This window comes from Salvia splendens, chromosome 12 (assembly GCF_004379255.2).
Source record: "Salvia splendens isolate huo1 chromosome 12, SspV2, whole genome shotgun sequence".
NCBI lineage: Eukaryota > Viridiplantae > Streptophyta > Magnoliopsida > Lamiales > Lamiaceae > Salvia > Salvia splendens.
In genome coordinates this window covers 1941430-2013116 of record NC_056043.1, presented here as the reverse complement: position 1 = coordinate 2013116, position 71687 = coordinate 1941430, and the positions used below count along the sequence as shown (strand labels likewise).

Genomic DNA, 71687 nt, shown 5'->3' with positions numbered 1-71687 from the left:
GCAAGTTAGCAATTTAAGAAAAGTTAGCAACGGATCACACCCCATATACATTATTTTTTATTTACTTGAATCTTATTTAAATTTTGAATGGATGGTTGTTTGGGTTGGGGAGTGCAAACATTATTCAATGTGTAGTTTAAACGGAACAATTGTTTTGCAGGTAACATTATTCATTTTCTCCTTTGTAGTCTTCTCATCACAATGATAACCGTTAGCTATTGAATAATATTGCACATTAAGTAGGATTTTGGATCTTTTATAGTTTATGTGTATTAGCATACTTTATTCTTATCCAACATTTTGAATAAAGGATACTGAGGTTGTATAATAGACACTTTAAATTAATAGTCTTTCCTAACTCTATTCAGTGTATTTTTTTTATCATATATTCCCTCGTTCTTATCATATATTCCCTCGTTCCACTGTAATTGAGTTACTTTTTTTTTGCACTCATTTTTGTCCTTTTAGGAAAAATAATATTTTCTCCGTCCCACTATAAGTGAGTAGTTTTTTTTGGGCACATGATTTAAGAAAGTGATATTTATAGTATAATTTATTGAGTTAACTGAAGAAAATAAAGTATGGGAAAGGAAAAAGTAAGAAAGATAAAGAGAGAAAAAAATAAGAAAAAGAGAATAGAGTAAGAGAGAATAGATAGAGTGGAGAGATAAAGGTGATGCTTTTGCCAAAGAAAGAAATCAATCACTTATGTTGGGACAACCCAAAATGGAAAGTTGATCACTTATAATGATATGGAGAGTAATAAATAATTAAAGTAGTCACTGAGTAAAGTAAGAGATAGAATAATGCAGTGAAATATTTATTATTTTTCATACTTGAAACAGTTCCAAGTTTCTAATAATTAAAATATTCTCTTCTTTCAGATTTAATTCTTTCCCTTGAACTTACCTATTTATGGTCAATAATCTTTATAATCAACTTTATAAATTGCATCAGTCTCTCTGTGCCTTTTGTTATGGGTGAGCAAAAAAACCGGAAACCGAATATCCGAACCGAACCAAACTAAAATTTTGAAATTCGGTTCGGTTATTTCGGTTTTTCGGTTCGATTCGGTTTTGAAAATACAAAAATTTCGGTTTTTCGGTTTCTGTTCGGTTCGGTTCGGGCGAAGAAAAAACCGAATAACTGAATTATATATATATATATATATATTCTATTAATTTAATATATTATATTATATATAATATATAGTATATTCTTTTAATAAATTCTACTATATTATATATATTATATGTATTATTAATTTTATATTATATATAAATATTCTATTAGTATATATAAAACAAAATAAATTACACACACATATATATTAATATTATATTTATTTTTTCGGTTTTTTCGGTTTTGTTCGGATTTTTTGGTTTTTTAAGTTCGGTTTTTCGGTTTTTTGGGTTCGGTTCGGTTTGGATTTTGAACTAAATTCGGTTTTTCGGTTTTGGTTCGGTTTTGACAAAAAACCGAACCGAAACCCGAATGCACACCCCTACCTTTTGTGACGGCAATCAATATACCAGTTATGTGTATTTGCCTGAAATCCTCAGATTGCTCCGGGATTCCTTTAAAGTTAAAGGATGCAGCTTGACATATCTGAGTTGTTTGAAAAATTTGATTGCAACTGTTTCGCGTAAGAGTCCAACGACTATAATGATGTTATATGTGTATAAAAGATTCTTATTTCATATTTATATTCGAGTAATTTTTTTATACTTCATCCGTCCCAAATAAATTGAGTCATTTCCTTTTTGACAAAAAAACAAAACATTCAATCACATGGACGGAGATAGCATAGGCCAAGCCGCCGCTCCGGCGGGGGCTTGGCCGGTGCTGTCCTCCCAAATTTGTTTGTAGCGTTTTTGGGTTTTATTTACATAGACGGATTGAGGAAGAAGATGCAGGAGAGAGAGGGGAGAAGGGAGAGAGGGAATAGAGACTAGGGAACAGAGACTAAGTTTAAATCCCTTTTTCGATTTATGTGATAGGAGTAGTTGATAATTTCAGTTTAGTTTTATAGTTTACTATTTATTCTTCGATAGAACTGCACCAAATTACCCTAACTTTTGCACTTGTTGCACCAGTGATCCCTAACAAAAAAAAAATAGCATCAGAGGGGCCTAACGTTAAATATAATCACGAATCATATTTTTTAGCCACTTTTCGGACGAAAAATGTCCAAATAGCTTGAAGGGCATTTTTGGCAATCCCTAAATTCGCTGACATATGAATTATGTCACATTTCTGTCAGCAGCTTCTTAAGTGATTTCCTAATAAGTTCTGGTACTTCATACGTGATTAAAGTTTTGTCAATATTTGTAAAAAAAATTTCTTATGTCCCTCTATTTCTAGTTAGTGGTAATAATATAGTACTTATATCATGTAGGAAATTCATTGAGAAACAAAAATATGAAAAAATGAAGTTATTTATGCAATAAAATCCGAATCAATAATACACAGAATAAAAAATATTTCACATTTAATTAAATGATACAATAATTATTTTATTGAAAACATTGACATTTAAAATATTATTTCATTATATTTCATCGAACTAATTTGTTACTCTAAGCCTAACTTTAAGACGATTTTTATGATTGATATTTTATTGATATAATTTTAATTTAGCTCAAACTGAAATTTTTAACGTCATATGACCATTCAATCTTTAGATATAAATTTGCATAGTTTCTTGTCATTCATGATAAAATTGAAACGCGAGTAATATTTTGAAAAAATTCAAGCATGTGATATTAGCTATTTAATCCTTCAAGATTTTTAATTAACAATAGTATTTGAAATAAGACAATGTAAATTTATAAATTAATACTGCAAAATTAGGATATTTCCATAATAAATAAAATTGATCCATAAATCAATGTAAATAAAATAAATTACGGGAAATAAAAACACGGAAAAATACCAGAAAATGAGTTTTATAAGGAAGAAATGGTCTCATTTTATTATGTTCATATTAATTAATGCAGATAATGATAAATATGTATATTATAAAATAATTAGAAAGTGTAAATAATGACAAAATTTTAATTACATATGAAGTACAAAAACTTATTAGAAAATTATATAAGAAGTTGCTGACAGAAATGTGGCAGAAATCACATGTCAGCAATATAATAGAGTGACAAAAAGGCCCTTAGGGCCTGAGAGTGTTTTGGTCCGAAAAAACATGATTCGTGATTATATTTAACGTTAGGTCCCTCTGGTGCTATTTTTTTTTGTTAGGGGTACTGGTGCAACAAGTGCAAAAGTTAGGGTCATTTGGTGCAGTTCACTCTTATTCTTCTATCTTAAAAATGTTTTAAGAATTAATTACTACTCGTATTAATCATCTTAGTTTAGTATAATAATATCTCGTATTAATCATCTTATTTATTACTTTTTAATTCAGAATTATCCATCTTATATTTTATGTTTTTTCTATCTGTCAATGTATATTTATTTATCCTTTATTCATTTTGATAAACCTACAATCTACTTATATTTTATTAATATAAAATTAATATATAAAATGATATACTATATTCTACTAACTTTTCTACCAATTTAAATTTATATTATTAATATTTGAAACTGAATCAAAGTACGACAAGTAATCGCGGATGGTTGGAGTACCATAATTATGTCAAATTAATATTTTAACAACTCAATTTGCGAACTCTTAGGATATGCGTATCAAGATATTAGTATACTTGTATGAAGTAATATTTTCTTTGAATTCGCAAATCGAATATCCTAGATACACTATTGCGGACACTGGAGAAGATAAGCCACTACAGGAGATTCTAGGAGCATCGCGCATTCTACCGTATTTGTCATTAAATTTCAGTACCGACTCATTTCATGTTCTGGTTCCGTCGCTGTTCAATCAGTACTCTTACTTTATTCGCTTATATACTTTACTCTCTCTTTATCTTGTCAACTTTATTCATCTCTCTTTTTTTCAACAAAATTTCTTAATCTTTGTGTCCAAAAGTTTTGACTCAACTTAGTTGGAACGGTGGAAGTATTTTGCAATACAATGTGTAGGTACTGTTGGAATTACAATAAATAAACTTGATTTTTGTAGTACAATTATCTAGATATGATACAAACTTGTAGATATTTTATTATAGAATTCTCTAGAATTAAGTAGTAGATTATCTACATATTTTACTATTTTAGTATAATTATCTTGATATAGAATTCCCTAAAATGTAGATATTATTTAGTAAAATATCTAGATTTTTATAGGGAAAAAACTAAATATAAAATACTCTTAACGAGTGGAGTAGATAATTCTAGAATAACCAAGAAATGTCTATAAATAGGAGTGAGTTGGCATCATTTTGTAGAAGTTGGGAAGTTTAAAAATAAAGTGTTTTACAACGGGAGGAACCTGGTTCCTCGGAAATTGGGTTCCGCCGGTATATTTGCTTCCATGGCTAGAATTTTGTGAAGAATTTTCGAAATTCATTGTCTAGAGAGAGGAAAAGAAGTATAGAATGAGAATGAAGGGGTGAATGAAATGTTTGCCCAATAAAGAGACTACTCAACATTTTGGGACAATCCGAAAAAAGAGTATGACTTAACTACTCTGGAATGAAAAAAGTATTTACTAATTTAATAGTATAATAAAATAACAATTCAAAAGCATCAACTATTTTTGAACCATTATACCCTTAAATGTAAAAATACAAAAATTTGAGTGTAGTACTCTTAAATACTTCCTTTATCCATCATTTAAAGAATCATTTTGTCATTCTGGATTGTCCACGATTTAATGAACTATTTACTTTCTTCCAGTTTTGGTAACGGATCTCATATATCACTAACTTTTATACTTACTCTTTAAATGGTTAACGGAGGGATCATTATTATCATTAATATTGAAGTATATCTATTTTTTCCCTTTCTAACTTTATTTTCTCTCTTCTCTCGACTTATAAAACAACATTATAACATTTCATGTTTGAAAACAAATGATTCACATTTTTTTCCTCCGTAATTTTTACACTCTATTTTCCACACATGAAGTTGTAGTCTTGCAATTAGAGTTGTAATATTTATCTTGTTAAACTTGTGTTCCATTTATTCATTGTATTACGTGCTCTAAAATTAAAGCTAAGACAAGTTTTAGACAATCATCCTTAAATAAAGAAAGGCAAGAAGAATGAGATATAATAGATAGACTTAATTAGATATGTTTTCTTACTATCTTAATAATGGATAACACGAGTTTAAATAGAAAATTAAAATAAAACCCTCTGTGGTTCAATTCTCTTGTGACGGGAAAGAACTGACAAAGAAAATCCGGAAAAAAAAATCATAATTAATAGTACATAATCACCGCCCAAGTAATCCCTCAACAGTAGATGCCTCTTGAGGATCCATCAGACTCAGATTGAATAATATTCTCTCATTTTCTAAACATTCGCTGACTTGTTTGAGTTTGTCGATAATTTCTTCAACCGCCTTCTTTACACTTCCCTGAAATTGAATAATTATTAAATAAATTACATAAATCCGCCTACTTAATTTCCAAACATGTATTATTCAAAATTGAAACACACACGTATGATACTACGAGTCTACGATGGTGATGATCGATGGAGTGCAACTTAGTTGGTAGTTAGAGACGGGATGGAAATGAACTATTATTGATCCCCTTTAAGGAAAAATAAAGAAAAAAAATGCAATATACTATATACTACTAGTACTCCCTCCGTACGCCATCAGGAGTCTCATTTCTTAGTGGCACGAGTTTTAAGAAATATTAAGAAAAGTGAGTGGAAAAAAGTTAGTGGAATATGAGTCCATTTGTATATATATTAGTTTTAAATGAAATATGAGTAAAATGAGTTAGTGGAATATGAGACCCTGTTACCATTTATGGTAAAAGTGAACCGGGACTCCTATTCACGGACGGACTAAAATGGAAGAACGGGACTCCTATTCGCGGACGGAGGGAGTATTTACTATCTTTGTCCTTTAAAAACACTCCTAACAACTTTGAAACTACATGAGTTTTAATATACCATTGATAAAGTAGGAGAGAAATAGATGGGAAGTAGTGTTAGTAGATAGTGTGGTCCACATTATTAGTACTCTTTCCGTCCTGTCAAAAGTAGGGTGTTTTTTATCATGTGATTTAAGAAAATGGTATTTAGAAAGAGGATAGTGGGGTCCACAAAGTATAAAATTGTTAATTATATAAGTTGTAAATAAATAATGTCTAGCTAGAGTAATAATATATTGTTCAATTGTTTCTAAACTTAGAATTACATAATTTTAAGAGACAGATTGAAATGAAAATACTATTTTTAAAAGAGAGAGGTGATAGTATAATTTATTAAGTAATAACAACTCATAATAAACTTCGAAAAAAGAAAATATGAGGCATAAAATTGACGTACACGTCTGGAATGGATTATGTAATCAGGCATGTATTGTTTCAGTTTGTCGAAGAGAGCATCGATCATAATACTGCCTAACATCCTTGAACAAAAGAGTATTTGAATATGTAAATAAAGTTGTAGCAAAAGGTGAGGAGGAGTGTATGTATATATAGTGAGTGGTGGAATTGAGATGATAAAAATATGATGAGAGAAATATATCTGTAATATTACTTCTTACAATACTATAATTTGAATTAAATAATAATTTATAAAATTCAATTGTGACTATACTTAAGTGTACAAAATATTATTACTATGATATAAGCTATTTTTTATTCTCAGATTGCAACTATCATTATTTTATGAGCTTAAATTTGAAATATTTAGACATATATATTTATTTAAATATTGATGTGGATGAAATTTATTATTTTACTTTATAAATTTTTGTGATCTTAATAAATGGATGCATGGAGTATTACTTAAATTATATAATATGATTGCTATATAGTGTAAATGCATTAGTGACAAATATGATTGTTATATGGAGCAGGTGATTTTTATATATATGTAATGCAATTATATGGGTGCGTGCTAACTATTTAAGTTGTCAACTTTGCTAACTCATCAACGCAGTATATTAAAAATGTCAACACGATGACATTTAAATGTCAACACATAATATCAACAAAATATATTTAAATGTCAATAAAATTATGTGTTGACATTTTAATGTCATCATGTTGACATTTTTAATACAGTGCGTTGATGAATTAGCAAAGTTAACAACTTAAGAAAGTTTGCAATTGATCACGCCCATGCAATTATATATATCAGCAAATTAAATATATTACTAGAATTTAGTTAGTACTCCCTCCATTGATTGGAAATTTATAAAATAAAAACTACAACACTAGTAAAAAACTCATTCCATCTCCTAAAAGTAGACTAGTTTTATCATTTTGGGGTCGTCCCTTAAATTAGATAAATTCTAAATAAGAGAACATTTTTGTTTGGTCATTTATAACTGTAAATTTATAATTTAGAAGTTCATTTTTACTTGAAAATAACAATGTGAAATATTTTATAATCAAATCAATTTTAATATAAATATTCCAAAATCACTAACTCCATTATTTTATTTATTGTCTATTTTCTATTTAATCATAGTAAATTTTTTAAAAGGTAAGTTGCTGAAAAATCTTATTTTTTGTCAATCACACAATTTTTAAAATTAACTAATTAGTAAGTGGAGTATATCATAACTTTAATAATTTTATCAACGGTCTCATAGATTAAAAATTTCAGAATCTTAGCATGCTCAGATTTTTAGCCATGGCAATTTTAAAAAAATGTCAAAATTCCCATATACTTTGTGATCTAACGATTTGTTAAAACCAAGGAATTGACTTTAAATTAATCGAATTTTGTAATTTTTCCAATAATTTGCCTTTATTTAATTAAATAACACGTGCCACCTTGAAATACTAAAGTGGATATATACATATTAATCACATATTATAGTTAGAAATGTCAATTTAATCCAAAACTTGTGAACTGACCCCGACAACTCAGTAAAGTTACAGGGTTAGGACCGTAAATGGCAACCTGAATCTGAAATCGGGCTTTTTGAGTCAGCTTGTTCGAATTGTTGGGTTACTTGGGCTGGCTCAGTCGGGTTAATTATGGGTTCGTCCTTCAGATTATATATAGTTGAATATATAATCACTTTTTTTTATTTATATCAATTGAAACATATTGAACCTAATGAACAAAACAAATAAAAGCAAATGCACCAATTTCTATTCCGATTAAGAATCAAGGAAAGCGATTAAAAGATGTGTTATGTAGATAACCTAACAACTTGAAATAATATTCGAAAATAATATAAAAATGGTTCTAAAAAACCTAAAAAATGAAAACAATCGCAAGTGTCCGCTTTGTAGCCGCAAAGCGAACACTTGCGATTCCTCTTCAGCCAACGCACGATGCACCCGCCGTGACGCGCATGCTCACACGCCATTCTTAAGCCCACGGCATCACCACAGAACCCGACCCCCTTGTTGCAAACGCAGCACCGGGTCCCGGGCTCAAAGCAAATCTTCATGAGCCCCAAGTCATTATTAATACCTATGATATGCACGTACGATGTTATAAAATCAAGACGTATCAGGAATGAACAAGCCACAATTGCAAGAATGAATGAAGAACTTGATTTGTGATAAGTATGGAGTAACACACGATATTGAGAAAACAATGAAAAACTCTTATTGAATATTGATCTTGATACAATGGATTACTCTCTCTTCAAGTAGAAGTAGAGTATATGTAGCTGAGCTAGACTACTACAAAAAACCGCGCTCAACAGCTCACTAACTACACACTGCAGTTACAAACTAACTCTAACCGAAAATTAACTAATACTTCAACGGCTATGACTGAGCAACGGCTACTTCACAACGGCTACTTCGCCGATCTTGATTAAGCTCGGCTAATCACCGAACTCGATGAAGCTCGGCTAATCACCGAACTCGATTCAGTTCGGCTAACAACCGATATGTAATACCGAACTTGTCATGCAGCGCCGAGCTCGTGGATTCCATCTTCACAATTCTCCACCTGAATCCACAGCTCCTCCACTGCTCAAACTTATAAGATCCTTGCAATACTCAAACTTGTCTTTGCCAAGACATTTTGTTAGCATATCAGCCGGGTTGTCCAAAGTGCTTATCTTCAACACTTTCACTCTTCCTCTCTCAACCTCGTCTCTGATGAAGTGAAGACGAACGTCTATATGTTTGCTACGCTCATGGAAATACTGATGCCGAGCTAAGCAAATTGCAGAACTACTATCACAGAAAATTACCATAGTTCTTTGATTTATCCCAAAATCAGAGATCACACCTTGTATCCAAAAACTCTCTTGCACAGCTGATGTGAGTGCAATGTACTCTGCTTCGGTCGTGGATAAAGCCACAACACTTTGTAAGCCGGACTTCCAACTTATAACAGAACCATACAAAGTAAACAAATATCCAGACTGAGACTTGCGGTTGTCCAGATTAGTCGCATAATCAGAGTCGCAATACCCTTGAACAGCTTCCTCACCCTCCTTATGACTTCCCTTGAACAAGATCCCACAGCTCCTAGAACTCTTCAAGTACCTGAGAGTCCACTTGAGTGCATTCCAGTGCTCCTTTCCCGGATCAGCCATGTATCTACTTGTGACTGAGATGGCATGTGCAAGGTCTGGCCTTGTACAAATCATGGTATACATGACGCTTCCAACAATATTCGAGTAAGGAATTTGCTTCATCTCCAAAACTTCTTGCTCAGTTCTCGGAGACTGCTCCTTTGACAGTTTGAAGCTTTGTGACAGAGGAGTGGAGGCTGCCTTAGTATTTTCCATGTTAAACTTCTTCAAGATCTTCTCAATATACTCTGACTGAGATAGCAACAGTAACTTCTTGCTCCTATCTCTCAAGATATTCATCCCCAAAATCCTTCTAGCTTCACCCAAGTCTTTCATTTCAAAACTTTTCTGTAAATCAGCTTTGATCTTCTGGATTTCAGCCACAGATGGACCAGCTAGTAACATGTCATCTACGTAGAGCAAGAGGTATGCTACAGGAGTATCTCCAGCCTTCTTGATGTATATACAATCATCATACTCAGACCTGAGAAAACCATGAATAACCATCTGCTCATTGAACTTCTTGTTCCACTGCCTTGGGCTTTGTTTCAAGCCATATAAACTCTTCTTCAACAAGCAGACTTTGTTCTCCTCTCCCTTCTTTATAAATCCCTCAGGCTGACTCATGAAGACGGTTTCCTCAAGGTCCCCATTAAGGAATGCAGTCTTGACATCAAGCTGCTGCAATTCCCAGTTTCTGTGGTTCACAACAGCAAGTAAAATCCTTATTGAGGTGTGCTTTACCACTGGAGCAAATACTTCTGTGAAATCAATACCTTCTTCTTGTGTAAAGCCTCTAGCTACCAACCGAGCCTTAAACCTGATCCTACCTTTATCTGTTGTCTCCACCTTTTTCTTGAAGATCCACTTACAACTTATGAGTTTTCTATCCTTAGATTCTTGCTTCAAGCTGCTTTTATCCACAAGAACCCAAGTGTTATTCTTGAGTAAAGAGTTCATCTCCTCATTCATAGCCTCTATCCATCTTTCTCTGTCCTTGCTCACCATTGCTTCTTTGTAAGACTGAGGATCCGCATACTCCAGATTTTCAGCAGCACACAATGCATAGTATACCACATCTGCTTCAGCATACCGAGCTGGCTTCCTTATATTTTCTCTCCTTACTCTGTCTCTAGCAAGTTGGTAATTCCTTAGGTTGCCATCAGCAGACTGCGGATTTACTCCACCTTGATCAGAAATGGAGTCTCCTTGTTGCTCATCACTGAGCTCATCACTCTCTGAATCACTGTCACGCGCAGATGGATTCAGGCTTAGCTTCCCTAGCTCCACCTCAAACATATCATAGGGAATTTGATCTTTCTGTTTTCCCTTGCTCAAGTAAGGCATCTGGTCTTCAATGAAAACCACATCCCTACTCAATACAACCTTCTGATTACCAGGCTCAACACTCCATAGCCTATAACCTTTCACCCCCTTCTGATACCCCAGCATCACACACTTTATTGCCCGAGGCTCAAGCTTACTCTTTCTGTCATGTGCATATGCTGCACATCCGAAAACCCTGAACTTTGAGTAGTCACCATGAGTCCCATACCACCTATAATCTGGTGTATCTGACTTTAGGCTAGAAGAGGGACATTTGTTGATAAGATATGCAGCAGTACAAACTGCTTCTCCCCAGAATTTACTGCTCAGACCAGAAGCGAAAAGGAGACACCGAACTCTTTCCAAGATTGTTCGATTCATTCTTTCAACAACCCCATTTTGTTGGGGATTTGTGGGTACTGTCCTATGACGCTTGATCCCTTTCTCCTTACAAAACTCATCAAAATCTCTAGAAAGAAACTCCATTCCATTGTCTGTTCTAAGACACTTCACCTTGCTGTCTTTCTCAAGCTCTACCTCCAAGCACCAATTCTTGAACTTAGAGAAAGTGTCTGATTTTTCTTTTAGGATATAAACCCATAGCTTCCTTGAATAATCATCTACAATTGCCAGATAGTACTTCCCTCCACCAAGAGTGGTTACTGGAGCTGGCCCCCATAAGTCAGCATGGATATACTCTAAAGGAGATGTAGATAAATGCATACCAGATGGATATGGCTTCTTCTTTGATTTGCTCAAGATGCACTGTTCACAGGAACCAAGGTTGCTTGATGTGTTTCCAGAAATAAGACCTTTCTTGGCTAGTTCTTTGAGGCTTCCTTCAGCTGGATGTCCCATCCGTAGATGCCATAGATTCAAGTTTTCAGCAGCCACAGCATTTGAATCACCAATCACAACCTCTCCAATCAGATAGTACAGGCTGTTTCTCCTTTCTGCAGTCATAACCATCTGATCTCCTTTCTTGATCATCATCTTGCCTTCATGAGATGAGAATGAAAACCCCTTTACTTCCAACAAGCCTAATGATATGAGATTCCTCTTAATCTCAGGAATGTACCTCACATCACTGAGCAATTTCACAGATCCATCCATCATTTTGAATTTTATCTTTCCTATTCCTCTAACATTGCAGACTTGGTTGTTCCCTAAGAGCACCGTTCCAGTAGCAGGACTTAGATCTTGGAACCAATGTTCATGTGGGCACATATGAAAACTACACCCCGAATCCATTATCCAAGATCCGCTAACTCCACCATCCATTACATTCATGATTTCTGGAAGCTCTACTCGCTCAACACAATCCGCATTGTTCAGTTTCTTCCCCTCAGATGCTTGCTTCTTTTTCCAAGCAAAGCAATCGTTCTTGAGGTGTCCTGGTTTCTTACACCAGAAACAGGATCTTGACTCCTTTACTTCAGAGCTTGAAGGCTTAGAACTCTCAAATTTCTTCTTGAATTTTGGCTTCTTGAACTTCTTGATGTGTAGGCTCTCAGCTGCACTCTCTTGAGATCTTGAAGCACCTTTCTGCAATTCCTTTGCTCTCAATGCGGCCTTTACTTCAGATAAGGTGATGGTTTTCTCCCTCCCATACACCATCGCATCTCGAAGATGATCAAAATTCTTTGGCAACGCGTTGAGCAGCAGGATAGCTTGGTCTTCATCTCCTATAGTGACATCTATGTTTTCAAGATCATCAATCATCTTCGAAAACTCCTCCATTTGTTCACAAATGCCTTTATCTTCCTGGAATCTATAGGCGTATAACCTCTGCTTCATGCACAACCTGTTAGCAAGAGAGCGAGTCAAATAAAGACTCTCCAATTTTGCTATCACGCCTGCTGCAGTGGTTTCTTTTGCCACTTCTCGTAGCACCTTATCGCCTAAACAAAGGATCACAACACTGTGAGCCTTAGCTTGAATTTCTGCCAACTTGGCCGCAGCCTTCTCATCCAACTCGGCCTTCCCTTCATCACCTTCCTTTTTCTTTTCAAGGGCAGCAGACAACCCCTGCTGGATCAACATTGCACGAATCTTCATTCGCCAAAGTCCAAAGTCGTTGGAACCGGTGAATTTTTCAGCCTCTAGCCTTGCAGTAGCCATTCTTCAAACGGATGATGTGCAGTAGCAGAAATAACCTCAAAACAGCCAGGAAACAATTTCAATTGCCTAAGCTTTGTTCTTCGTTCCCACAGACGGCGCCACTTGTTATAAAATCAAGACGTATCAGGAATGAACAAGCCACAATTGCAAGAATGAATGAAGAACTTGATTTGTGATAAGTATGGAGTAACACACGATATTGAGAAAACAATGAAAAACTCTTATTGAATATTGATCTTGATACAATGTGTTATGAGGATTGGGGCAAAACTGCACAATCAGTTCAGTTCGGTTACCAATATACTGTTCGGCGATTAGGGACCGATATGCTGTTCAGTGATCTGACGAACTGCAATCATGCTCGGTGATTGGTCGAGTTTGTAGTCGTGCTCAGGGATTAACCGAGCTCAATGTTCGGTGTTGAGCTCGGTGCTCAGTGCTCGGTGTTGGTGCTCGGTGTTGGCCGAACTTAAACGAGTTCGGAGTTAACAGTTGTTATTAACTGATGCACGTCGTCGGATGCGACTAGTTAGTTAGCTTTAAATGAAAGCCGTTAGGTTTGAACTAGTTGTTAGATAAGTGTTAGTTAAATAGAGCCGAGCTGTGGAAAAAGAAAAAGAGATTTTTTCATCCAAGAGTTTTGTAATCTTCCACACAAATAAAACACAAGATTTCCATTGACTCTCCAAGAATTGTTTTTGCTTATTCATTTTCATATCAAGTATTCGTTCTTCTTGTTCCGGAATCGATCTCGTTGTGATAACAAGATTGAGTCGCGTATCTGATAGCATTACAAATTGGCGCCGTCTGTGGGAATCGAAGAAGGACGACGAATTCAACAATGTCTACCGCAAAGTTCGACGTTGAGAAATTCACCGGCGAAAATGATTTCGGCCTGTGGAGATTGAAGATGAGAGCTGTTCTGATGCAGCAAGGCGTCTGGGATTATGTGAAATCCAAGACGGACAAGAAAGAGATTCAAGGGATGGATGCGGCGAAATGTCAAGAACTGGAATACAAGGCGTATAGCTCGATTGTCTTGTGCCTCAGCGATAGAGTCTTGAGGGAGGTTCAGAAAGAGGATGATGCCGCGGGAGTGTGGGAGAAATTGGAGAAAATATATATGGAGAAGTCAATCTCCAATAGGTTGCATCTCAAGCAAAGATTGTTCAATTTTAGATTTTCTGACTCCAAGAATCTGGCGGATCAGCTGGAAGATTTTCGAAAGTATATAGATGATCTTGAGGGTGTGGATGATCCCATGAAAGATGAGGATAAAGCTTTGATGTTATTGAATGCTCTGCCTCAGAGTTTTGAGCAATTCAAAGACTCAATACTTCTTGGAAGGGATTCGAAAGTGACTTTGGAGGAGGTATTTTCTGCATTAAAGCTGAAGGCAATGCAGAAATGTGTCAGCAAGCCAATCGATCAAGCTGCTGAAAGCCTCAATGTGAAGGCAACTTCAAAGAAACAATTCAAATTCAAGAAACCCCCATCTGACAAGTGGAAGCCAAGATCATCTAAGGAAGGAGATCAAAAGGAATCTAGAAGCTGCTTCTGGTGTAAGAAACCAGGACACATCAAGCAAAATTGTTTTGCTTGGAAGAAAAAGCAATCTGAAAATCACAAAGGAGATGGTACAGCAGCTATCACTGAGGAAATTGAAGAGGCAAGAGCTCTCAATGTGGTGGAGGATAGCCCATTATCAAGGCTATGGATCATGGACTCAGGCTGCAGTTTCCATATGTCCTCCAATCTCGACTGGTTCCAAGATTTAAAGGAATCTGAAGGCTCGGTGTTGCTGGGAGATGACCATGTGTGTGATGTAAGGGGTGTTGGGAGCATATGTTTGAGGATGGACAATGGAATTTTCAGAACTCTCACTGATGTGAGATACATCCCATCCATTAAAAGGAATCTTATATCCTTGGGTCTTCTTGAGAAGAATGGCTACGAATTGACTCTCTTTGGTGGAGAGATGCTTGTCAAAAAGGATGGCCAAATGATCATGAAGGCTGTCAGAAACAATGTGCTCTATTATCTGAAAGCTGAGGCAGTTGCTGGAACAGCTAACAACACACAAAAGACCATCAATTGGCATGCTAGGCTGGGCCATGTGGGGGACACTGGGCTGATGCAGCTGGTAAAGCAAGGCATTGTTCAGATGGCTGATTCAGAGATACAAAGAGCCATTGGATCGTGTGAAGAATGCATTCTTGGCAAAAACAAGAAGCTGCCATATGGAGTGGGCAAACATAACTCAACACAACCTCTCCAATATGTTCACAGTGACATATGGGGCCCTGCACCAGTAAATAGCATTGGAGGAGGCAGGTATTTCTTATCATTTGTTGATGATTTTTCAAGAAAGGTTTGGATAATGATCATGAAAGAAAAGTCAGAGACCTTCAAGAAATTTCAGGAGTGGTGTACTGCAGTTGAGCTAGAAAAGGGGAAGCCTTTGAGATGCCTAAGAACTGACAATGGGCTGGAATTTTTGTCCCATGAGTTTGATGAGTTTTGCAAGAGAAAAGGAATTAAAAGGCATAGAACGGTGCCTCACAACCCACAACAAAATGGGGTCGCCGAGAGAATAAATAGAACCATTCTTGAAAGGGTAAGATGCATGTTGATAGCATCTGGAATGTCAAAACCATTTTGGGCAGAAGCAGCCTCCACAGCTGTTGTTTTAATCAACAAATGCCCCTCTGCTGCCATTGAAAATCAGACTCCGGATAGTAGATGGTATGGATCTTATGGAGACTATTCAAAATTAAGACCATTTGGGTGTAGAGCATATGCTCACATCAAACAAGGAAAGCTGGAACCAAGGGCTCTCAGATGTGTGATGATAGGCTATCAGGTTGGAGTTAAAGGTTACAGATTATGGTGCTGTGAGGAAGGGAATAAGAAGGTTGTCATCAGTAGGGATGTTATTTTCAGGGAATCTGAAATGCCTTTCTTCATGAAGCAAGTTCAGACTGTTGAGTTTGAGGTGGAGGGTCAGAGGGAATCCTCATCTGATGCTGTAAGAAGTCCACCAGATACTGTGAGAAATTCACAAGAAACCAGTGTTGGTGGATCCTCTGAACATGAAAGTAACATCAAGACTCCACAGAGACTGGTTGCAAGAGACAGAACCAGAAGAAGGATCAAGCTCCCTTCCAGATTTCAGGATTTTGATATGATGCACTATGCACTGGCCATAGCTGAGGAGATGGACTATCATGAGCCTTCAAATTACAAGGAAGCAATAAGGAGTCCGGAGAAGGATCAGTGGCTATTAGCCATGCAGGAGGAGATTGATAGCTTGTACAAAAATCACACATGGATTTTGGTGTTGAGGCCAACTGATCAGAAAACAGTTGGTTGTAAATGGATTTTTAAGAAGAAAATTGAGGCCTTCAACAACAATCAAATCAGATTTAAAGCCAGGTTGGTGGCCAAAGGCTTTACACAAAAGGAGGGAGTAGATTATAATGAAATATTCTCCCCTGTGGTAAAGCATAGCTCCATCAGGATTCTACTTGCCATTGTTGCTCAGAGAAATTGGGAATTGCAGCAACTCGATGTCAAAACAGCCTTTCTTCATGGAGAGCTCGAAGAGAAAATTTACATGGAGCAGCCTCCTGGTTTTGTCCAACCAGGAAATGAAGGAAAGGTGTGTTTGCTGAAAAGAAGCTTGTATGGTCTAAAACAAAGTTCAAGACAGTGGTATCTCAGGTTCAATGAGTTCATGCATAAGATCGGTTTTGAGAAGTCTTTGTATGATCATTGTGTCTTCATCAAGAGAAGAGGTGGAGTTGCTGTGGCATATCTACTATTGTATGTAGATGATATGCTGATCTCTGCAGAGCATAAGGAAGAGGTGGAGTTAGTGAAAGGTGATCTGAAATCTGAATTTGATATGAAGGATCTTGGAGATGCAAAGAAGATCCTTGGAATGGAGATCATAAGGGATAGAGACAAGAAAAGGATATGGCTAACTCAGAAAGATTACATCAGGAATGTGATCAAGAAATTTCAGATGGATAAAAGCAAACCAGTGAGTGTGCCCCTGAGCCAGCAGTTTAAGCTCAGTGTAAATCAGTGCCCTAAAGATGATAGTCAGAGAAGAGAGATGGATAAAATCCCATATGCAAACATAGTGGGAAGCATCATGTACACCATGGTGTGTACAAGGCCAGACATCAGCCAAGCCATAAGTGTTGTGAGCAGATACATGGCAGATCCAGGTATGGAGCATTGGCATGCTTTAAAATGGATACTAAGGTATCTGAATGGTACTCAGGATTATGGCATACTGTTTGATGGAAGTAAGAATTTTGATGCACAGCCTCTATTGGGATATTGTGATTCTGATTTTGCTACTAACATTGACACAAGGAAGTCCCAATCCGGCTATGTTTTCTGCATGTATGGAGCTGCTGTAAGTTGGAAGTCGAGTTTGCAATCTGTGGTGGCACTTTCAACAACTGAGGCAGAATATATTTCCATGGCTGAGGCCGTAAAGGAGAGCATGTGGCTGAAAGGAATCTGCTCGGATTTTGGAGTTGATCAAGGAGCTGTGACTGTATTATGTGATTCAAATAGTGCCATATGTTTGTCAAAACATCAGACATTCCATGAGAGGAGCAAGCATGTGGATGTTAAGCTTCATTTTGTGAGGGATGAAGTTGAAATGGGCTCAGTGAAGATTGAAAAGGTAGCTACTGAGCACAATGCAGCTGATATGCTAACAAAGGTGTTGCCCGGACTTAAGTTGAAGTATTGCATGGATTTGGTGAATCTGATTCAGCTGGAGTGATTGTGGAAGATGGATGAAATCTATGGATTGTCCAGTTATGTCCCAAGGTGGAGATTTGTTATGAGGATTGGGGCAAAACTGCACAATCAGTTCAGTTCGGTTACCAATATACTGTTCGGCGATTAGGGACCGATATGCTGTTCAGTGATCTGACGAACTGCAATCATGCTCGGTGATTGGTCGAGTTTGTAGTCGTGCTCAGGGATTAACCGAGCTCAATGTTCGGTGTTGAGCTCGGTGCTCAGTGCTCGGTGTTGGTGCTCGGTGTTGGCCGAACTTAAACGAGTTCGGAGTTAACAGTTGTTATTAACTGATGCACGTCGTCGGATGCGACTAGTTAGTTAGCTTTAAATGAAAGCCGTTAGGTTTGAACTAGTTGTTAGATAAGTGTTAGTTAAATAGAGCCGAGCTGTGGAAAAAGAAAAAGAGATTTTTTCATCCAAGAGTTTTGTAATCTTCCACACAAATAAAACACAAGATTTCCATTGACTCTCCAAGAATTGTTTTTGCTTATTCATTTTCATATCAAGTATTCGTTCTTCTTGTTCCGGAATCGATCTCGTTGTGATAACAAGATTGAGTCGCGTATCTGATAGCATTACACAATGGATTACTCTCTCTTCAAGTAGAAGTAGAGTATATGTAGCTGAGCTAGACTACTACAAAAAACCGCGCTCAACAGCTCACTAACTACACACTGCAGTTACAAACTAACTCTAACCGAAAATTAACTAATACTTCAACGGCTATGACTGAGCAACGGCTACTTCACAACGGCTACTTCGCCGATCTTGATTAAGCTCGGCTAATCACCGAACTCGATGAAGCTCGGCTAATCACCGAACTCGATTCAGTTCGGCTAACAACCGATATGTAATACCGAACTTGTCATGCAGCGCCGAGCTCGTGGATTCCATCTTCACATACGAGTACTTCATCTCTATACTCAAATCAACATTTAATTCGACATACTTAGGTACTGTCCCGTTGACTCCAATAGCGTTGACCACATTCTCCCACGCGCGCTTGGTCAAGAGACCGCGCAAGTGCTTGTCCCTTCCTATATGATCCGTGATGGCCTTTTTGACTGCATCGTACGACAAGCGTTCTCGGAAGATGGCGGTGGCCGTGGTGGTGCGTTTTGCGGAAATCGAGGGAAGAAGCCGTGGCTTGGCTCTAGAAGAAGAAGAGTCGATGTTTATGAGATAGTCATAATATTTGGTGTGGAAGGAAAAATTGAATTTGATGCTAAGATGAGGGAAATCAATATGGTGGAGTGGTTGATTTACTACTTTCGTTGAGATTTCAACATCGTTCATCCACATCATTGGAATTCCAATTCCAATTCAATAAATCAATGTCGATTCGAATTTAAATTTGGTTTGTACAAGTTGGTTGTATTTATAAACCTACAAGAAATCGAAATCTTTTTTTTAGGAATACACTTTTTTCCTTCTTTATAGTGGTTCTACCAATTTAAAAAAAGCCTTGCCTATTATATGTCGAATTCTATTTAACATCTTAATTCGCCAAATTTTTTATTTATTTTTAAGATTTCCTTCGTTAGGTGGATTATGATTTTATTTATTTCCATGACGTTTAAATTGATATATTTGAATTATTTGATCATCTTAATTTGCCAATTTTATGTGTACCCTAAACCCTTCGATTCCACACGCTTTCCATGTAAGGATTTCATTATTTCAATAGGTAATTTTTTTTTATTTCAAAATATTATAGTCGGAATGCAAATTCTAAATATTGTGCAAACTCTAAACTATGATCTGGACCGTTAAAAAATGTCAACAGATTACAAAATAACAGCAATAGAAAATATCAACACAGTGTCAACTGTTGACACTGTATTAACATTGTGTTAATATTGTATTAGCATTGTATTGACATCAAAATCTTGATATTTTACACCATGTTGACATTGTATGGATGTTATAATATTGACAATATGTTAAAAAGTTTAGAGTTTGTACAATAAATGAATTTGCATTTTATCACTACCATTACCATATTATAGTCAAGATCAGTTTACTCGTTTGTGATTGTGGCTAAAAAGATCAATTTACTCATATGTTTAGTAAAATAAATTTTGAACATAATTTTATTCGAAAAAAAAATGGTCAAATATTCGAACTATTGTTGTTCTGCCCATTTGTTTGAAGAATATAATTCTCTTCACTGTCTAATTTTTCCAAGAATGAATCAGAACCCACACCACTACTTGCTGTCAAACTATGGCTCTCCCAGAAGTGTTTTCTTATGGCCCGGAACTTCGAATCGCCACTCGACGACCCGACATCCGAGATTGGACCCCGAACAGCACTCCTTCCTTCAAGCATACTCACCACCTCAGACATCGTTGGCCTCAGGCTCGGGGCTGCATTTGTGCACATAAGGGCCACGTTCAGCATCACCGTAGCCTCTTCGGACGAGTAGTCATGCCCCAACTCCGGATCAACGAGCTCCAACACGCTACCTCTCTCGTGCAAAACATTGGCCTGATAAAAGCACGAGGGTGTTAGTCTACACATGTTAAAAGGATAATTGTCAATTAAATCATAACTTTATGTCGACTTTTGGTCAGGACAATAAAGCGACGTTATTCTATTTCGGGTGTTAATTAAAACGACGTCATTTTGTCAGAAACGATGGTTAGCCACACCATATTTGATTTTGCAACGTCAGTTTCGATTTTAACCATCATAGGACAATTGCGAAAAATTGAAAAGTCGAGATTTCATATTCCAATTTCGGAATTGACCAAAAATCCACACAAAGCAAAGAGACAATACCAAGTCAAGAAGATAAACAGAGTCTTCCTTTGGCATGTAGTTTGTGTTGCTTTTGCCGCTGGCTATTTCTAAGGCAACGACGCCAAAGCTGTACACGTCTGCTTTGTTTGTCAGGTGACCGCGCATTGCGTATTCTGGAGCCATATACCCTCTGCATTCCGAATCAGAAACAAGACAACTTACAATCAAAACATAGTCATATAACTGCCTATTATAATATCTTAGTAGATTATAGTTTGACATGCTACATTTAACAGAAATATTCAGAAAGGTAAAATCTTGGAAATTTGAGAAAAATAAGCTTACATAGTTCCAGCAACTCTTGTACTAATATGTGTGTGATCATCCTCATGAAGCTTTGCAAGGCCAAAATCGGATATTTTTGCGTTCAGATCTTTGTCAAGTAGAACGTTGCTAGTCTTGATGTCTCTGTGGACTACTTTCAGCCTCGACTCCTCGTGAAGGTATGCTAATCCCTTAGCTATGCCGAGGCAGATCTTCATTCTCTGAGGCCAGTCTAACTTCAGTTTTTCCGTTGTTTGATTCCCTATAATGGAACAAAATCAGAAGCTGCCAATCGAATGGTTTAGTAGTATCGAACACTGAAATATTGGGCAGTTAGAGTATGATTCTCACCGAAAAGGGCGCGTGAGAGACTATTATTTTCCAGATATTCATACACCAGCATTAACTGATTTCCTTCAACACAACATCCATAGAGCTTTACAAGGTTAGGGTGTTGAAATGCAGTAATCAATCCGATTTCATTGACAAATTCGCGTGTTCCCTGTTTAGACTTAGACGAGAGCTGCTTCACCGCTATAATGGTTCCATCTGATAATAGACCCTGCACAATGGAACGATTGGCGACATGATGACATCTACATTACGAGAGGTTTTCATAGCTATCTGAGGAGAAGTAACGAGAGAAAACAATGCGCACCTTGTAAACAGGACCAAAACCACCCTCGCCAATCTTGTTAGCTGGATCGAGGTCCCCAGTCGCAGCCTTGATCTGTCTTAACGTGAATAGACCTGTTTGTAGATCAATGCCTCTAAGCTCTGATCATGAAAGATACGGTCGTTAGAAAATGAGATAAATCCCTTCATCCTATTTCTGTGCCTTAAGCCTATTGAAATGGGACAGAGAGCAATTGATAAGCGTAGTTTATGAAGTTATTTCTTTGCATAGCCACACGGTCGAAAGCTATTTGGTTTTGATACGTATGAAGCTAATTCCATTCGAAAAATTAACGTGTGCCAGAAGACAGAAGTTGTAATATAAATGAAATATAAGTAAAGAACAATTGGAATTTGAAAGCCTCTTCATTCAAAAACTAAATAGTAGTATATCTAAAGCTATTTTCATCGGATAAATTAGTTCAAGAACCTCCCACGCTATTTTCAGACTGAAAAAACGCATATCTCGATATCGTACTGATAGATATACGTAGCAGTCTAAAACATGCATAATGTGAGAAAATAGTAACTCTAGAGGAGGTACCTTTATAAGTAGAGATTTTTCTTCCAAGGAAGCATTTCTTATGCAAGATCACGACAACGAGAAGTAGAAGGGAAACTGCTACAGCTATCATCCCACCCATCATAACCGAGCTAACTTTCTTGTGGCGAACAGGAGGCCTGAAATCTGCAGAACCAAAATTTCATAAAAACTCAAGCAAGCTAACAAATGCAAAGGCTTCCCTAAAATTTGATAGCTGCTTTCGTTTGTAGTCATGTTTTTATCGTAAATTCATGATTTACTTGCCATGGAGCTATCACTGCCTGTTACGATATGCACTGAACTACAAAGTGACAAGCAGTGACGCAAAAAGCGTGATGATTATTTTTCTTAATAAGAGAGAATACCAGGATCTACTGATATAGCTGATATCAGAGGACCGTAATTTCCTCTGTCTGGGATGCCTTGGGTTCCTTTTCCGGCCCAGTACAGATGGATCTTCAGCGTATTGTTTTTAACTACTGCAGTGAAAGTCTTTATAATGGGTTTTCCAGTCCCACCGGCATCAGCTGCAATGTTGAAATCCTTCAACACCAAGTTTTCCTGCACTCACGATAATGGTTAGCAAATTAAATAATCTTAGGGTGAAACGTTTCAACTGGGACGGGACAGCATTTACCTGCAAATAGACATCAAAGAATCGCCTGCCAAGGCTGGTAAATGTACTGTCGTTTGTGAACACAATTTCAGCAAAGTGAAGTTTCACCGTGTAGTTTCCGTTCATGAGGCAAAGACCGTAGTAGGTGAGAGAGAGAGGAGACACACGAGCTGTGCTATAGAGCTCTGATACAGGGCCGGTTAAATTATGTAGAGCATAACTATTGGTGGCCATAATGTATGTATCGGATTCAAAAGCGTCGTCCATGAAATCCCCTGTGCTGCTAAGAGCCCAATTCTCCCTCGAATAAAACGTTGTTGCACCTCTGGCTTCTAAATCAGCTTCGAATTTTGTCTTATCGTTGGTAGTTGTTTCTTGGCCGCCGCAGTTAATGTGTAGTGAATAGTATTCTGTTGGTAAACAATAGAGAAGATAGTCATGATCTATTCCTCCCAATTTGAATGAATGGTACATGCATCCGATGAAATGGTAAATAAATGAAGTTCACAACTTGATCTTGATGTATCTCTTCTAAGTGAAACAGATAATAGCAATTATAACCCAAACTTAAGATTACAACTTTCAGAGAGAGAAGTGAGTTGATTATTGTCAAAAAGGAAATGTCTCCCTTAGGCTGGGACGGAGGGAGTACAAATTAATTCGAAATAATTCAGAAATTGTAAATTTACTCACGCTGTTGTATTGGATTCTGGCATGGAAAATTTTGCTTCAAGCATGATTGAACTCCACCACTAGACAAAATGGAAAATGGAGATCATGTATGGATATCGATATTTTTAAAGAATGTGACTTCTTTGAATATAGATTCGTCTAACTAAAAAACGTAGCTTGTAATCTTACAACTGAGTAGCTGCTGAGGAGTAGCTCTCGACAAGGTTTCTGAAGCAACACAAGCACGGGAAATATAGGTTGGATCGACTGTGGTTGAAAAAATGACAGGCAGAAGAACGACAGATTATATACTTACACACTCCCTCGTGGGCATTCAGTCGGCGAAGAGTTGTCCAATGTGAAATTGTTAAAAGAAAAGTCTCTGCAATATAATACTAACATAAGTGAAAATTTTCAAGACCTTAACTAGTGCAAATGCATATTATTGTAAATGTCATGAGGAGTTTCACATTTTCAAGAGCGATGTTCGAGTTTAAAAGATGCCATCAAAAGCCATCAATGTCAGATATACTAAAGCACATATGATGATGGAGAAAGATCCTCACACGTCTTTGTTTCGTGATAAAATCCACTTAGGAACTTGTCCGGTAAGTCTATTTCCAGTCAAATACCTATAAGCGCGCAACAATAGTTGTTGATTAAGCAGCAAAACTAAACGAATGTTAGAAAGTGCATTCAAAAACTAAAAAAGAGTACGGACTTACATAAAATCAACTTTTGCAAGATGCTCGAACGACGCTGGAATAACCCCGGTCAAATTATTAAAACTAAGGTCCCTGCAGTTCGAAGTTGAAGAGAGAAAGGTACTTAATAATTCCATTTTGATAAGATATCAGGTCATTCAGGGGAAATTTAGAATGTTGCAACATTATTTTCGATATACCAAAGGAGAAACTCATTCAGCCGATTGAACAGTGAGAATCCAGAAGATAGTAAATAAGGCTTTGGAAATGATGATTGAAAGTCTCAAACACTTACAAAGTCTTCAACGTTGCCATGTTTCCCAGAAACTCAGGGATCTCACCCCGTATTAAGCAGTTTCGCAGTATCCTGTGTATCAGAATCGATTTCAAACGATCCAGACTTGAATCAGTTGCGTAAAATCAAGAGCAATTATTATAAAACTCACAGCACTGTGATGGACTTCATATTTCTTATGAGAGGAAAAGGAGACTGTTCACCTCTCAAATCAGTGATCCTCCTGAAATGTCATAACAGGATAAACGATCGTTCCACAACCCAAAAACAAGAACTGGAAAGCTAATTCCAACTACTTACAAGTCGGTTAAGTTTGTAAGAGTAGAAATAGAAGAAGGGATTGGTCCCTGAAGGGAGCAACCTATCATGAATCTGCAGCAAGCCAAAGATTAACCATGTAATTCCAGAGTGATATGACCAACGATGCCCACTTCAAACAAAAGACAAGACAGCTTACATTTTTTCAATATGCTTCCAGTGACTGATAAAATCTGGTATCTTTCCTGTGAAGTTGTTGTCACTTAGCCACCTACATAATTGAAGAATTTCAACGTAAACCACAAATCCTTGCAAAGAAGAGGAAAAAAAGAAGAAGCTAGATATCTTGCATCCTCATTCCTAAGAGTAGTAGACAACACATGAAAACTACTTATTATTGTAATTCTGTATTTTAAAAAAAAAGATAAATTAACTGGAATTGACAACACCCCTTCGCCTGCGAGCCCCAAAAAGAGGAAGAAAACAAGAAGAAGTTGAATGAATTGTACGAGGTACTTACAAATCAACTAGCTTTGTCATCCTGGCTAATCCGAGGGGTAGGTTTCCTGTAAATGCATTTGATGATAGAGCACTGAAAAGGTTGTATACGCAGTCGAAACAAACCAATTAGGACATTCTTTGCAGAAGAAGGAAGTAAATATTGATTAGAATGTGGTATATTGAAAGAAAATTACAGTCTCTGCACATTGACTAAGCGTCCAATTTCCGAAGGAATGGGCCCATAAAATTGGTTCCCTTCAAGACTCCTGCACATATGTCTCAATCTCAATACATTTACGAGCAGCATAGCAGCAAGTTTTGTACAAAAATCTTGCAGAACTAAAAAAAACATGTTACATTACATCCAAGTTGTGGTTACAAAGAGAAGGACAAAGATAAAAATTTCAAAATATTATCGTACAGGTTTACGAGAGTGGTAATTCTGGTAATGACAACTGGAAATGGACCAGACAATCTGTTGGCCATTAAAAACCTGCATATATTTGGCACAAACCGAGTAATAATTAACAGTCAAGAACATGTGTGGATGAGTTACGCCTGAGGGATACAGGGCTAAAATAAGAGCACAAAGCTTAGATTTACAGTTCAGCCAAGCTCATATTTTCCCACTGAAGAGGTATAGAGCCGCTTAGGCAATTGCGACTAAGATCCCTGCACAACACAATGGAGCAACTTCACTGCTTGAAAAAAATTGAATTTTGTTATTCTTCAAACACTAACAAGTTCAAAAATGGAAGTATAGCTTCGATCTTAGAATAATGACATACAAACTTTTAAGGTAGCGAAGCCTGGTAAATTCCGGTGGAACTACTCCTGTTAGATTCTGTCCATCCAATGACCTGCGGTAATTTAATGTGTAAATGCTTTATGCAAACAGCGACAACTTAGTAGCATGAGTAATCAGCTTTTATATACTGAACACTGGAGTTGGTAATGATGTTAATACAAAACGTAAACATAAAATCCGTCTAGATCCTGAAAGTGGAAGAGGCATACATAAGCAGAAACAGCTTTCCTGAAATGTGTTCTAAACAGTCGACGTTTAAGGGAACAACTAAGTTAAGTAGGAAACATTCTACTAGTACTCTAATTCTCGCATACATCTTAGTAACTGGACAAGAACAAACTATTGAAGTGAAACACAGCTAGATAGATCAGCCAACAACACACTACGCTCTAATCTGTAACCCGAAACATTATCACAGAACATCCCTCGTTCTGAGATACACCCTAGCATCGCCCGGAGCCCAACCCCACTCCCACCCTGCCCGGTGAAAGTGACAGTCAAAAAACCGTTAGACCACACGCTCAGAAACTTAGTAATAACACAAATTCCCAAGTTTCGACAAGCGTTAATGCATAAAATTTTCACATTGCTCAAAGCTCCATATACTAAAAACACATGTAACTAACAAGGGTTTGAATTCATACATTCTAACAACACGGCAAGTAGTATTGTGATCGAAAGAGCAATCGCAAGTGACAAAATTCTCAACGCCTAATCCATCATTGGCAGTCCAATTCCCTTCTCCACCACAGGGATCCTTGCTGAAATCCCAATCTCTCTTCCCCAACTTTCTCCCTATCTCTTCCAGTGCTTCCACTGCCATTCAAGAACATCAAAAATCGAATCTTGAAACAGTTTCAACTTAAAAACGAATTGCAAAACATAAATCTATGATCACCTTCATCTTGGATGAGCTTCTGTCTTGGCAATGCAGCTGCTAAAGCGGGAATTGCAAGGAAAATCAAGCAAAATGAAGACATGAACACTAACCTCAATGTTCTTTCCATTATTAGTGAGCTTGCAGTGGACAGTGGAAATGAGGAACAATATGCCTCTTGGAGCTTTCCTCGAGCCGCTTACGCTCATCCGGTCAAGACAGTGACGTGCGATGGGATTTGAAGATATTTTAACGTAAAAGGAAGTGGATAAAGAGAATTGCTTTGCAGCCAACCAACGCCATACCCCATTGACGAAGACCTCTTCAGTCGCTGGGCCGTGACGACGTCGTTTTTAGACTTCTTTTATTAGCAGTTAATGTCAACCGCCTATTTATTCTCTTCTATGGTTAATGATGTTATTAAAGTGCATCAAATAATTATAAAATTATGTCAATTCATAGTATTACTTATTATGTCAATTCATAGTATTACTTACTCAATCATTTTCATACAATTATTTTTTAAAATTAAATTTTAATATAAGAAATATAAATAGTACTACTATCATCTTCGACATTGATCATGCTACAATTCCGTCTTAGGAGTGAAATTCTAATAATAAATGTTGAACAAATCGTCATAAAAATTGTAAATTTATAAAATTTATAAAATCAAGATAAAAGTGCTACAATTATTATAAATTACAGATAAATTTAATAGACTTCACAGAATTTCGATGAAATTATAATCTATGGGATAGATTCGATGACTCACTTTTGAAAAAATATGCTCCCTATTAGTTGTAATGAAGATATGTATATTCTATCACGAGTATCAATAAGAATTTATTATAAATTTGAAATGTGAAAATTAAGACATAGGAGTGTATTATTATTACTAACTAGTATAACACCCGTGCTATGCACGATCCATTTTATTTTCTTCCAATTATGAAATATTTTGTTTAAATTATAAATAATTGTGAATTTAACTTTATAAATTTTTAAATAAATATGATGAATTACTAATTATAGTTATGTGAATGAAAATTTATTTAATTATTGAGAATCAAGAAGCGGAAAAAATAAAAATGAAACATTCAAACAACATAATTAATCTCATTAATTAATCAATAACGAGAATGTAGAAGATTCAAAATATATTTATGTATGGTGCATATTAAACACTATTTACCATAATTATTTGTGATAATAAACCTGAAATTATATTAAAGTGTGCATATCAATTTTAGAAAGATTATCATTATACTAAAAATAAATAAATTATTAGTATTAAATAACATTCACGCAGACATACAAAAGTGAGTTTATCAATATAATAATTTTTCATTGACAGAAGATAGAAAATATAAATTATAGTTAAATTAATTATATATTTCACTATAATAGTATACTGAGATTATCAAATAGATAATTTTATAGTATTAAAATAAAATCTTTAAAATTAGATTATTGCCACTATAATATTCATTATACTTTTTAACTACCCTCGATCATCTTTCAAAACATTCATTTCATTGCAATATAGTGACCCTATACACTAAAAATTCAAACATTGAAATCTAAATCCTAAACCCTTAACTTTAAAATATACTCATCATGACCAACAAATGAGCCAAATATCAATAAAATTCTTCCTCCGTCCTAGTTCAATTTTACTTTGTTGATCACTTATTCTATTTTGGAGGTTTTAGATCTGTATTCGATATCTTACACTGGGTCAACCTACTTGATAATCCTTACTGATAGTAGAGGGCTATAGTTAATATCGTGATTGAGATCTCTATTAGTGAAAGGGCTTTCTAAATGTCAGGTTTTTTGAAAATTGGAATGAGAACAGTCTCATTTCTTGATTAATGCATTAAGTATGAAACTGCCGATTAAAAATTTAGTGTATGGAAAAAAATTATTTTTTAATCTCATCAAATATATTGTAATGTTACCTGAACTAAATATGTATATGAAAACTGACGGCATTTAAATGTACACATTCATTAATAGATTTAGTTCTAATTAAATTATATTTTTAATCTAAATAACTTTATTGTAAATATCTCCAAAACTCCCTATATATATATATATATATATATATATATATATATAGGGTTTTGATCTATGCAAAACTGAATTTAAATACAGAAACGCAGAACAATATCATAATTAGGGCACTTTTAGGTCATAATTAGGTAATTTGTAGGTCATGCTAACAAAGCATGACCTAAAACGATCTTAGTATGACATTAAATCCAAATATTATAATATGACCTAAAATTGCTTAATTATGACCTTCCGTGTTTTTGGTTAATTATTGACCATTAGATCATCTAATCCTAGGGCTGAGATTTGGTCTGCATTTCTGGATTTAAACACATACTTATTTTGATCATCTCCCTATATATATATATATATATATATATATATATGCATAGATAGCTTAAATTAGACTTAATTTTGACCACTTGATTGTCAAGTCATTCTTTTTTTGACTTTGTGTAATTAGTTAGGCGTTGACAAAAAAATGTAAACACACCATGAATATAATTTAAAACCACCGACACCTAATAAAAAATATTGTATCCTCAGATCTAGTCTATTCCAATCTCTAATATTCAAATATAAATGGTGTATTTTATCATATTATGCCTATTATTTCTTGAAAGGCCTTCATATTTATTTTGTCATACTTATATTTATGCATATTTCTTGAAAGGCCTTTATATTTCTTGTCTTGGAAGAAAGCTTAGCTAGCTTTATTCACAAAAATTATTACTACAAATATGCATTTATATTCACAAAGCCAACTTTCTTCGAGTTGGAAGTATTTCATTTGCATGTGGTCAGCTCAATTTGACATTTTCACATTATTAAAACATAAGTATTTCTTTTTACTGATAAATCGTAGCGTGGTTGGCAGTGCGGAGCCGTGGTGATTTTCAGGTCATGGATTCAAATTCCGTCATCTGTTGAGAGACTTTCGGCCTTAATCTGTAAACCCGTTCAAGTAGGATTAGTCGGATCCGCCAAAGGCGGGTTTGGTACACATGTATCAAACAAAAAAAAACACCCTCTGTCTCAACCTAAGTGAGATACTCTCTCCATCCCCCATTAACTTTCCACTTTCACTTTTACCATAAATGGTAAGTAGGCTCCACATTCCACTAACTTATTACACTCACATTTTATTATAAAGCCAATAAATAAAAGTGGAACTCATATTCCACTAACTTTTTAACCCACTTTTCTGTACATTTTTTAAAACTCGTACCGAAACCAAAGTGGATAATTAATGACGGACGGAGGGAGTATGTTTCCAATCTAAGTGAAACATTTCCTTTGGCAATAATTAACCTCTTCTCTTCATTACTTTAACATCTTATGTCTTATATTCTCTCACATACTTTATTAATTATATTTAAAATCACTAAACATTACTCTCTTTGTCCCTGAAAATTTGTCACTTTTTTTTAATTTATGTATCCTACGAAATTTATCCCATTTTACTTTTTACGTTTTTTATAATGTACCCGACCCCCAGTTCCACTAAATCACTCATATTTGATGGCCCACTAAATTAAACCCACCAATTCTGTGGGCCGAATTACAATTTTATGGCCCAATTACAATTTGTTCATGCAGAGTTGTGCCCTAATTCTTCTCCAATTCTCACATCGCTCATTCTCAAATTCTCGCTCCGCCTGCTCCGCCGCCGGTCTCTCGCTCCGCCACCGCTCCCCCTCCCCCTCGTCGCTTCTCCTCTTATAATCAAGTCAGTCTGCTATCCACGAAAGTTAGCTGATTAAATTTCTTATGCGATTTAGAATATTTGTTGAATAAATATGAATTTATTGCACCAGTCTTCATCATAATCCACTTATTCTGATATCATCGCCTGCAACTTGTTATATCTAATTGAACACACTCACTACTAATCAAGCAAAGTATGAAATAGATGCTAGTTTGATGAATAAGTAAAGTTTGATGCTAGTTAGATGTTATTTGCAGTTAGTAATTGTTGAATTGGGTTGATGAATCAATTACATTTTGTGTTATGTTGCTACATTTGTATCCAAGTTGTAAAATTAGTAAGCATTTACCCAAATAATAGCAACTGAGAAAGGCTTTGTAGTGTAAAGATGAGGATCTGGTATTGAATTCAAATAGAGAAACTACTGGGAGGGGATGATTATAGGCATGATTAGTGCAAGATGTTGAGTATTTTTGAGACTTTGTAGTTTGTAGGTGTATGATCTAACTCTAAGTAGAGATAAAGATTTAGTAGAATTTTAATCAAAATTTAATAGTTTTGTAAATGCTTGATTTTCCCCCTATCACAACATTAGGCTGCAGTGAATGAATTGCGGCAAAGGAAGAAGAAAGATGAGGCAGAACAGAACTGGTGGCAGATGACCAGTGTAAACCTTTCTCAGAGCATAAGGTTTTTTTTTCATTTATATGTTTTTTTTTTCAAGAATTATCAAGTTCTTTCAAAGCAATAGATAAACCTTCATATTTGAATTATTCTTTTATGAAGGATGATCTGCATCTACCGCAAGAAATATGCAAAGATATCCTAAGCAGACTTCCGATCAGAAGTGTTTTGAGGTTTAAATGCGTTTACAAATCATGGCCCAATCTGATAGAAGGGGGTGACTTTGCGATGTTGTATACTCCGAAACCATACCTCGCTTTCAATTATGGTCTGGGGTATGCAGTCTGTGATGAGACCTTCCAGCCACTTCTCCAATTCAACTTCCCTCGATGCGATAAAGGTTCTCGTCGTGCTGTAATTAATTCAGCCAATGGTTTGCTTTTGGTGAGGAATGGATGCGATAATATTCTCTGTACGCAATCCAATGACTCGTGAGTGTATCGAGCTTCCTCCTCTAATGACACTTATGAATAGTGAGTATTATAACGGTAGAGGAGTGGTACTTGGATTTGGAGTGAGCAAATTAAGTGGACAACATAAGATTGTATCGATTAGTGATTATTCTAGGGCATCCAGGTCATCCTACTGCGAGATATACACCCTAGAAAGCGGAGGAGGGTTGTGGAGAAGAATCACAACGCAAACACTAGGTAGCCTTATACCGGGCGTTCATATTGCTGCATTTTTAAATGGAAATCTTCATTGGATGGCATTTGGTTCCAAGGAATCCGGTTATGAGGAATATGGATATGGGGGATATAATTCTGAGGAGAATCTCTTGGTTTGTCGTTGCTTTGATCTTGAAACGGATCTCTTTACTAGTTTTTCTCTTCCTCATGTTGATAATGCCGGGGACAGAGATTTGGCATTTGTAGATCGACAATATCGGCTGTGTGTATTGGAGGACCAGCTATGCTTCTACGGTATTTTGCAGTCTAATCGTGTTGTTATTTGGTGTATGGAAGACTATGGAGACGACAAATCTTGGATAAAGAAATACACCTTCCACCAAACAGCGGATATACTTGGACCTGTTCTCCCGCTCAAAGTTTTGGCAAACGATGATTTGTTGTTCGCAGTGCATTCAAAAAATCAACTATATATCTACTACAAAAATGCTCAAACCGTGACAGGTGGTCTTCTTAAACCATTTTTATGTCGTTCTTCCTATATTGCCATTTATACCCCAAATTTTCTTTCCCTCAAAGCCATGGGCATTCATAATGTTCAAGCATTGAGTTTTGATTAGGCTATAAACATGTCTGTATCAAAGATTCTTGTAATATTATATTTTGTCTATTAGGTCCTTTTATGTTTTTACTTTTATCTCGTTAGATCATTTGATTATATTTATCCCGCTCCATTCCTGCTATAAATTCAACACATTTTGTTGTAATGGGGGAGTGTCCACTAAAGGGATCTTGACCACTAAAGTAGTCTCGAGTATGTCTAATAAAAAATTGAAATTATTAATTTGGTAAAATTATGCAACTGATATAAAATTGTACTCCCTCCGTCGCAAAATGTTGTCCATGTTTGACTCGGCATGAGTTTTAAGAAATGTGAAAAAAGTGAGTGGAATATAGGCTCCAGATTTATATTAGTTTTATAATAGAATGTGAGTGTAATGAGTTAGTAAAAAATAGGGTCCATTTACCAAAAATGAAAAAAAAGCAAAGTGAACAACATTTCACGGACGGACCAAAATGATAAAACTGGACAATATTTTACGGACCTAGGGAGTAATTTAGTTCTAAATTCTTTGTTTGATAAGTAAAAAACTAATTAAAAATTGGCATAACTGTTAAAAATGAATATTTTTTAATTAGTATTATTCATTATGTAACTATATTATTTGTCACATATATAAAGATAATTGTGATTAAAAATACAAAATGTGATCTATTTATAGGAACATACTAGGGGCAAACACTACCCTAGACCCTAGTGTATAAAGAAATCAATGGACTTGATTAGCAATGACGAATATTAATACAGTGTACAAAGAAAAGTAATGTTATTTACGTACAAAATGTTGTGTGGTGGTTTTTATGTATTTCCGATTTTTAGGGCTCGTTTGTTTGCCATGTTAGGCATTGATAAGCCCACTTATCTCCCTTATATCTTCCGTTTGTTTGCCATGTTAGTGAATCTTCCTGATCCGGGAAAATAAAAGCGACCCGGTTCAAATCATGTTAGTTAACTACTCTTCTTTAGATAACTCTAACACAACAAAAGCCAGCGATAGGCATTATCACAATTTTCCCGTTTGGCTTTACCAAGTACTTGTGACCTTATTGCCCCTCCACCTTCTTCTATCTACATCCCTATTCCTCACGCCAAATTCAAATTTTCTCAAAAGGCAGTTACCAGGAGCGGCGAATCATATTTTCAGGTACGACCTTTTTTTTGTTTTGATTAATTGGGCGATAGAGAACGACTAAGACGTCTGCGAGATTCGATGGTTGGGGTTTTATTTGAGTGTATGTCTATGAGATTTCTTCTGTGATCTTTCCAGTAATTGATAGGGTTGTGTGTTTGCAATTGATCGATTTGGAAATTAGATGAGGTTCTAAATTGGTTTTATGTTGTTCCTTTCAATTAATTTCGATGTCATTAGACTTGCTGCATTTGCCGTGACAATTTATTTTTTTTTGTAATTCAGATTTCAAAATCAATCTAGGGAGCCTTGGTTGGATTCATTTATTTCTCAAAAATCTCAAAAATTTGGAGGTTGTGGTGTTTCTTAATGATGAGATATCAATTACACTACGTTCTAAATCAATTTCAGTTGTTGTCCTTTGAAGCAAATTGGATGTGATTAAGATTAAAGTCTTTGGATGGGATAGGGGGCTGCGCTCGAGCTCCGTCTCGCCGCCGCCGCATTTGTCCGATCTCTCGCACACCCTGACACCTTCCAAGGTGGATCAATGCTTCTTTTAACTGCTATACTTCCTCTTGTTTGTTTCATTGTGTGCACACATTGACATATTCTATTTAAATCTTGAATTTCTCTTATTTAAGGAGTCATTTGTTGTGTATTGTTTGACATGATGGAGTTGGTGATTATTGGTTCAAGAAAGATTAGTTGTAGTGTTTGACTGGATGATGTTATTCATTTTGTGATTCGAACTTGTGGATTTGGAAGACTTCAACGAGTAGAAAGAAAAAAAAACCTTGTCATATGCTGAACTTATAAGATTATGAACTAAATTAGTATATGGATTTTGTGGAAGGATGATCGAAGTGGCATAGCTAGTGAGAAGAAGACACCATCGATTTCACGGAGGTAAAAATATGCTCAATTTGATATGGAGGTACTATTCTTTTTTCCCCATCAAATTTGTTGTGCAGAGAGGTGAAATTCAATATTATCCTATACATCAACTGCCTGAGTATGAACATGGCTTGCAGAATTAAGAGTCTGGTCGAGGCCCCGACTTCGAGTGGATCGGTTAGTGGCGGTAGGAGTCGCCTTAGAATGTAAATAACGCTTTGACCATGTCGAAAGAGTAGCTGAAATCATCAGCTGCATTTGGGCTCATCAGGCAGACCAACCTTCTTCACACATGTCGGTGGTGTCAGCGCTGCACGCTGAGCTTGAGAGAGCTCGGACGCAGGTCAATTATCTAATGCAAGAGCAGCGGAATAGAGACGAGGTCCATCATCTCATCAAGTGTTTTGCTGAGGAAAAGATGTCGTGGAAGAGGAGTTCATCATCTCATCAACCTTCTTCACACATGTTAGGGTTAGTGCGAAATTTTTAGTTCAGCCCCAAAAATGGGGGAATGAGGACAATCTGGGAATTATGAAATATTAATGAGGATAAATTCGTGAATTTATGTGTGTATCTACAGTTTGGCTACCTCATACCAAATAGAGTGTTTACAAACGTGAGATACGTGTATGTACAAACAAACAAATGTATGTGATTACTAACTCCAACCCTAAACATGAGATTGGAGTTTACAATATTGTAACATAGGTTAGACCGTCATGGAAAACAAACGAGCCCTTATGGGATTGGTTTCCACCGGTCTCTCTTTCTCTATATATTTAGACACTACTTCTCTCTCTTTTTACGATTCTTCTTCAAAAATATGCAATAATATATTGTGTTGGTAATGCTTGTGTCTGTATTGACGTACTCATGAAATACACAGACCTTGAAAACTTAAAATACATGAAATATAACACTATAAAAATTGTTTTTAAATTAAAATACAATAACAAAAATGCAATAATATGATCTTTGGCCAATAATTCGACAAATATAATTTTATTACTAACATAATTTGAGTAGTAATATGATTTTTAAGGGGACAAGTTTAATATTATTACAAATTCTTTATTTTATTTCAAAATAATATACGTAATTACTTCCAAAATTATAAGAGGATTACTTTAATAGGGGTAGTCAGTTAAATATGATTAGAATTTAGATTTTAGAAGCATAGTTTTTCCAATATTATGGATAATGAAAATATTATAAGTACTATAAATACGATAATATCGATTAGAAATATAGTACTTTACATGATTCACAACATTTCCCGGTTAGAATAGGATTAATAAGAAATAAATAAATTTTAAAAATTGATTTGGTAAAAGTGAAGGAAGATTTTTTAAGAAATTAGTCAAAAATTAATCGAATGCTTCATTAAGGGAAGAATATACACGCATGCATATAATATGATCTTCGGCCAATAATTCAACAAATGAATATTTTACTACTTAGTACATAATTGGAGTAGAAAGATGTTTTTTTGGGTACAAGTTTGGCATCATTGTAAATTATTTATTTAAAAATTTCAAAATAATACACGTAAGAGGATTAATTTAATAGGAGTAATCAGCTCTAAATATAATTAAAAGAATATTTTATCCAATATTAATAAATTATAAAAATATTATAAGAACTCTAAATACGATCATATCAATTAGAAATATACTTAAAATAGGATTAATCGCTTATAGATTGATATAAAAATTGATTTTGGTAAAATGTAGTTTTGTAAATTCTTGATTTTTCCATGTACAAAATTGTGGCGGAAGAAGAAGAAAGATGAGTGTAAATCTGGTCGCGGACGACCAATTGAAACCATTCTCAGAGCCCGAGGTTTTATTTATTTATTTATTTATTTATTTTTATATCATTATTTCAAGAATTATCTTAAGTTATAGTAACACTTAATATTTGAATTATTCTTTTATGAAGGATGATTTGTATGTACCGCAAGAAATATGCAAAGATATCCTAAGCAGACTTCCGATTAGAAGTATCATGAGGTTTAAGTGCGTTTACAAACCATGGCGCGATCTGATAGAAGGGGGTGACTTTGCGACGTCGTATACTCCTAAACCATGCCTGGCTTTCAATTATGGTTTAGGGTATGCAATCTGCGACGAGACCTTTCAGCCACTTGTCCGATTCAACTTTCCTCGTCGCAATAAAGGTTAACGTCGTGGCGTAATTAATTCAGCTAATGGTTTGCTTTTGGTGAGGAATGGATGTGATAATGTTCTCTCGGTATGCAATCCAATGACTCGTGAGTGTATCGAGCTCCCTCCTCTAAAGGAACTAATTTCTCGTCGTTTAGAGAGACTTATGTGTTATAAGCGTTCTAGCCATTGTGGAGTGGTACTTGGATTTGGAGTAAGCAAATTAAGTAGACAATATAAGATTTTATGTGTTAGTGATGACTGTAGGTCATCCTATTGCGACATATACACACTAGAAAGCGGAGAAGGGTTGTGGAGAAGCATCGCAACAGGACCACCAGATAGACATATACCGCGCCTTGAAATTGCTGCATTTTTTAACGGAAATCTTCACTGGTTGGCATCTGTTTACATAAAACCCGTTTTTAGGGGATATGATTCTGAGGAATGGTATTATGGGGAGAATCTCTTGGTTTGTCGTTGCTTTAATCTTGAAACTGAGCGCTTTACTATGATTTCTCTTCCTCATGGTGATTATGTTGGTGAAGAAGATTTGGCATTTTTAGATGGACAATATTGGCTATCTATATTGGAGGACCAGCTATGCTTCTGTGGTATTTTGCAGTTTGATGATTCTGTTGTTATTTGGTGTATGAACGGCTATGGAGATGACAAATCTTGGATAAAAAAATATGCCTTCTACCAACCACTAGATATATATGCACCTATTTTCCCGCTCAAAGTTTTTGCAAACGATGATTTGTTGATTGTAGTACAAAATCATCTATTTATATACTCCAAAAATACTGAAACTGTGACAGCCACAGGTGGTCTTCTTAAACCATTGTTATGTCTTTCTTCCTATATCACTATTTATACCCCAAATTTTATTTCGCTCAAAACAATGGGCTTTCATAATGTTCAAGCATTGACATATGATTAGGCTAAACATTTCTGTACCTTTAATAGATTATTGTAATATTTTTTATCTAATAGATCCTTACATGTTTTTGGCTTTATTTCATTGGAATCTTTATTTATAATATGATTAACGTTTCCTTTATTTAGACATTGGAATCTGGACCACTAAAGTATATATAAATGATATGGAAATTGATTAAATAAAATATGATACTCCCTCTCTCTCAAGGTAGATGTCACACTTTCCTTTTTAGTTTGTCCCACAAAAGACGTCATATTTCTTTTTTTTTGGAAAAAGTTCTCTCTCACATCAATTATAAAATTATATTTTCTCTCACCACTTAACACACAAAATAACATTTCCTAAAATCTCGTGTCATCTCCTAAGTGTGACATCTACCTTGGGACAGAGGGAGTATTATATACTCATTACAAAAAAAGATGTTTTAAGGACATTTTGTTAAGGACATAATTTGTGTTTCTAAATACAACATCTATACTTTAAAAAATGTCTTCTGTTTCGGTGTCCCAATTAAAAATAATGGACACAAGTGAAAGCGATCGAGAAAAACCAAAGATGAAGGTATATAGTGAACAATTGTATTCAACCAAAAAATTTTAATACTTACATAAGTATTAGAGTAGAAAGATGATTTTTGAGAGGAAAAGTTTGGTATCGGAAATTCATGATTTTAAAATGCTATAATACGTAATGAATTCCATAATTATAAAATTATTAATCTAATAGGATTAGTCAGTTTTAAATAGAATTAGAAAATTAGTTTTTTTTCCAATATTAATGGATTATGATTTACAACGTTTTCTCTTTAGGATACGACTGCACAGTTTTAATGGAGCCGCTAATATTCTTTTTGTATGCAATCCAGTCACTCGTGAATATGTTGGTCTTCCTCGTTTGTTTATCTATGCCATAGGTCGATATTTGGATTTGGAGTAAGCTGGGCAGTATAAGATTTTAAATGTTTCCGGGTCATATCATGTATAGACACTAGGGGGAGGAGGGTCGATGGAGAAACATCTCTGATTTTGAGGAGAAATCATGATTTGCTGCTTTGATCTTGATACCGAGTTCTTTACCGGTTTTTCCTACTACTTTGTGTCTATGATAGTGGCACACATTGCTAATATCGACTTTGTATTTTGGAGGGCTGATAATGTTTATAAGATTATTTATGTGATTACATTAATAGTGTTGTTATTTGGTGAGTGAATAATTGCGGAGATGATAATTCTTTGGTAAAAGAATATATCTTCCACCTACTACAAGATATCGATGGGGAAATTTCCCCCCTCAAAGTGTTGGACAATGAATTTGTGATGTCGCCTATTCATCTACTCCAAAGGGACAAAAGATGTCATGTCACTTAGTCATCTTCATCTACGTAACTCCATTTATTTCAATATCTCTACTTAGACCATCCACAATAGGAATAGCCTAGCCACTGCCATATCATCAACACTAAAAATCCAACTGCTACATCATCAAAACAAGCAAATAGCCCAGCAATAGCTCAGCCATAGCTTAGCCACATAATATCCACGGGTACATGTTGTAGTGCCCGGGCATCTGACCCCATCCACTTCCCACGGAGATCGACGAAGTTTGTGACCCGCTACACCCGGAACTAGGCTCGTTGTTGAGATCCATTTCCCCTGTTGATCTTGTACAGAAATTAAGATAGAGAGAGTACTCGTTAAAACAAGTGGTGCGAATGAAAATGACGAGCAAAGCGCGTATATATAGTGTTTCGAAAAAAAAACAAATTAAATTTCGCGCTAGGTGGTGCGCTGGGCGATCCGGGCGCTGCAATAGCGCCGAGGGGACCGCCCAGCGCACCGCCCAGCGCCACGCGACCGCCCAGCGCTGCGCGGTTTCTCTCTCCATTCGCCCGCTGGGCGACTGCAATAGACCGCCCAGCGAACCGCCCAGCGAACCGCTGGGCGGTCGCCCGGGCGGCATTGTGGATGGTCTTACATTCAAAGTTCTTTCGCTAAAATATGTGAACTTATTAACTTTCACATTTTATTATAAAACTAATATATAACTAGTAGGATCTGCGTTACACAAAGTTTTTTTCCCACTTTTTATTACATTTTTAAAAATTCTTTTTGGATCAAATGATGACAAATTTTGGGGAATGGAGTAATATATAATGACTTCCTTTGTTATAATATGATTAATTTAATACTCACTCCGTTTCACAGTAATATAGACATTTCATTTTGCGCACTCATTTTGAAAAAATAATTATAAATATTTAAAGTAGAGAAAAAATAAAGTAAGAGAGAGAATATTGTAGATAAGATTCTTCTCTACATTATTCTCTCTCTTACTTGACTCTCTCCAGTTTAACTATTTAATATCATTTTTTCAAAATGAGTGCAGAAAATGAAATGTCTCTATTAGTGTGGAACATAGGGAGTATGATTGATCAGTTATAAATAGAATTACAAGAATAATTTATTTTCCAAATAAATGGATTGTAAAAATATTTTAAGAACTCCAAAATATGATCATACCGATTAAATTTACTTAACATTATTTACATCGTTTCCCGATTAGAATAGGATTAATCGGTTATTAATAGATTATAAAAAAGCATTTGGTAAAAGTGATGGAATATATATTTAGAAACTAGGCCAAAATAATATACGTAATTACTTCCAAAATTATAAGAGGATTAATTTAATAGGAGTAATCAGTTAAATATGATTAGAAGTATAAGTACCCTAAATACGATCATATCGATTAGAAATATACTTTACATGATTCACAACATTTTCCAGTTAGAATAGGATTAATAATAAATAAATTTAAAAAATTGAGATTTGGTAAAAGTGAAGGAAGATTTTTTAAGAAATTAGTTAAAAATTAATCGAATGTTTCATTAAGGGAAGAATATACACGCATGCATATAATATGATCTTCGGCCAATAATTCAACAAATGAATATTTTACTACTTAGTACATAATTGGAGTAGAAAGATGTTTTTTAGGGTACAAAGTTTGGCATCATTGTAAATTATTTATTTTAAAATTTCAAAATAATACACGTAATTACGTCCATAAGTATAAGAGGATTAATTTAATTTAATAGGAGTATAAGTTATAAATATAATTAAAAGAATATTTTGTCCAATATTAATAAATTGTGAAAATATTATAAGAACTCTAAATACCATCATATCGATTAGATATTTACTGAAAATAGGACAGACTAATTAATCGCTTATAAATTGATATAAAATTGATTTGGTAAAATGTATTTTGTAAATTCTTGATTTTCCCTGTATTACTACTTAATTGCGGCGGAAGAAGAAGAAAGATGAGTGCAAATTTGGTGGCGGACGACCAATTGAAACCTTTCTCCGAGCCCGAGGTTTTTTTATTCATTTATATATTATTTTTTAAGAATTATCTTAAGTTGTTTAAAATAAATAAGCTAAAATATTAGAAATCCCTTATTGCGAAGAATAAGCATGCCTCGATCTCAAATTACGAAAGGTCAGTGAATTGAATCCCTAATTACGAAACGTCAGCGAATTTAAACCCTTATTCCGAAATTTCTCTTTATTTGCCCCATTAGACGTTAAAAGCTTTTGAGAAGCAAATGAAATATTTTATAAAATAAAATTCATTACTAATCTGGACCATATCTTCCATAAACGGCTGTAATTTTGGTGGTTTAATTTTCGCAGTTGCTATTAGAAATTTGGGCTTCCACATGACTAATTTAATGTGTATGGGTATCTTTCGGTTGCTCAATTAAAGTGATCTAATAAAGATTAAATTTTGGACCAAATAGAAAATAAAAGATCTTATATTTTATATAAATATAAGCTAGGGTTATAGAAAGGTATGATATATCTCTCGATATCTATATACTCTCTCTATAGACTATTGTGAAGAACAAAGCAATTCCGCCGTTCAATTCTAGATGGATCAAGGTACGCTGCTCTTTCTTCGTTGTTCTTGGTTAATCATCATAGAGCGCTTCAAGTAATTGTTCATTTAATTATTCCAACGGTTGCTTCTAACATGACAGGAAATAGTGGAACCGAACTTTGGGTTGGAGAGAGCTCAGAGTCTCAAGAAGCTGGTGATAGTGTTCTGCCCCAATTTAGGGTAACAAACAAGGAAGATTTGTTAACAAATCTACCACGAGAGATAACGGATGAGATCTTAAGAAAACTCCCGATTAGAAGCATTATGAGGTGCAAGTGCGTTCAAAAATCATGGCGCGATTTGATAAAGGGGGTTGAGTTCGCAGCGTCATATAATCCGAAACCATGCCTCATTTTCCCCGATAAAGACAGCGCCAGCTACGCGATGTGCGACGAGACTTGGCAGCCGCTTTTCCTGTTCGGCTTGCCTCCTCCTCGCGATCATTATTCACCGGATCCTTTGAAGCGTCTCGTGATTGGGTCAGCTAACGGTTTGCTTTTGATGCGGGATGTATACAGAGTTTATAATCGCGAACTTCTTTTCGTATGCAATCCAATCACCCGTGAATATATCGAGCTTCCTCCTGTGCCTACACGGAGGTTCATATGTGGATTTGGGTGCGTATATGGATTTGGAGTGAGTAAATTAAGTGGACAGTATAAGATTTTATGTTGCGAAGAATCAAGGTCATGTCATGTATATACTCTAAAAGGAGGAAGTGGAGAGGGGTTGTGGAGAAGAATCTCAAAAGCATCACTAGGTACCTCTAGATTAAGGAGTGTAGATTACGCTTCATTTTTTAACGGATATCTTCACTGGTTGGCATATGATTCCGAAGAGAAACCCTTGGTTTGTTGCTTTGATCTTGAAACTGAACTATTTACTAGTTTTTCTCTTCCTCCTGGTGAATATTCGAGACTCAAATTTGACAAATGTCATCTATGTATTTTGGATGGTCGCCTATGTTTACATAATGATGTAGATTATTATCAGGTGGTAATTTGGAGGATGAACAACTATGGAGATGAAAAGTCTTGGATAAAGCAATATAGTTTCCGACTACTAGACGAGAACGGATTTCTTTTCCCCCTCAAAGTTTTGGCAAATGGTGACCTGATGTTCGTATTGAATTATCAGCTATTTATCTTCTTCGAAAACACTAGAGCTACTCTGACATATGATTTTCTTCGAAGAAATAACGATTCCAACATCGTTATTTTTACCCCAAGCTTGATTTCCCTCAAATCCTTGGGGATTGACAATGTTCAATTATATAATCGTGGACGGATGGAGTATTAGGAAAGCTGAAAACCATGGGGATTGTCAATAATTAAATTTGGGGTTTATGTACTCATTCAGATTTCCTTGCAATATATCCTTTTAATATGCCTTATACTTTTTAACTTTGTTGATTTCTATAAATAGAGATGTTTTCTTTACATAATGTCTCTATTATTTATTTATTATTTTAAAATTAAAGATTACGGTAAAATTTCAGATGAAAGATTATACTGAGAAAATTTGAATATTTTTCAACTAAAAAAATCTAATCCATAATTAAGTCAATAAAGTAAAATAAATTCTTGATTTCAAAATTTTTAAAAAAATAGTATTACTTAAATGAATTTCCATAACTGTAGGAGGATTGCTTGATTGAATTATGTAAAAGATTATATTAATGTTTCCGATTTAACATATCATATACTATGAATTTAATTTTATACCAAAAATAAATTAATTCGTAATCAACCGCGTATATATATATATATATAATGCCTACAAATGTTTAGCCACACAAATTTCACTAAAAACAAGCCCATTAATTCATCTTAAGCATCTCTAATTTTCTTCATCCGCAGGTATGGATTTGGCAATAACGAAGAGAGATTTGTTTGCAGATCTACCGGAAGAGCTGACGATAGATATCTTGGGAAGGCTCCCTATTAAAAGCACGTTTGTAAATCATGGCTCGATCTGATAGAAGGGGGCAAGTTTAAGACCTCGTATACTCCGAAGCCATGCCTAGGTTTCTCTTCCGGACACATGTACTCGGTCTACGACGACGAGGCGGGCCGCGAGTCACTTTTCCAAATCTATCTGAATCCTCCACACCTTGTTGATCGTCAAACTAGTGTTCGCTATCGTGTCGTAATTGATTCAGCTGATGGTTTGGTTTTTGTGAGGGATGCGAGCAATACTCCTTTTGTAGTCAATCCAATGAATATGTCAGGCTTCCTCCTCTGCCTATTACTAGGCATCCGCACATATTTGGATTTGGAGTGAGCAAAATAAGTCGCCAGTATAAGATTTTATCTGGCCAGGACAAATCTGGGTCGTGTCATGTATACACTCTAGGAGGAGGAGGGTCATGGAGAAGGGTCCCATCACCATCATTACCACCATCGTCAGCGCCATCACCAAACTTATGCATACGCACTACACACCTTTGTGATGGTGCTGCATTTTTAAACGGAAATCTTCACTGGTTTTGGGTGTTTGAGGGGAAACACCGGCTTTGTTGCTTTGATCTTGAAACTGAGCTCTTAATTGTTTTCTCCCCTCCAACTCCTGACTCTATTGAGTATTGGCCTCACCAATATCGACTATTTACTTTGGAGGGCCGGCTATGTTTTATTGATTGTAATAGTGGTTGCGTAGTTGTTATTTGGCCGATGAACAACTATGGCGATGATAATTCCTAGATAAAAGAACATACCTTTAGCTTACTACCACCTGTAGATCCTAGATTCACTGGACGTGTCTTCCCCATGAAATCGTTGGACAACGGTGATTTGTTGTTCACATTGGATCGTGATCGCTTTTATATCTACTCCAAAAACACTGAAAAATGCCGTGTTATCTAATTTTTTGCAACACGCTAACAATGCTAAGCTCCAAAGGCTTTTGATAGATTTAGGTCAGTTTTTAATTCATAAATGTAATATTTATTTCATATATTCATTTAAATTTTGAAGTTTGTTCAAATAATGAAATTGGATATTCAATCAAAAAGTTTAAATTTTTCTTAGTTGAACCATTGACGGAAAAATTAGGCTATCAACAACGCTGTCAATAAACCGTCCCTTAACTGTCCCTTAAATTACTATTCGCGGGCCCCACTGTACTTTTTTACTTCATGACGGAACCTGCAACCGTCCGTCTCTTAACCGTCTCTTAAATTACTATTCATTCAATTTCATTTTTTATTTTTATTTCCAACCAAATTCAATTAAAAAAACACACTTCATTAAAAATAAAATAAAATTACAACATAAAATAAAAATACAACTTAAAATTCAAAAATATAAAAAAACAAAAAATTAAAATCCTAAAAAAATAAAAATGACATAATTTTTTATGGTAGATTAATTTGTGGGAATGATCTGATATTTATAGAAGTGATTGGAGGGTTAAAAAATTTAAAAATTGCAAAAAATGCCTATAAACAGCTAGTATATTTTTTGGGATTTTTTTTTTAATTTTTGAATTTTTCCTAAATTTTTTTAAAAAAACAAAAAAACAAAAAAAAAACATTTTTCCGGATAAAAACGACGCCCACTCGCGGGCCGGCGAGTGGGCGTCACGGACGAACCGGAGCTCGCCACGTCGCCAACGCGCTTGGCAAGACGTCTCGCGAGCTGTCCCTCCGGGACGGGCGTTTCTCCGTGACGGGATGGAGACGGAAGGCTGCAACGCCGTCCCTTAACCGTTCCGTCACTCCGGGACGAGATAAGTGACGGGTAAGGGACGCGTTGCGGAAGGCATTAATGTCGTTTGGTGATGTTAAAACGACGTTATTTCAATAAAATAAGAGAAATAATAAATATAGAAATATAAACTCTTCATTATTAATAACTGCACTAGTTTCGGATTAAAGAAAAAGGATACTACTATTTATAATTTATTAATCCTGTTCAGAACGGTAAACTTCCTTTTAGTATGTATTATTAACTGGGAGAATTTAATAAATTTTGTTTTTTTTAAATTTGAATAAAAATAAAATTAATCTATTCCATAATTAACTCAACGAAAATAATTTCTTGATTATAAAAATTTGAAATTTTTTAAATAATGTAATACCTAAATGTTCTCGGAGGAGTAGTTGAGTTAATTATGTAATTGATTAGATCTATTTTTTTACATTGTTAATTTATACTCCTTAAATATTCAGTTGATTTCTTCACATAATAAGTCTATTTTTTAACGGGAAACAATAATTCACATTAAGTAAATTATGTAAATCTATATTTCTTTCCTTTTACCAAACAATATATTTATTATTTTAGGTTAAAGATTACAGGCTGGAAGATTGGTACTTACTAACAATAATTCAATATTTGATTTGGAAAAAATATCTATTCCATAATTAAGTCAACTAAGTAATATAAAATCTTGATTTTTTTTAAATAACTGATTTCCATAAATATAGGAGGATTAGTTGAGTTATTTACTAAACAGATTGTATATATGTTCCCAATTCAAAATATCATACCTTAATTTAATTTCATACCAAAAATAAAAAAAAATTATAATTACTGCCTACAAAAGGCTCAGTTTAGCCACACAAATTTATCCAAAAACAGGCACATTAATTCATCTTTTGCAGCTCTAACTACTACTCTATTCATCAAGGTTAGAATACATGAATTGTCACATTATTTGCCTTAATTAATTTCTATAAGTTTCAAATTATTTTCTCTATGCCATAATTTCTACTATGATGTTTGTTTTTCTTCATCCGCAGGTGTGGAATTGGTGATAATGAGGAGAGATTTGTTTACAAATCTGCCGGAAGAGTTGACTATAGATATCTTGGGAAGGCTCCCGAGTGAAAGCATTATAATATGCAAGTGTGTTTGTAATTCATGGCTCGATCTGATAGAAGAGGGCAAGTTTGTGACCTCGTATACTCCGAAGCCATGCCTCGGTTTCTCTTCCGGACACATGTACACGGTCTACGAAGACGATGCCAGCGAGCCACTTTTCCAAATCTCGCTGAATCCTCCACACGTTGATTGTGGATATAATTCACGGTGTCGTGCCCTAATTGATTCAGCTGATGGTTTGCTTTTTGTGAGGGATTCAGACAAAATTCTTTCGTAGTCAATCCAATGACTCGTGACTATGTCCGGCTTCCTCCACCGTCCACTACCTGCCGCCCGTGCATATTTGAGTTTGGAGTGAGCAAAATAAGTCGGCAATATAAGATTTTATGTGGCCTAGAAGACTCTGGGTCGTGTCATGTGTACACTCTAGGAGGTGGTGGCGGGTCGTGGAGAAGCATCTCAGCACCATCATCACTAGCCGGACGTATACGTCCTATAACGCTTTGTGATGTTGCTGCATTTTTTTAACGGAAATCTTCACTGGCTGTTTAAAGAGGAATACTTGATGATATGTTGCTTTGATCTTGAAATAGAGCTCTTTACTGTTTTTTCCCCTCCTCCTCTTGACTCTGGTCTCGAAATGCATCACGAGTATCGGCTATGTACTTTGGAGGGTCAGTTGTGTTTATGTGAATGTAAAGGATGTGGCAATATTGATATTTGGCGAATGAACAACTATGGAGATGATAATTCTTGGGAAAGAGAATATACCTTCAACTTAAAACAACGAATACCACCTATATTTGGTGGACTTATTTTCCCGCTAAAATTGTTGGACAACGGTGATTTGTGGATCGCAGTGGATCGCAGTCTCTTGTATATCTACTCCAAAAACACTGAAAGCGCTGTACTACATAATCCTCCTCCTCAATGCTCTAATTATTCTTATTCTGATATATCACTACTTATACCCCAAGCTTTCTTTCGCTCAAGGCTATGGGGATTCCGAATGTTCAGTCACTACGACTATGATACGAGTAGTCCTTTAGTTTAGGTATATTTTATCTTCCATATCTTTTGTTTAGTTATCTTTTGCTTCATAGTATCTTTTCGTATCTTGTTTTCTTGTTCCCTAAGCTAGTATTCTAGTATTATAAATAGGGCTAGGTTGTTATCATTTTAATAATTCAATCAATTAATGAAATCAGTATTTCGCCCAACTTGGCTTGAGTATCAAGTATAATTTTCGTTCCTTATTTGCTGCTCATCGGAGAACGTCCGAGAACCGGCAAATCGTGAGCCTTCCTTCGAGCTTGTCGAATGATTGATCACCCTATCCGTCCGAGAAGATCGCTAGCCGGTCACGTTACGGAGGACGTCCGTAACAACTGGTGCTTTCATTGAGAGAAAGAAAAACAATCAGCCGCAGCTCCACCCGTAAAAAAAAAGAGAAAGAAAAACAATCAGCCGCAGCTCCACCACCACGGTCACGCCTAATCCTCCACCTTCTTCATCCATAACCCATATTTCACCAGCAAAAAAAAAAAAAAAAAAAAAAAAAAAAAAAACCACCGGACCCTCCACTCCAACTTCATTTTTTCCCTTATTAGTTATGGCTACTTACCACCAATATCAGCCCCCTCCTTCTAGCTCCAGCGGCGACGATCAACCGAGATATCCGCGACGCAATTTCCAGGCGGCCGCCGAGGCGCCGCACGATGTGGCAGGAACAGCCGCGATTTTCTCCACCGGGTTGGAGAAGATCTTGGCGCGATTTGACAGAATGGAACTCAGGCTGGAGAAGTTGGAAGCGCCGCCCGATCCCGAAACTGATCCCCCTTATTTCTCGGACGAACTTGATGACGAGGCGTATCACTCCCCGCTCGACGCTTGGGCGGCAGAGGACGATGTCAACCGGCCTTTCATCCACGGTCGCCGAGATCTTGGTGGGGATATCCGTCGTCAACGTGGAGCTGCCCGCGATATACGCAGCCGAGGGGGCCGTTTTCTGCAGTTCGGCACGGCAGCTGCCCCCTATCGCTCGCGCCAGGACACTCTGCAGTGTTCTAGTTGGGATAGGCAGCCTGATCGGTACACTCAGGAGTTTGATAGGGGCTTTCGGGGGTACCGACAACCTACATCGTGGGACCTCCCCATCAACCGCCCCTCCTGTTGGGATCCTCCCAGTAACCAATCAATGCCGAGCTTCTAGCCCTACGACCCACCACGGTCATGGCAGCCCTCTTGTTGGGAACCACCACCTCACCGTGCATCGCAAGGATACTCGGATTATGATCAGCCATCACCGTGTCTGCCTCGTGGTTGGGATACACCCAGGCGACAAACCGATCACTTCCGGCAGCAGCGCAGCCCACGCACGGGCACACAACCTTGGCACCCTGAAATCATGGGGTTTGAAGAAAAGACCGAGGAATATGATCAAGCATCCGAAAAAAAAGAGGATTTTGAACAAGACTCAAACTTCTCCTCGCCCTTTTACTTCAAATTGTTGAATCCTTATTTCTCTGTTATTCAAGAGAGTTCATCAGAAAAAGAAAAGATTGTTTCTTTGGAAGGTGTTTGTGGCGAATATGAAGAGGAGAATTTTCGAGCAGAAGGGAAGATGGTGGATGAAGAATTTTGCTATGAAATCGAATTGATTCCCGGCAGCCATTCTTCAAGCCTTGATCAAGAATCGGATGCTCATCGGGAAATGGAAAAAAATGATTCCTCGAACTGGATGGGTAGTTTTCTGGATGAGGAGAAGGAATCAAAATCATCTCTATTGGATGATGATAATCATGAAAATAAGACAACTTTCGATGATGAGGAGTTCATAGAGATGGAGCCTCAATCGGTGAAGCTGAGTGATGATTTGGATTTGAATTTGGAGTTGGAGAGACAGAGTGATTCATCTTCATCACCATCATGTGCTGATGCAAATAGTAGTTCACAACAGAAGTGTTGGGATTCAGATCATGAAAATGAAGATGTAGATGATGGAGGAGATGTTTTGTTCCAACTCCAGAATTGGGTGTACCAGATGAAGATGGTACCCAAGAGCTGCAGAATCAGAGGCCTTCCAACGATATCCGAGGACTCGGAAACTCCCGAGATGATTGAAGATTTGAGGCCTCTTGAAATCGATCACAAGATTGGGTTCAAGGAGGTGATTGATGGAATCCAGAGATTCTACAAGAGCTATACAAACGAAATGAGAAAACGGGACATCTTGAACTATCGGGCATCACATGCTGCTATTTGTTTCTTGCAACTGAAGGAAACTAAGCCATTCACAGCAGGGAAAACAAGGGCTGACTTTGGTTTGCCGAGATTCTTGGCTGGGAAAGGGCGTCGAGATTTGGAGGTGGTGTATGTAGTCGCGTTCGATCCAGGAGGGAAAGTCTCAATGCTCTTGTTACCATCAACTTTGTCCGTTGATCTATGGTTCCCACCTTGAGGACAAGGTGGATTTTAACCGAGGGGGAGTTGATACGAGTAGTCCTTTAGTTTAGATATATTTTATCTTCCATATCTTTTGTTTAGTTATCTTTTGCTTCATAGTATCTTTTCGTATCTTGTTTTCTTGTTCCCTAAGCTAGTATTCTAGTATTATAAATAGGGCTAGGTTGTTATCATTTTAATAATTCAATCAATTAATGAAATCAGTATTTCGCCCAACTTGGCTTGAGTATCAAGTATAATTTTCGTTCCTTATTTGCTGCTCATCGGAGAACGTCCGAGAACCGGCAAATCGTGAGCCTTCCTTCGAGCTTGTCGAAGGATTGATCACCCTATCCGTCAGAAGATCGCTAGCCGGTCACGTTACGGAGGACGTCCGTAACAGACTACGACCACGACCACCTTCTTCCAGCAGCCATGTGCCATATCACCGGCGGCCGCGCCACAAGGCTAAGCTCCAAAGGCGTTTGATAGACTAGATTTGATTTAAGACAGTATTTTCTTTCATAATATGTAGTGTAGTTGTAGTAATTTTTTTTTTCATAACAACGATTGTCCAGCTCTAGAAAATTTTACTCGAGAAAAAATTCTCTAGTCTAAGTATACCAAGTTGGTAATATGAGCCAGTGTACATGTTTAATTAATTATTTTTTTACAAATTATGGAAACTTTCCTCTAATAATTTATTTTTTATTTTTTATTCGCCATCAAAAATATTAACAAATAAAATTAATTAATTAATATATACTAATAAAGTTTAAACTATGGCCATACTTTTTATATGAGTAGATTTTTTTCATAAAATCAAAGATAAAGTATCTTTTTAGCATATTAATTGATTGACATAATTTAAATTTCGTAGCATATTAATTAATTAGTATGCATTAAAAAATAAGTTTTCTTCCACTTTTAATACTCCGGTATGTTATATTGAAACTCCCGATGCATATTTTTTTTCATTGCATATAAGATAGGTGATGATTTCAAATTAAGTAAATCTTTACTCCTTTCCTTATACGGTTTTACCAATCCATATCAATTATTTTTTATATTATTTTAGGTTAAAGACTACGCTAGAATTTCAGCCGAAAGATTATACTTAGAAAATTTTATTTGAAAAAAAAATACAAAGAACAAGACGTAGATTTTATCTCTGCTCCTTTCATTTTTACCTATATTTGTTATTTATTTATTAGTATAACTAGGTTAAATATTACGTTAGAATTTCAGCTGAAATATTATATTAAGAAAATTTGAATATTTTATTTGAAAAATATATCTATTCCATAATTAATTCAATTAAGTAGATAAATTCTTGATTTCAAATTTTTAATCTCCATAAATATAGAAGGATATCTTGGGTTAATTACGTAACAGATTATGTTATGTTTCCAATTTAAAATATCATATCTTAGTTTAATTTTATACCAAAAATAGATAAATTCCTAATCGAGAAACGAACTGCGTATACATATAAATTTTCTACTAACACCTAAAAAAGGTTAGGTTTAGCCACACACATTTCACCAAAAACGGGCAAATTAATTCATCCTTTGTAGCTTTAATTATTACTAAGGTCACAATGCACGCACGTATGTATACGAATTGTCATATTATTTGCCTATATTAATTTCAATAAATTTCAAATTATTTTTGCTCTGTACCATAATTTCTAAGTTGAATTTGTTTTTCTTCATCCGCAGCTATGGATTTGGTGGTAACGAAGAGAGATTTGTTTACAAATCTGCCGGAAGAGTTGACGATAGACATCTTGGGAAGGCTCTTGAGTAAAAGCATTATGAGGTGCAAGTCTGTTTGCCAATCATGGTTCGATTTGATAGAGGGGGGCAGGTTTAAGACCTCGTATACTCCGAAGTCACGCCTCAGTTTCACTTCCGGACACATGTACACGGTCTACGATGACGAGGCCAATGAGCCACTTTTCAAAATCTGTCTGAAATTTGGAACTAGTGTTTGCTTTCGTGATGTAATTGATTCAGCGGGTGGTTTGCTTTTTGTGAGGGATTTATGCAATATTCTTTTTGTAACCAATCCAATGACTTGTGAATATGTCCAGCTTCCTCCACCCTCTACTACTAGCCGCCCATGCTTATTTGGATTCGGAGTGAGCAAAATAAGTCACCAGTATAAGATTTTATGTGGCCAAAAAGATTCCGAGTCATGTCATGTATACACTATGGGAGGAGGAGGGTCGTGGGGAAGCATCTCAGCACCATCATCACCACTTATACGGCCTACACCACTTTGTGATAGTGCTGCATTTTTAAACGGAAATCTTCATTGGCTGTTTCAAGGGGAACACTTGATTTGTTGCTTTGATCTTGAAACCGAGCTCTTTACTACTTTTTCCCCTCCTCCTCTTGTCCCTGGTTGCAAAAAATATCATGAATATCGGCTATGTGCTTTGGAGGGTCAACTGTGTTTATGCGACTGCAAAGGTGGCTGTGATGTTATTTGGCAGATGAATAACTACGGTGATGATAATTCCTGGGTACAAGAATACACCTTTCACTTACTACCAAGTATAGCACCTAGATTTGTTGGACTTGTCTTCCCCCTAAAATTGTTAGACAATGGTGATTTGTTGTTCACAGTGGATCGTGATCGCGATCGCTTGTATATCTACTCTAAAAATACTGAAAATGTTGCGGTATCCAATCTTCTTCAACAATTTGAAGGCTCTTATCCCAACATCATTACTTATACTCCAAGTTTTCTTTCGCTCGTGGCTATGGGGATTCAGAATGTTCAATCACTACAACTAAACCCACCTTTCGTGCCATATTACCTCCTCCCGGCAGCGCCGCAAGGTTAAGGTCCAAAGGCGTTTGATAGACTATATTTGATCTAAGACACTAGTATTTTATTTCACAATAATATGTAGTAGTAATTTATATACTAGTATTTCACAACAACTATTGACCTAGAAAATTTTACTTTCTCCATCTTATAATAAGTGCCCCTTTGTCATTCTGGGCGTTTCCACAATAAGAGTCACTTTCACCTTCTACTTATCCCTATTTGATATTTCACTAGCTCATATCACTTTCATTTTATAAAGTCAATTTTGGTCCTAAACATATGACCAAAATACGAATTTGATCCAAAACATTCAATGTTTGGAAAAACACGTCCATAACAAATAAAATCTTTGTCGGAATGGTCCTTTTTCTGACGAAATCATAAAAAACTAACTGTCATGCCACCGTGCAATTAGCGTTGACCGTTAGTTTTTTTACGGAACCATAAAAAATGGACTCCTTCAGAAAGTGAATATTTTAGGGCAAATTCGTATTTTGGTCTTATGTTTAGAACTAAAATTGGCCTTTATTCTAAAGTTTATACATAAAAATGGTATCCATACTTCTTCCCATTGCTTCATCTTTGAAACTATCATTCTAATCCATTTTGGACCATATTTCTTAAAACTCGGTCAAGTCAAACTTGGACAATATTTCATAGATGAACAAAATATCAAAATTGAAGTCCGTGAAATGTTTAGGACAACTTTTCATGGATGGACCAAAATGGTAAAACTGGACAAATATTTCACGGACGGAATCAAGCTATAAAAACTAATAAAAATATCCCATTAAAAAATAAACTATTAAAGAAAGAAGAGAAATTAAGTTGCTTGTCCAACACTAAAATGGAATTCAACACAAGTTAACTACATTGATAATCTAATTAGCTTATGTCACAATTAATCAATTAATGGTGATTCACTAATGACGACTGCGTCTCTGTTCTTCGTCACCAAAGTTGAATTCAACGCATAATAATACTATAAACAATTCAAAAGCAGAGCATCTTTGATTTTTCAACTGCTTTTTCTGTTTAATTAAACAAAAGAAAAATTCCTCCCCACGATTGATATTTCTCAAGTAGCTGTTGAAAGTCAAGTCTGCACTTCTTTTTCCCCCGCATTGATTATGCCCAAATCGTCAAAATTTCAAATTTTTGACCATCGCATCACTCTGTTTTTCCTTTTGTGTTTATCCTTCTCACCTCTCTGCTTTTCTTTCTTTTCCACCAAGAATCCCGTGTCACCCAATTTTCCCCTCTTTTCTTGATTTTGTGATCCCTAATTTTGCAATTTGGAGCAAAATAAGTGTGATTTGAAAAGTAAAAATCCTATCTTTATTGTTCTTGGTTATAATTTCAGCTTGATTTTAGTTGTGGAGTGTTTAGAATAGTGAGGGTTTTGGGGCTCTGTTTTGTAATTGGATGTGAAGTGTAAATGGAAGGAACAAATGGAAGCTCTGGTTCACCAGCACCATTTCTGTTGAAAACATATGAAATGGTGGATGATTCTCTGACTAATGCAGTTGTGTCTTGGAGTAGAACAAGCCATAGTTTTGTGGTGTGGAATCCACCTGAGTTTGCTAGGGATTTGTTGCCAAAGTATTTCAAGCACAACAATTTTTCCAGCTTTGTTAGACAGCTTAATACTTATGTAAGCCTCTTTGCTTCTTCCCATTTCATTTTTGGATCAATCATCTTTCAAGCTATCATTCTAGTTGGCCTTCTTTGCATAATGTATTGCTCAATCACTTGTGCTTTGTGTTTGTGTGTCTGATTTTTGCACTTTTCTTGCTGGACATTGACAAACAAGACAAATTGCTGATGCCATGTTATTGTTTGGTGTTTAAAATTGGCAATGAATGGACATTTTGGTTACTTGTTGTAAAATCTTGTGAAAGATCAATCATTTTTTTAAACTAGGATGCTAGTTGGCCTCTTTGTGTAATGTATTGCTCAATCACTTGTGGTTTGCGCTCGTATGTCTGTTTTTCGCACTTATTTTGCTCGTTGTATGTTGTATGAATCCATTTATATGATCTGAACTGGCAAGGCAAATTGCAGATTTCATGTCATTGTTTGGTGTTTAAAAATGGCAATGAATCGACACGTTGATTACTTGTTGTATCGGATTCTATGATGGTTAAGGCTTAGGAATTCAACTAGTTTAGGTTGAGTTCTTTTCTTCTTCCTATTTATTAGATCAATCATCTTTCAAACAATCATGTATTGCTCAATCACTTGTGATTTGTGCTCGTGTGTCTATCTTTTCGCACTTCCCTTGCTCGTTGTGTGTTGTATGCATCCATTTATATGCGCAGAAGAAAAACAAGACATGTTGCAGATTTCATGTCATTGTTTGTTGTTTAATCGAAAGATCCATCGATTGTTTGCTGATTACTTGTAGTATCAGATCCATCGAAAGATCAATCATCTTTAAAACTATCGTGCTAGTTAACCTCTTTGCATAATGTGTTGCTCAATCACTTGTGATTTGTACTTGTGTGTCTGTTTTTTCGCACTTCTCTTACTCGTTGTATGTTGTATGCATCTCAATGTTATTAAAAAGCGGCCATGGCGCCGCCGTGGCGCCATTGCGTGGCGGGTTTCGGAAAAAACGCCATCGCCACGAGCTGCCACAAAACTTTTTTATGGCGACCGCCATTTGCCGCCATGAGTGAGGCGCCATGGCGGTGTCATGGCAGTTATGGCGTCACTTTTGGTCGGGCTGCCCCAAACCTCAGCCCAATTACCAAATAACACGGCCCAAATGATTTTTAACCCTTAACCCGGCCCAAACCCAGCCCAAATAATGAAATAAAATGCCAATTAAGTCAAAATCTAGGGTTTTTTTATAGTATCTCTTTCCCTCTCAAACAAACTCAACCTGCTGCGCCCCCAGTCCCATTGCCCTAGTCACGTCGCCGCTGCCCGCCGCCCGCCCGCCCGCCGCCGCCCGTCGGTTTCGTTGGAGGACGATGATATCGATGAGGATGAGGATAACTATCTTGTGGAGGATGACTATGTTGGGGATGGTGATGATTGGGGATGGTTTTAATTTAGATTTGATATGTATTATGAATTTGTGATGATGACTTTATATTTTTATTGTTGAACTAAGACTTATTATGATAGGCATATTATATAATTACTTATGACTTTATGCTTTATTTATTGTTTTAATAGTTGATAACTTGATATATTATAATTTTTTATTGTTTTCTAATTTTTTGAATTTATATATACATATATTATTAATATTTTATTAATTTATTTATCGACCGCCATATCCCGCCATACTGATACGCCATATCCCTATGGCGGTTTTTGGGCTCACCGCCGTAAGCCGCCATACGCCATCTATAACATTGATGCATCTGTTTATATGCTCGGAACTGGCTAGACAAACGAGGGCAAATTGGAGCTCTCGTGTAATTGTTTCGTGTTTGAAATTGGCAATGAATGGTCATGTTGATTACTTGTTGAATTCAACTAGTGTAGGCTAAGCTCTTTTTTTGGGTTACACAGCTGACTGAATTTCTTCCAACTTTCAGGGCTTTCGAAAGGTTGATCCGGATCAGTGGGAGTTCGCGAACGAGGAGTTCATCCGCGGACAAAGGCATCTATTAAAGAACATCCACAGGCGAAAGCCCGTCCACAGCCACTCGGGCAATGGGAATGCAGCGCCAGTAACTGACTCGGAGAGAGAGGAGTTTGAGAAGGAGATTGAGAAGTTGAAGCAAGAGAGAGTCTCCCTCGAGACAGAGGTGGAGAGGTATAGACAGGAGAATCGAGGCTACGAGCACGAGCTGAGATCGCTGGGGCAGACATTGCACACCATTGACCAAAGGCAGCGGCAGCTGTTGGATAACTTGGCTCATCTCCTGCAGAGCCCGAGTTTGATAGACCAATCCGAATCTCCGAACAAGAAGAGACGGATGCTGGCCCTGCACTACTTCAAAGACGAAGCCATGTTGATCGAGGACAATCCCGACCCCAGCCCTTCATCTCCTCTCCCACTCTTGGACTTGAAGCAAGTCGAGAAGCTCGACTCGTCTCTCACTTTCTGGGATAAATTTGTTCGTGGGATCGACCAAATCCCTTCAGATTCCCCGTCCTCGCCTATGGAGTGTGACATCAATGTCATTATCCCGGGATCGCCCTGCTCTGCATCATCAGCTTACATCGAAAGCCCTGCAATATCATCCATCCGAATCGATCCTGACTCGAGGCCACCAGGAGTCGACATCAACATAAGTCCGGCCAAAACCCCGGATGCTAGATCAGCTGAAGCTCGACACGGGAGCAACACTTTTCAGTCTGTGCCGGCTAATGATGTGTTCTGGCAACAGTTTCTGACGGAGGCTCCCGTGCAGTCGGATCCTAGCAGGTTCGCGGATGAACACAAGCCTTGGTGGATTGTGGATGGCCTTAACCAACACATGATACAGCTCACTGAAGCTGAGAGGATCTGATGGTATGTATATTAGATGATTCATGTTGTTTTCTTGTTCTAGATTTTACTTGTTTTCCTTTTTTGCTTTGTGTATCATTAGACAATATATATATATATATATATATATATATATATATATATATATATAGATGATCAAAGTATGACTAATATTAACTATATAACTAGAGAACAAATCTCAGTCAATCATTATCTTAATCTAATGATTAAATTTAGTATTCATTTTCTATTAATAAAAATTACATGGGGTATTTTGGGAAATACATTGTTCCATATTTTGACATACACACCACATTCATGCATACTCTCTCTCTACGAAGGAGGTGGAGGAGCACAAATCAACCTCCTCTCAGGCGACGCCCTCCTCCGCCGGCTGCCTCTCGCAGCTGCTTCCCCCTGTCATCTCTGTGGCCCACTGGCTGCGCCCCGTCTCTTCCTGCTCCCCTTCAACCTCATACCGCTTCGTCTTCATCTCCAGCGTGATGTAGTAGGCGGAGATCCATTGTGAAGCGCGATGGTGGAGATAGCAGCGGCAACAGCAGATTTCAGACGGCGGCTAAAGCGCCGAGTTCCGTCGAGAAGAACTTCCGGCGGCGGGTTTTGAGAGGAGAGTCCGAGAGAGATATGGAATGGGAGTATTTTGTTTTTGCTTCTTGTTTAATTTGTTATACAGTACTTTAATATTGGAAGGTTTGATTAAATTGGTGTATGTTAAGGGATTATACGTGTACATGTTTTAAAAGGGGTATGCCTGTGTGATTTTGGAGAGGGGAATATTTGTTTCTTTTTATTCCATCCCCTTTATTATTTTTGTGTTTGAGTTTAAAGTGGGATGGAGGGTGCATGTAAGGTTTATTTTGGGAGTATAATTGTTTTCTTTTCCTTCCTGTTAGACCAGCTCCTTTATTTTTGTTTTGGGCTTGGGGAGTATGTGTTACTTATTTATCTATTCACCTTTTTTATTTATTTATTTATTCATATCTCTATTTACACTTTTTGAAATTACATATTGAGAACAAAATTAGAGATAAAATGTGTTTACTATTTTACTATCTCCACTTATGAATTAAAGAATACTAGTATTAAAAATTAATCAAATTCACTTTTCAAATTAACCATTAATCAATCTAAAACCACTTGACAAGGTAATAACATCACTCTAAGTATGTTTTTACTTCACTGATATGAAGAAAATATATCACTATACGCATATATTACAGAAACATCACTTAACTGCGGAACACATCACTCTAAGAATGTTTTACTTCACTGATGTGAACAAAATAGATCATTATACGCATATATCACAGAAACATCACTTAACTGTGAAACACATCACTCTAAGCATGTTTTACTTCACTGATGTGAACAAAATAGATCACTATAAGAAAATATCACAGAAACATCACTCTAACCGTGGAATACATCACTCTAAGTATGTTTTTACTTCACTGATGTGAACAAAATAGATCACTATAAGAAAATATCACAGAAACATCACTCTAACCGTGGAATACATCACTCTAAGTATGTTTTTACTTCACTGATGTGAACTAAATATATCACTATAAGCATGTTTTTACTTCATTGGTATGAAAAAATAGATCACTATAAGCAAGGATCACAAACACTTCACTCTAATCATGAAACACATCACTCTAAGCATGTTTTTACTTCACTGATATTAGAGTAAGTCGTTTTTTCTATTTTATTTTTTAAAACACGGCACATTTTTTTGAAAGTTTAAAAATGGTACAGATTTTTAAAATAAATAGAGCCCGCCTTATTTATTAATCTTATAACTATCAAATTACTTATACTACTAAAAAAAGAGAAATTTTACTTTTATAATTTTAGTAATTACAGTATAGAGTTGTGATCATATGATAACCCCTAAATATCGTAATAACCCTTTAATTAAATCTGGACCACACATATTTCTAATCTTGTGGCTGAGATTCAAAGTTAGATTTACTTCATAAAAAAAAGGCGGAGGGGTAAATATGTCATTTCCCTCATTTAATTTCTGAATTTCGCCAAATATCACGTAAAATGATAAAATAATATATGTTAGGTTTATTTCATAGAATGATAGTTTCGCCGGATAGAATGATACTCTACTTCATAAAAAAAGGCGGAGGGGTAAATATGTCATTTCGCTCATTTAATTTCTGAATTTCGCCAAATATCACGTAAAATGATAAAATGATATATGTTAGGTTTATTGCATAGAATGATAGTTTTACCGGATAGAATGATACTCTGAGTTGATAAAATGATACTCTGAATTTCGCCAAATATCACGTAAAATGATAAAATGATAAAATGATAGGTTTATTGCATAGAATGATAGTTTTGCCGGATAGAATGATACTTTGAGTTGATAAAATGATACTCTGAATGATAAAATGATACTCTGAATTTCGCCAAATATCACGTAAAATGATAGAATGATAGGTTTATTGCATAGAATGATAGTTTTGTCGGATAGAATGATACTCTGAGTTGATAAAATGATACTCTTGACTGATAAAATGATACTCTGAATTTCGCCAAATATCACGTAAAATGATAAAATGATAGTTTTGCCGGATAGAATGATACTCTGAGTTGATAAAATGATACTTTTGACTGACTGATAAAATGATAAATTGATAGGTTTATTGCATAGAATGATAGTTTTGCCGGATAGAATGATAGTTTTTGCCGGATAGAATGATAGTTTTTGCCGGATAGAATGATAGTTTTTGCCGGATAGAATGATAGTTTTGCCGGATAGAATAATAGTTTTTGCCGGATAGAATGATAGTATATGTTAGGTTTACAGCATACAATGATAGTTTTGTCGGATAGAATGATACTCTGAGTTGATAAAATGATACTTTTGACTGACTGATAAAATGATAAAATGATAGGTTTATTGCATAGAATGAAAGTTTTGTCGGATAGAATGATACTTTGAGTTGATAAAATGATTCTCTGAATGATAAAATGATTCTCTGAATGATAAAATGATACTCTGAATTTCTCCAAATATCACGTAAAATGATAAAATGATAGGTTTATTGCATAGAATGATAGTTTTGCCGGATAAAATGATACTCTGAGTTGATAAAATGATACTCTTGACTGATAAAATGATACTCTGAATTTCGCCAAATATCACGTAAAATGATAAAATGATAAAATGATAGGTTTATTGCATAAAATGATAGTTTTGCCGGATAGAATGATACTCTGAGTTGATAAAATGATACTTTTGACTGACTGATAAAATGATAAAATGATAGGTTTATTGCATAGAATGATAGTTTTTGCCGGATAGAATGATAGTTTTTGCCGGATAGAATGATAGTTTTGCCGGATAGAATGATAGTTTTTGCCGGATAGAATGATAGTATATGTTAGGTTTACAGCATACAATGATAGTTTTGTCGGATAGAATGATACTCTGAGTTGATAAAATGATACTTTTGACTGATAAAATGATAAAATGATACTCACAGCAGATAGAATGATACCTTTGTCGGATAGAATGATAGTTTTGCCGGATAGAATGATACTCTAAGTTGATAAAATGATACTTTTGGCTTATAATGATAGTTTCGTCATTTTTTAGGTCGAAGTATCATTTTATCGGCTGCGAAATTAAATGAGCGAAATGACAGTTTTACCCCTCCGCCTTTTTTTTATGAAGTAAATCTAAGTTTGAATCTCAACCGCGTGATTTTAAAAATGTGCGGTCCAGATTTAGTTACAGGGTTATTACGATATTTAGGGGTTATCAATATAACGCACCCCTTACCGTATATATATACTTTTATAATTTTAGTAATTACAGTATATATATACAGTATATAAATTACAGTATATATATACATATATATATACTACTAAAAAAAGAGAAATTTGGGAACGAGGAAAAAAAAAGGGAACGAGAAAAAATAGGTAAAGTAAGAGATAAGTATATACAGAAAAAGTAAGTTAAATATGGAAGAGGAGAAAAAAATTAGTAAAGTATAAGAGAGAAACTTTTCATTTTTTGAAATGAGACTATATTTTGTAGATGTTCTAATATCGTAAAATATGACTATTTTGGTGTGGACGGATGGAGTATAATTTTTTTATAAAGATTTTATTTCGAATCAAAACAGCCGACTGAATCTATTCTATAAAAGAAATAATATAACTATGGTTAAGTAAATCAATACTCGATATGGTTTCATATAGTTGTTTCCTTATACCAATCTATATCGGTTCTATATTTGTTTATTTATTTTTAATTTAATAATTATATGGACTAATAATAATGGTTGGAGAGTTGTCCTTTTATTTTGTTTTGTGTATGAACATAAAAGTTAGGGTATTTGTGCAAAACTTACTAATTAAATCACTAATTTGTTTTTGTTTTGGTGGCACTAATATCAATCGATATTACTCCCTCATCTCATAGAAATATACCATATTTTCTTTTGGTTTGTTTCAGATAAATAGTCCATATCTATTTATGACAATTTTTTTCTCTTTTTCTTTTACTCTATTATTTATGGGTTTCACTATCTATTGCACAATTTCCACTTTATCATTTATGGGCCTAACCATAAATGGTCTATTTTATGGGCCGGAGGTAGTATTTGGTATTGAGAAAATGAGATAGAAAGCCGTATAACAAATGAAATTATTTAATGTAGTATAATACGACATAGTTTCGCTGCCTGAAAAAAATGATTAAAACCAAAAAATAGTACAAACATCTATAATAAACTTAATGTTTGTACATTGGGAATCCCCATGGTTGTGAGTGAATAAAAATTTGGAGTATAATTAACAATGTTGGGGAAAAAATCGATAGATCGTTCAAGATAACGATATCGCATAAGCAATCTGGTGTGTTTGAAGTAGAGAAATAGTTGATCAGTAGTTACGAACAATAAGTCACCATTTGCAAAAACTCTGAGCGGGTAAACAACTCCACAAATACTTGGAGACACTTCGAATCGGTGGATTGTATATACTTTATCCCAAGAATTATCATCTCCGTAATCGTTCATCCACCAAATAGCAACACCAAGATGACTATCTACCGCATCGCATAAACATAGTCGACTCTCCAAAGTACGTAGGTGATATTCGTGATTATAGTCGCCATTGTAATCACGATCAGGAAGAGAAAACCGATTAAAGAGCTTTGTTTCAAGATCAAAGCAACAAACAAAATTCTCCTCGGACTTGGATGCCAACCAATGAAGATTTCCGTTCAAAAATGCAGCAATATCACTAGGAAATATCGGGATGCCTGGTGCTTCCGCTGCGATTCTTCTCCACAACCCGCTTTCTCCTCTTCCTAGAATGTATACATCACATGACCTAGCCGTACCACATAAAATCTTATATTTCCGACTTAATTTGCTCACTCCAAATCCATACATGTACTCACTTGTAAGAGAAGGCGGTGGAGGAAGCTGGACATACTCACATGTCATTGGATTGCATATGAAAAGAATTTCACCGCATTCTTCCCACATCATAATCAAACCATTAGTCGAATCAATTACAGCATGACACGAGTCATGATTGCGAGGTGGCAACACAAATCGATAAAGTGGCCGATATGCCTCATCAGTGACTATGTACAACCCCTTGTCTCGATGTGCGAAGGCCACACCTGGTTCCGGAGTATATGACCCCGCAAAGTCGTCACTTTTTATCAAATCACGCAATGATTTACAAACGCACTTGCAACTCAGGATGTCTCTGATCGAGACTCTTTTTAGGATCTCTATGCATATATCTCGAGGTAAATGCATATCTTCCTTCCTTATTACCATACCTTTCAAAAAAATTAGTGATCTTAGTCATAAATGAATAAAACGAATATTAGATTGCGGATGTGGTTCTGAAATCGGAGTCTTCAGTTCCAAATCTAATATTCGATAATATTTGGACTTCCAATTAAATTTCAATGAAAGCTCTCTCAGATCTACAATTTAAATTTCATAATCAAAGTTATTATTCAGAATTTCAAATAGTCATAAAATTAGACATCTTCCAAACACGCACAACACAAACACGTGTATACATTGATTGATAAATAGGAGTGATTGGGTAAGTAGAGTAGAAATTAATGAAGGCAAATAATGAGGCAATTCGTAAATATGAGTTCGTGTAATCATACCTTGAGCTGATGATAAGCTGATTCGTCTATGTTATAATTGAACAAAGTTTATATAAACATAGTTCGTTTCGAATTTTGGTAGGATTCGACATGATTCTGAAAGTCCATTTAATGTGAATATGAATACATATCGATTTTGGAAATTATTCCTTCCACTTTTAATGCTATGTTATTGAAACTCCCGATGCATATTTTACTTTCATTGCATATAAAATAAGTGATGATTTCAAATTAAGTAAATCTCTACTGATCCTTTCCTTATACGGTTTTACCATATCAATTATTTTTGTGTATTATTTTAGGTTAAAGACTATGCTAGAATTTCAGCCGAAAGATTATACTAAAAAAAATTTATTAGAAAAAAAATACAAAGGACAAGACGTAACCGTTTCATCTTTGTTTCTCTCTTTCCTAATACTCCCTCCGTCCCGCGCTACTCGCACTTATTTCCTTTTTGGGCGTCCCAAGTTACTTGCCTTCTTTCCATTTTTAGTAAAAATTTTCACCTACGACCGTCATTTTTTACTTTCCTATACAATCATTCCTTAATCTCCGTGCCGAAAAGGAAAGGAGCGAGTAGCCCGGGACGGAGGGTATATATTGAATGATTTCTCTCTTTCCTAATAGACTAGTCTTCGTTCTTTATAAATTAATTGAGTTCTCTAGTCTTCGTTGTTTATAAACTAAATGAGTTCTCTAGTCTTTGTTGCTCCAGTTTATAAATCAAATGACAGAGATGAGTTCCCTCTCATGATAGGCTAAATATATTTGATAATCCATGGATGAGTTCTCATGTTTAGTTTGTATTTTAACGACTGATTGTAGGATTTTTGGTGGTAAAATCATAGGTGAAAACTGCTTCATGTGGTTTGGTTCAAATCCTGCAATAGTCATCTCAGATCACCAAATGATAAAAGAGATTCTGTCGAAGAATTAGAGAGCGCCCTATGCACCGCCACGTCATCATTTTTATTCTCCTACCCTCCCACCTGCAGTGGGGCGCCCTAAGCGGCTAACACGAGGCCTTGCAACGTACGAAGCAGACAAATGGGCTAAGCACAGAAGGCTGCTAAATCCTGCTTTTCATCTTGAAAAACTGAAGGTGTTTATATCAGAGGGTAATAAGTTATTTGAATCATACTAATATTCATTGAATGGTTATCTTCTCGTTGCAGCTGATGCTTCCCTCGATGTACTTGAGCTGCAGTGACATGTTGAGCAAATTGGACAAGATGGTACCGAGCGATGGGGAATGCGAAGTGGATGTGTGGCCTCATCTTCAAGCTCTAACGAGCGATGTGATCTCGCGCACTGCGTTTGGGAGCAGTTACGAAGAAGGGAAGAAGATATTCGAGCTTCAGAACGAGCAAGGCACGCTCTTGTTGAAGGCGGCTCAAATGCTTTACTTCCCTGACTTTAGTTTCATGGTATTTGCTTATAAATTCCAAAACTTTTGTCAAATTCTGGTTTTACATACCATTCGTTAAAATTTGCATGTGAAGTGTTGAACCGTTTGCCCTGTTTTTGCAACCAATCAAGATTTTGGTTGCTGACTTACTTACATGGCACTATCGAATGTCAACCGAAACGACGCCACATTAAACACTGTAAAACAACATTGTATTATACTAAATTGAATAATTTAATTTGTTGTACTCTCTCATTCAACAAATGAAATTATTTAATTTAGCACACTGCGACGTTTTATAACTACCTACAACATGACAATGCTTTCGCAATAGTTCAGGTACGTAATGTATATTGCCAAGATTTGAGCAGGGTATGCAAAGACAGAATTTGATAAAAGTTTAGGAAGTTACATGTAAATAACCTTAGTTTTAATAATGTCTAGTCTAGTAGTACTAACTTGTCTGGATTTAACTTGTAGATTTTTGCCAACTAAAACTAAGGATGGCACAAATTGCCAAGGAAGTTGACTCATTAATTCTAGGCATCATCAATAAAAGAAAGCAATTGGCAGAAGCAGGGGAAATAACAGAGTCCACTGACTTGCTAGGACTAATGTTGGAGTCCAATTTCAATGAAAATGGTGAAAGGACAGAAATGGGCTTGAGAGATTTGATTGATGAGTGCAAACTCTTCTACATAGCCGGGCAGGAGTCAACAGCGTCCCTGCTCACGTGGACCATGATCCTGCTGAGCAAGCACCCGGACTGGTAGGCCCGTGCCAGAGACGAGGTCATGCAAGTTCTTGGCACCAACGAGCCGGATTTCCACGAGCTAAACCGGCTGCAGATTGTGACAACGATCTTTCACGAGGTTCTGAGATTGTACCCGGGGGCAGTTATGCTGAGTCGAACCATCCGTGATGAGACGAGGCTAGGGGGTTTAGCCCTACCCGTGGGCGTGAGCATCTTCCTAGCTACGCTTCCGCTGCAGCATGACTGCGAGATATGGGGCGAGGACGAACATGAGTTTGGTGGAGGCCCGAGGATATGCATTGGGCAGAACTTTGATATGGTAGAAGAGAAAATGGCGCTGGCCCTCATCTTGAAACGGTATTGGTTCGAGCTTTCTCCATCGTATGCACACGCCCCGAATATGGTACTGTCGCTTCATCCTCAGCATGGTGCGCCGTTGATCCTGCACAGGATCCATTAGGCTTGTTGCGTTATAATGATTATATTATACATATAGATTTCTCTGTGTTGTTGAAAGAGTGTTTTCTGCAATGAAATTTTTCGATATTGTTGAATTATGGTGGACCTTCATTTGGGCCTATATTTTTCTGGAGCCCATGTGTATCTGAATTGGGCTTGACCCAATTCACATATCTCTCACTCCAGATGCCGCCACGTGTTCCTCTCACCCGGATCCTTGTGTTCAGCCGTTGGATTGCGAGATGTGTTTGTTATGTGAGAGGTTAGTCTCTTTGGTTTTCTCATTCTATTAAAAAACACTCTCTCTTTCTCTCGAAGCTCTCAGACGCTCTCTCTCCTCTCTTCTCTTTTGCTTTCTTCGCCGACGGTTCTCCGGCGGTTTCCTTGTGATTTCTCACGGTTGGAAGTGTAGTCGACCTTGCTACAGTAGTTGAGCAGGCAACCACTTCGGTTGCTGATGTTTTGAGAGAGCTAGGGTTTCTAGTGTGAGGTTTTCTGTGAGAGACTATTCTTGAACGGTTCAGATCTGGTGTGTAGGAGTTGGTTAGGCTTGGAATCTGGAGTGTGAGGTTAATCACTGGTGGATTCGGCTGTGCTCCTTAGGATCGGTGTTCTGGAGAATAGGCTTGTATCATTGGCGGGTGGCTGAGCCGATGATTGTTGCTTACTTGTGTTTCTTTCTGTATTCCTTAGTCATTCTGCACTAGATCCGAGTGGATCTGTTATCTTGTGTTGCTAACAAGGGTTTTGAGTGTGCAGGGCCAGTTTGGAGCTTATCTTGAAGGGATTAAGCTCGAGGACTTAGTTTGTAATAGCTATTGTGTATTTGACTGTAATAGTTAGACTCATTGTTCTTATCAGTCGCTTGGTTGATGGTTTGACTGAGCCATCTTGTAACAAGACCAAAGAGGTCTCGGTTAATAGTGAATCCGGAATTGTTTGATCCCTACAGTGGTATCAGAGCCACGGGGGGACGATTCCGGCACGCCGAGTCGCATTAAGGAGGTGGGCAAGTGGAACCCTCCCTCGAGTGGGGGTTTGCTCTGGTAAATTGGCTGTGACTCTCTCTGTTTGTTGATTTTCTGTTTAGAGCCACCCTAGGTTTGGGCTTTTGCTGCTGGTAATAAACCTTGGCAAGGTTTTAGGCTTATCTGTGTTGTTTTCTCTGTATTTACATGCTTCCGTGTTTGATTGTTATTTTTTCTGTCTCTCTGACCCCTTATTACCTGGCCACTAAGCACATATACTGCCTAAGTGACCCTCTGCGCCCTCCAAGAGTGAGTGCTGCTCGTGACAGTCAGGGATTTGGGCTTGACCTGTGTGTATGGTGTGTTTCTTTGTGTTCTTGAGAAAATTTTCTGTTCAGATAGCTGTTACTGCCCTCTGGGTACTTGACTTTGTGTTCTTCTGTGCTCTTTCTGTGAAAATCTGTGTTAGGCCCTTGCCTGCATGTCTCTGTCCTCTATTGTGTGCAAAGTTGTGTGTTCTTACCTTGCTCACTGTGTTCTTGTTGAACTTGTCTCAAAAATGTCACAACCTGTTGGATTGGTTCCCTTTAATGGGAAAAATGATTTTATGATTTGGAAACAAAAGTTGAAGTGCATTTTGATTCAACAAAAGGTTTTCAAAGCTGTTGATGGTACTTTGCCTGATGATGTTTCTCCTGAAAAACAAGATGAAATGAATGAGTTGGCTAGAGCCACTATTATTCTCAATTTATCTGACTCTGTGATTAGGAAAGTAAATCATGTTGAATCTGCCTCTGAAATGTGGAAACTACTTGATACTCTGTTTACAGAAACTTCTATGTCATCCAAAATGTATTTGCTTGAAAAGTTGTTCAAATTTAAGCTGGATTTGTCTAAGGATATAGATGATAATGTGGATAGATTTCAGAAGCTAGTTCAAGATATTAAAAGATCAGGGGATAAGACCATTGATGAATACACTAGTATTGCTCTAATGAATGCCATTCCTGATACTTATAGTGATGTAAAGGCTGCTATTAAGTATGGTAGAGATACAACTCCTCTAGATTTGATTATAAGCTCTCTTAAGTCTAAGGAACTTGAGTTAAGGGAAAGGGCTGGGGAAAAAGCTGCTGCTAACAAAGTTTTCAATGTCAGGGGCAGACCTAATTCTAGAGGGGGTTCTGAGTCGAATGGGGTTTCAAATACTAGATCTAATTCTAAAAAGAATTATAACAGGTCTAGGTCTAACAGTAGGGACCCTAAATCTTTCAGAAAATGTTATAATTGTGGAGAAACTGGACATTATAAAAAGGAATGTACCAAGCCTAAGAAGAATAAGCCTCCTCACCATAATAATAACAGCTCTCAGATTGAAAACATTGCCAGTATGGTTAAGTATGAAACAACTGACAATGAATCTGTGTTTATGGTGCATGATTTGTTGAATATCAATGCTTTCCCTATGTGTCCTTATACTTCAAATGACTGGTTATGTGATTCTGGTTGTACTTTCCATGTAAGTCCCTTCAAGGAGGTGTTTTCTGACATGAAGCCTGTTTCTAGCACTTATGTGTCAATGGCTGATGACAAGAAATGTGAAATTCTTGGTATTGGCACAGTGTGTTTAAAATTTAGTAATGGCTATGTGCTTAATTTGAAGGGTGTTAGATATGTTCCAGATCTGTGTTATAACTTGATGTCATGTAATGCTCTTGAAGGTTCTGGTCTGAGTGGGAAGTGGGGGGATGGCTGTATGAAAATCTGTAAAGGTTCTATGTGCTTATTTAAAGCTCAAAAAAGGTGTGGTTTGTATGTCTGCAATGTTGTGCCTCTTACTTGTGAAAAAGCATCTGCTAATGTTGTAAAGTCTGACAAAATTTTACTTTGGCATAATAGGCTAGGCCACATGAGTGAGAAGGGTATGAATATTCTGAAAAAACATGACATTCTATCTGATTCTGATGTCTGTGGTGAATTACCTTTCTGTGATACTTGTGTGCTTGGTAAACAACATAAAGTGACCTTTCCTACACCTGTTCCTACTAATGTGAGTAAGAATGTGCTTGAATATCTGCATATGGATGTTTGGGGACCTGCTCCTGTGTCATCTCACTCTGGTTCTGTCTATTTTCTCTCTGTTATTGATGATTTCTCAAGAAAAGTGTGGTGTTTTCTGATGAAACATAAATCTGATGTGTTTGGAAAATTTACTACTTGGAAAACATTGATTGAAAACCAAACTGGAAAGAAAATTAAAGGAATCAGAACTGACAATGGTCTTGAATTTTGTAATCAACAAATGGATGACTTATGTGTTGGGCATGGTATTAAAAGGCATAAAACTGTCCCATATTCTCCTCAACAAAATGGAGTTGCTGAGAGAATGAATAGGACTTTACTTGAAAAAGTTAGATGCATGCTTTCAAAATCTGGTTTATCAAAGAAGTTTTGGGGTGAAGCTTTATTGACTGCTACTTATCTGATAAATAGATCTCCCTCTGTTCCTTTATAGGGGCAGTGCCCTGAATGTGTTTTTACTGGAAAATCCTTGAATCTTTCTCACCTAAGGGTGTTTGGCTGCTCTGCTTTTGTGCATACTAAAACTGACAAGCTTGAACCTAGGTCTAGGAAGGGTGTTTTCTTGGGTTATCCTGAGGGTGTTAAAGGATATAGGATCTGGCTTAGAGATGAGCCTGGTTTTAAAGTCATAATCAGCAGGGATGTAATCTTTAATGAAAATGAATTCTAATGTCTGAGAATGACTGATAGTTCAGCTCTAGAGAAAGTGGACAGTGACCCTCCTAGTGAGGTGGAGTCCACAGATATACCCACTGTTGTGGAGCATCCAGTGGATACTTCAAGTGAGGTGGAGCCACCATTTTGGAACTCTATACCAGTTTCTACTCCTAGTGAAACACCCCTTGAGGGAAATTTACCTGATAATGATGTTAATAATGTGGCTTTACCTCATGATGATATGCATGCTAGTCCTAATAGGGGGAATGCTGCTGTGCCTGCTCAGAACTTGTTGAACAGTCCTTCTGGAATCCAAAATGCTATTGATGCCTCTACTTTGAACAATTATGTGCTAGCTAGGGATAGATCCAGAAGGATGAATGTGAATAAACCTGTTAGGTATGTAGGATTGATTGCTCTAATAAACTTGGCTTTCAATGTACATGAATCTGATGGGGATGAGCCTCAAACCTATAAGCAGGCTACAAAGTCTAGGTTTTGGGATAAGTGGCATCATGCAATGATTGAGGAAATTAATTCTCTGAAAGTTAATATGACCTGGATCCTTGTACCTCTGCCTCTTGGTGCCTCTGTTGTTGACTGTAGATGGTTGTATAAGCTAAAGAATGAGGTGGAGGGGCTGAGGTATAAGGCCAGATTGGTGGCTAAAGGTTTTACTCAACAAGAGGGGGTAGATTATACTGAAATATTTGCTCATGTTGTTAAGTTTACTACTGTGAGGTTAATGCTTTCATTATGTGCTCATTTTGATTGGGAATTAAAGCAAATGGATGTTAAAACTGCCTTCTTGCATGGTAATCTTGATAAACCCATATACATGAGACAGCCTGAAGGTTTTGTAGATCCAAAGTTTCCTAATCATGTGTGTTTGCTGAAAAAGGCTCTATATGGTCTAAATAGTCTCCTAGGCAGTGGAACATTAAGTTTAATACTTGTATGCACAATTTGGGCTTTGTGAGAAGTACTTTTGATGCTTGCTTGTATGTGAAGAACCTTGGTACTGTTCCTGTGTTTCTGTTGTTGTATGTTGATGACATGCTGATCATGGGTCCTTGTTTGAAAACCATAAGTGCTGTGCAAGCTGCTTTGAGCAAGAATTTTGACATAAAAGACTTAGGGGATGCTCAGAAAATTCTGGGAATTAATATTTTCAGGGATAGAAAGAATTATACTCTTGTTTTGCATCAAGAACCCTATGTGTACAAAATTCTGAAAAAATTTAACATGTATGATGCTAAGCCTGCTTCAGTGCCCTTAGCTGCTCATTTTGTGTTGAGTAAAGACCTTTGTCCTCAAACTGATCTTGAAATCAATTCCATGAAGAAAGTTCCCTATGCTAATGCTATTGGATCTGTTATGTACTTAATGGTCAGTACTAGACCTGATATTGCTTATGCTGTTTCATGCTTGAGTAGATATATGTCTAATCCTGGTCCTGTGCATTGGGAAGCTTTGAAATGGTTGTTGAGATACCTGAAGCATACTGCAAAGTATGGTTTATACTATTCTAAGTGTGAAGAAGGTGTTAAACTTGCTGGATATGTTGATTCTAACTATGCTAATGACATGGATAAGAGGAAGTCCACCACTTCCTATGTTTTTACTGTGTGTAGGTCCTGCATTAGTTGGAAGTCACAATTGCAATACATTGTTGCCTTGTCTACCACTGAGTCTGAATACATTGCTATCACTGAAGCTATGGAAGAAGCTGTGTGGTTAAAGGGAGTACTTTCTGAACTTAACTTTGTGAAAACTCCTCCTGTGGTATTCTCTGACTCTCAATCTGCTATTCAACTGTGCAAGAATCCTGTTTTCCATGATAGAACTAAGCATATTGATGTAAGATTTCATTACATTAGGGATATTGTAGAAAAAGGTGAAGTTTTTCTTTCTAAAGTGCAC

The 71687-nt window shown here is 36.3% G+C and overlaps 7 protein-coding genes and 1 pseudogene across 14 annotated transcripts; 6 read left to right on the top strand and 2 right to left on the bottom strand.

Annotated features, from left to right (window-relative positions):
* Positions 1-19942: 19942 nt before the first annotated feature.
* Positions 19943-27171, bottom strand: LOC121759026 (probable LRR receptor-like serine/threonine-protein kinase At1g07650). 3 transcript variants are annotated; one of them, XM_042154515.1, is made up of 24 exons: positions 26918-27171; positions 26664-26835; positions 26000-26071; positions 25815-25883; positions 25633-25704; positions 25406-25477; positions 25231-25302; positions 24910-24981; positions 24753-24824; positions 24604-24675; positions 24453-24524; positions 24179-24250; positions 24020-24085; positions 23770-23835; positions 23643-23681; positions 23475-23533; positions 22803-23191; positions 22531-22726; positions 22166-22309; positions 21605-21723; positions 21298-21508; positions 20968-21208; positions 20689-20812; positions 19943-20367 (listed from the first exon to the last, which is right to left on the bottom strand). In XM_042154515.1, exons 1-24 carry the CDS (start codon positions 27024-27026, stop codon positions 19990-19992), a joined length of 3030 nt encoding a protein of 1009 aa, XP_042010449.1. In that variant the 5' UTR covers positions 27027-27171; the 3' UTR covers positions 19943-19989. The 3 variants fall into 3 exon arrangements, with proteins under 3 accessions (XP_042010449.1, XP_042010448.1, XP_042010450.1); XM_042154514.1 differs by having other exon boundaries at positions 20662-20812; positions 26918-27169; XM_042154516.1 differs by having other exon boundaries at positions 20662-20812; positions 27010-27168.
* Positions 27172-33522: 6351 nt separating this feature from the next.
* Positions 33523-35184, top strand: LOC121757974. 5 transcript variants are annotated; one of them, XR_006041292.1, is made up of 5 exons: positions 33525-33741; positions 34012-34079; positions 34154-34268; positions 34583-34663; positions 34761-35184. XR_006041292.1 is itself a non-coding variant. In XM_042153418.1 (4 exons), exons 1-4 carry the CDS (start codon positions 33539-33541, stop codon positions 34831-34833), a joined length of 444 nt encoding a protein of 147 aa, XP_042009352.1. In that variant the 5' UTR covers positions 33523-33538; the 3' UTR covers positions 34834-35184. The 5 variants fall into 5 exon arrangements, 1 of the variants encoding a protein (XP_042009352.1); XR_006041291.1 differs by having other exon boundaries at positions 33526-33741; positions 34138-34268; XM_042153418.1 differs by lacking the exon at positions 34012-34079 and having other exon boundaries at positions 33523-33741; positions 34583-34635.
* Positions 35185-41613: 6429 nt separating this feature from the next.
* Positions 41614-42733, top strand: LOC121758589 (putative F-box protein At1g50880). Its single transcript, XM_042153959.1, has 3 exons — positions 41614-41678; positions 41777-42155; positions 42670-42733. The coding sequence occupies exons 1-3, from the start codon at positions 41669-41671 to the stop codon at positions 42674-42676; spliced, it is 396 nt and encodes a 131-aa protein (XP_042009893.1). The 5' UTR covers positions 41614-41668; the 3' UTR covers positions 42677-42733.
* A 6176-nt stretch (positions 42734-48909) lies between these two features.
* LOC121759148 lies at positions 48910-49962 on the top strand. Its single transcript, XM_042154653.1, has one exon. It carries the CDS (start codon positions 48910-48912, stop codon positions 49960-49962), a length of 1053 nt encoding a protein of 350 aa, XP_042010587.1.
* A 1707-nt stretch (positions 49963-51669) lies between these two features.
* Positions 51670-52800, top strand: LOC121759146 (F-box protein At3g07870-like). Its single transcript, XM_042154649.1, has one exon. The coding sequence runs from the start codon at positions 51670-51672 to the stop codon at positions 52798-52800; it is 1131 nt and encodes a 376-aa protein (XP_042010583.1).
* Positions 52801-53862: 1062 nt separating this feature from the next.
* LOC121758300 (heat stress transcription factor A-4a-like) lies at positions 53863-58227 on the top strand. 2 transcript variants are annotated; one of them, XM_042153709.1, is made up of 3 exons: positions 53863-54441; positions 56354-57264; positions 57582-58227. In XM_042153709.1, exons 1-2 carry the CDS (start codon positions 54226-54228, stop codon positions 57260-57262), a joined length of 1125 nt encoding a protein of 374 aa, XP_042009643.1. In that variant the 5' UTR covers positions 53863-54225; the 3' UTR covers positions 57263-57264; positions 57582-58227. The 2 variants fall into 2 exon arrangements, with proteins under 2 accessions (XP_042009643.1, XP_042009642.1); XM_042153708.1 differs by having other exon boundaries at positions 53865-54441; positions 56342-57264.
* A 3891-nt stretch (positions 58228-62118) lies between these two features.
* Positions 62119-63089, bottom strand: LOC121759145 (putative F-box protein At3g16210). The gene is made up of 2 exons (XM_042154648.1): positions 62187-63089; positions 62119-62145 (listed from the first exon to the last, which is right to left on the bottom strand). The coding sequence occupies exons 1-2, from the start codon at positions 63087-63089 to the stop codon at positions 62119-62121; spliced, it is 930 nt and encodes a 309-aa protein (XP_042010582.1).
* A 1125-nt stretch (positions 63090-64214) lies between these two features.
* LOC121759144 lies at positions 64215-67586 on the top strand (annotated as a pseudogene).
* Positions 67587-71687: the final 4101 nt, after the last annotated feature.

Excerpts from the sequence above, each read along its gene's own strand:
- LOC121759026 (XM_042154514.1), bottom strand. The coding sequence starts at position 27,026 with ATGGAAAGAACATTGAGGTTAGTGTTCATGTCTTCATTTTGCTTGATT. Across the intron at positions 25,478-25,632 it reads ATTACCACTCTCGTAAACCT|GAGTCTTGAAGGGAACCAAT; the intron begins GTACGATAATAT and ends ACATATGTGCAG. Across the intron at positions 22,310-22,530 it reads AGCTATATCAGTAGATCCTG|ATTTCAGGCCTCCTGTTCGC; the intron begins GTATTCTCTCTT and ends TTGGTTCTGCAG.
- LOC121757974 (XM_042153418.1), top strand. The coding sequence starts at position 33,539 with ATGTTAGTTAACTACTCTTCTTTAGATAACTCTAACACAACAAAAGCC. Across the intron at positions 34,269-34,582 it reads ACACCCTGACACCTTCCAAG|GATGATCGAAGTGGCATAGC; the intron begins GTGGATCAATGC and ends ATTTTGTGGAAG. Across the intron at positions 34,636-34,760 it reads ACACCATCGATTTCACGGAG|AATTAAGAGTCTGGTCGAGG; the intron begins GTAAAAATATGC and ends CATGGCTTGCAG.
- LOC121759148 (XM_042154653.1), top strand. The coding sequence starts at position 48,910 with ATGGGGTTTGAAGAAAAGACCGAGGAATATGATCAAGCATCCGAAAAA.
- LOC121759146 (XM_042154649.1), top strand. The coding sequence starts at position 51,670 with ATGGATTTGGTGGTAACGAAGAGAGATTTGTTTACAAATCTGCCGGAA.
- LOC121758300 (XM_042153708.1), top strand. The coding sequence starts at position 54,226 with ATGGAAGGAACAAATGGAAGCTCTGGTTCACCAGCACCATTTCTGTTG. Across the intron at positions 54,442-56,341 it reads TTAGACAGCTTAATACTTAT|GGCTTTCGAAAGGTTGATCC; the intron begins GTAAGCCTCTTT and ends TCCAACTTTCAG.
- LOC121759145 (XM_042154648.1), bottom strand. The coding sequence starts at position 63,089 with ATGGTAATAAGGAAGGAAGATATGCATTTACCTCGAGATATATGCATA. Across the intron at positions 62,146-62,186 it reads CAAATGGTGACTTATTGTTC|ATTGCTTATGCGATATCGTT; the intron begins GTAACTACTGAT and ends CAAACACACCAG.